This window comes from Hordeum vulgare, unplaced genomic scaffold (assembly GCF_904849725.1).
Source record: "Hordeum vulgare subsp. vulgare unplaced genomic scaffold, MorexV3_pseudomolecules_assembly, whole genome shotgun sequence".
In the NCBI taxonomy this organism is placed as follows: domain Eukaryota; kingdom Viridiplantae; phylum Streptophyta; class Magnoliopsida; order Poales; family Poaceae; genus Hordeum; species Hordeum vulgare.
Genome location: NW_025422759.1, coordinates 1 through 50,750, shown reverse-complemented (window position 1 = coordinate 50,750; position 50,750 = coordinate 1). Strand labels below are relative to the sequence as shown.

General features: G+C 45.0%; 3 protein-coding genes and 3 long non-coding RNA genes across 9 annotated transcripts; 3 read left to right on the top strand and 3 right to left on the bottom strand.

Moving 5' to 3' along the window:
• Positions 1 to 646: 646 nt before the first annotated feature.
• Positions 647 to 5,335, bottom strand: LOC123423837. Of its 3 annotated transcripts, XR_006621382.1 has the most exons (4): positions 3,844 to 5,335; positions 3,641 to 3,754; positions 1,462 to 1,572; positions 647 to 948 (listed from the first exon to the last, which is right to left on the bottom strand). It is a non-coding gene; the product is annotated as an uncharacterized LOC123423837 (long non-coding RNA). The 3 variants fall into 3 exon arrangements; XR_006621379.1 differs by having other exon boundaries at positions 3,641 to 5,335; XR_006621381.1 differs by lacking the exon at positions 647 to 948 and having other exon boundaries at positions 1,054 to 1,572; positions 3,641 to 5,335.
• A 2,844-nt stretch (positions 5,336 to 8,179) lies between these two features.
• LOC123423834 (beta-galactosidase 1-like) lies at positions 8,180 to 11,788 on the top strand. Its single transcript, XM_045107903.1, has 11 exons — positions 8,180 to 8,344; positions 8,440 to 8,715; positions 8,802 to 8,894; positions 9,023 to 9,175; positions 9,290 to 9,378; positions 9,998 to 10,109; positions 10,211 to 10,569; positions 10,661 to 10,749; positions 10,845 to 11,257; positions 11,369 to 11,554; positions 11,657 to 11,788. Exons 1-11 carry the CDS (start codon positions 8,180 to 8,182, stop codon positions 11,786 to 11,788), a joined length of 2,067 nt encoding a protein of 688 aa, XP_044963838.1.
• A 4,110-nt stretch (positions 11,789 to 15,898) lies between these two features.
• On the bottom strand, positions 15,899 to 22,525 carry LOC123423836. The gene is made up of 4 exons (XR_006621378.1): positions 22,237 to 22,525; positions 20,198 to 21,682; positions 18,020 to 18,130; positions 15,899 to 17,505 (listed from the first exon to the last, which is right to left on the bottom strand). It is a non-coding gene; the product is annotated as an uncharacterized LOC123423836 (long non-coding RNA).
• Positions 22,526 to 24,736: 2,211 nt separating this feature from the next.
• LOC123423838 (beta-galactosidase 1-like) lies at positions 24,737 to 28,345 on the top strand. Its single transcript, XM_045107904.1, has 11 exons — positions 24,737 to 24,901; positions 24,997 to 25,272; positions 25,359 to 25,451; positions 25,580 to 25,732; positions 25,847 to 25,935; positions 26,100 to 26,205; positions 26,328 to 26,415; positions 26,545 to 26,666; positions 26,768 to 27,126; positions 27,218 to 27,306; positions 27,402 to 28,345. Exons 1-11 carry the CDS (start codon positions 24,737 to 24,739, stop codon positions 28,343 to 28,345), a joined length of 2,484 nt encoding a protein of 827 aa, XP_044963839.1.
• Positions 28,346 to 32,454: 4,109 nt separating this feature from the next.
• LOC123423835 lies at positions 32,455 to 38,448 on the bottom strand. 2 transcript variants are annotated; one of them, XR_006621377.1, is made up of 4 exons: positions 36,957 to 38,448; positions 36,754 to 36,867; positions 34,576 to 34,686; positions 32,455 to 34,061 (listed from the first exon to the last, which is right to left on the bottom strand). It is a non-coding gene; the product is annotated as an uncharacterized LOC123423835 (long non-coding RNA). The 2 variants fall into 2 exon arrangements; XR_006621376.1 differs by having other exon boundaries at positions 36,754 to 38,448.
• A 2,844-nt stretch (positions 38,449 to 41,292) lies between these two features.
• On the top strand, positions 41,293 to 44,901 carry LOC123423839 (beta-galactosidase 1-like). The gene is made up of 11 exons (XM_045107905.1): positions 41,293 to 41,457; positions 41,553 to 41,828; positions 41,915 to 42,007; positions 42,136 to 42,288; positions 42,403 to 42,491; positions 42,656 to 42,761; positions 42,884 to 42,971; positions 43,101 to 43,222; positions 43,324 to 43,682; positions 43,774 to 43,862; positions 43,958 to 44,901. The coding sequence occupies exons 1-11, from the start codon at positions 41,293 to 41,295 to the stop codon at positions 44,899 to 44,901; spliced, it is 2,484 nt and encodes an 827-aa protein (XP_044963840.1).
• Positions 44,902 to 50,750: the final 5,849 nt, after the last annotated feature.

Sequence of the window (50,750 nt, the reverse complement as noted above, 5' to 3'; positions counted from 1 at the left end):
TTGATAACAACCCTAGGAATCAAACAACCATGTCATCACTAGTAGACGAATCAGAGTTATAGTGTTTTAGAGGACATGCCATAAGGGGCTTCTTTATAACAAAGCCTGGTAAACCATCACACATATCACACAGCCAAAACATTCCAACCACTGGCATGGAGATCACCAAGGACCAACTGCAACCAGCACACACATTACCCAGCACGTCGACAAGGGAAACACTCCAGCGCATGCAACACAATACCCGGCAAAAGACAAAAACTCATAGGACTAAAATTGAGGGCTAAATCCACTAATTATTTTACCATAATCACCACGAGAAGCACAAGTGCTTGCATTAGAGGACCATCAGCGCAACCCAGAATCCTAGAAATTGCCATGTAATTAAATGTACCAAGGATGGATGGTCATCAGCACAAGTGCTTGCATTGCAAGACGAGTGTTTGTGACTCCTGAGCATCTCAATGAGTTCAAATCGATTTCCGAATGCAACATCATATGTGAACTATAATTATGTGCAATAATTCTGCCAACATAAACAAAATGATACGAAAACAAGGCATGATCGTACTGAAGAAAACTAATAAAATGAGCCTACTACTAAGTTTTCCACTCATTCAAAATTTCATTTGTACTTTCAAGTAATACTTTGACAAAAAACTCAGGTATAACTTGGTATTTATAATATAGCAGGCCCCCAAAACAAAACGAAAATAACAAATGGCAACTCATATGTGACAATTCTAGTAAAAAGCAGCAGCAAGTGTGATAAAAGGAAGTTCTTGTACTAGGTTGTAGTAGCAGTTGCTAGTACCTTTCTTCACGGACAGATGAAGAACAATAATGTTCTCTTCCTTTTCCTGACTGAGATCAGCACCACAATCTAGAATGTAACTGAAGAAGGGCGGGTTTAAGCCATCCACGGTGTGCCCCAACCTCCAGGGGAACCTTGACAATGTAACAATTTAATTCATGACACTGACAAAGACCAACATGTATATATATTAGGAAGTAGTAACAAACATGAGCAGGCTAATGGACATGGGAAGTGTGTAATCGTGTAAGGACAGGCTATGGTTTGATATATTCCAAATTATCACCATTTACATGAAAACCAAAAAGAACTGGACATATATTCACATGTTGAGCTATACTGTTTTTCTGAATCCGAATAATGATAGGATGCCCAGTTTACATAGTGCCTACTCCAGCCACCAAGTCTCTAATTTAGAAAGAATGGGCTATATTCTACACTAACCCAGCAACACAGACATGATGATTCACTCCAACTGTATTTGAATATAAAATATATGTTTGGACCCCGGCTAGTCCCAGGGCCTATGCTAGTCCCAGGTTCCATTGAAACTAGTATAGAGCTTGCAAGTTGCAATTGTTGCATCAACATTGTGTACAATGATGTTTTGCCGGGGGGATGAGAATAGGAACGCGATGATGTGACACCTTTTGCACGCATCCTGGATAGGAGCAGTTAGTAGATACGTGCTTTGCCGACTACTAGAACCGTGGTCCATGGCCATCAATACCACAAATGGAAGGACAGGCTAGTTGGTTCTGTAAATTGAAAAAAAAACATTATTTCCCATGTCAAAGTATTATGATAACAATCCGAAAATAGGAAATGGCCGATACTGAAATTTAAAGTATTGAACGTCACAAGCATGGTACAGCTAGTGGTCACACGTCCAACAATCTAAAGTGAGGACTACTGCTGCTATCACTGGCAGTGGAGCAGGAAAGGCGCTAGTTTTTGACAACTTGTATGTGTACTACTGCAAATGAACCAGATCAACCATGCGGCTAACTGAAAAATGAAACAAAGTCCTCCACATGCCTTGGAATTATTTCTCACATGTTGACCCGACAAACAATTAACTAGTTGATTACTCGGATGTATGCAGACCGTTATTTATTTCTTCAAGTAATTTTTCGTTTCAGGTGATCCAAGTCTAGCCAGAATTGCACGAGGGAATCGTACTTGCAAAATTAACTTGATGCTCGCGAGACTGGAGAGTGCTGCTACATGCACAAATTCAGTCTTCCAGGTTGACCTCTCAATATTTTAGGTCTTGATAGATGACCATGTCATGGGCTCATGCAACCTATGGTCACCATAGTACTATTAGAGTATCTCTAGCAGACCCCCTAAAAGGGCCGAACCCGCAAAATAACCGCCAAAATACAGGTCAAGGCGGAAAATGCTGCTAGACCAGACCCCACTACCGCGTCCGGCCCGTAATTTTTTTTTGCGGGGCGCGACAAAATGCCCACCCTAACCCGCGAAAATGCAGGTTCTTCCGCCCACCCCGTCGGTGCCCTGTATATATCTAAGCGGTTAGTTGGTGGGACATTTCACCCGCGCTTTTCCCCCACCTACCGCCGCCGGGTGCCGCCTTCGATTCCGGCCGTACCAGCCGTCCGGATCATGACGGTGGGCCGCCGCAGTCCCAAGATCGGCCTCCACCACGCCCTCGTGCCTCGGCTTACCGGAAAGCTACAAATCGGTGGTTGTTTTGTCGCGACCACCAGATTGGCTTTTCCAGCCACCGTTGGCTGCACCAAAGCCATGGATTGGTCGGGAGCACCCCGCACAGCCTCGGCAAAGCGCGAGCGCCGCATGCAGGTACTGGTTCCATCCTCTAGTTGCTGGCGTCGGTTTGCCGGCAAGGACTCTTCCGGCCATCGCTTGGGCTCGGCTTGCCGATGCCACTCATAGAGTGCGATGACTGCCTAGAAACAGTGTTGCGGCTCACATCCAACACACGGCAGCACCTCGGATGGGTATTCTTCAAATGCAGAAACGACGGGGTATGCCCTTCTTCCTCTTCTGCTTTGTCAACTTATTTGGTTAAATTATGGTAGCTTATTGAGGTGTTCATCTGTGTAGGAAGGTAGATGCTAATTTTGGTATTGGAAAGAAGAATACATCGATCTATTGATAGAAAGAAACTTAATAGATGTTCGTGCACTCCTTAGTATAATTGAACCTAACGATGCAGCTGCATGTGCAATTAGAATAGATATTAGAGGTGAATCAACGTCTAATTGTTTAGAATCAAAGCCGAAGAATGAAGAATGCAAGATGAAGAACCCCTGGATCAACAATGAATGCATGGAGAAGATGTTGATCCAACTAGTGGGAGCAGTTATGGAAGTTGGATATCTTCTAAAATGTCTAATTGTGGTTCTTGTTTTTTTTGGTCTTGCTGTTTTAGCAATAATTTGGTGAATTATGATGTATCCAATGCCTTTGAAGAAAATAAAGAAGCAACTAAATGTGTTTTCATGCCTGAAAATGCAATGGAAATAATAGATTTCGCAGGCCAGCGTGGGCGGCGGCCCAGCAGACCCCGTAAAATGGACCCTCATAAAAGGATATTTTGCCGCACACGCCGGTCCACAAAAGGGTTTTTCCGCGAACTGCAAACGACTTTTGCGGATCGGCTTTATACGAGGTCTGCTATAGATGCTCTTACATATAAGCAGGAGTCAAATACACAAATTCAGACTGAAGAAGCCATACGTACATGTTCCATATATTATCATCTATCATATAAATGAAGCAGGTATTTGTTCTACCCGAGCGCAACCAGAGGGGAGCAGGGGAAGGAGAGGAGCTAACCATGACTGTTATGGAGCCGATGCCGAACAGGCAGCGGGTCCAACGAAAGAGCCTACCACCACACACCTCGATGAACCCCTTGTCATCTCGTGTACCGATGGAATCCTGCTGCTGCTGCACAAGAAGGACATAACGAATGTTGATCTCAAATGGAGAAGGAAAAGAAGAAATCATGTCCTAGTAATGGATCCAGTAACAAAGACCTGTCCTAGACGCTGGAGCGGGGCTCCATGGAGTTCAGCTTGGGGGTGCCCTCCCTGGGTGAGCTTGTCGAGCCCCACCAACACGTACCAATGTTTAGCACCTGCACATGCAGTGCAAAAAAGAGGTCAATCAACATACCAAAGTGATGAGAGGTTTATGACCATTGTCAACCTGAACCCATGGTCAATACTGTTCGATCTAGTACTGGTTTCCGTGTGGATGTGTGCCTAGCCAGTATTCAAATTTATTGATTGAGCTCAATCCTTCTGCTCATGAACTTGCTCGTAGGGCTGCACGGTGGGTTTTTCCTGAAAAGGATGGACCTTTCATGTAGTTAATTCTGCTGGTATGACTTTAATCTTGTTCCTCCAAAATGGGGTAGAACATGGTGGTTTGATGACATATTTATCTGTTGTGGTTACTCTCAGTATCCGGCAATTACTTTCACCAACTCAAGAAATTATACGAGGCCATGAAGTTCAAAATTTTGGATAGACATGTGTCACTTTTTAAAAAGAATGTTGATACAGAAGTGCATCTCTCTCGAAGAAAAAGATACAGCTTTTTTGAAAACACATATACTATAGATAGGCAAGAACCTGTTTTTTTTTTCTTTTCTTTTAGAACAAATATAATAGACTTGGCAAATGGCTGGACCTGTTTTACACGTTATTCAACAGAAGAGCATATAATGAACATTTTATTCCACAGTAATGTCAATGTGAGCACTCAAAAGCAATATGCTTCATTTCAATGGAGGAAAAAATATCCATTTGACACAGGGATACGGTCAATTTCAACAACAAAATAGGCAACATCACAGAAAAATAGAACTCCGGTGAGATTGTAGAGGTGTTGGCAAGAGCCTCTCTCTCTCCCAATGGATGCACACACGCGCGCAAGCTGTTGGAGCAAATTGACACAAGCAAAAACAGAGGAGGAGGAGAGCAGCACACACACAGATTTGTTTTGCAGGCAACGGATGCCTTTTTTCTTTCTTCTTGCTTGACCAACAACACACACCGGTTCTGCTTTTGATGTCCAGTTACAAAAATCATTTTCTTGTACCGAATTTGAGAGGGGAAGATGGGTTAGAGCAGCTTACTACCTTGACGAGCGAGGAGAACCAGAGGAGGGATGTCCATGGCGTACAGAGCAGCAGCACAACAAGCAGGTGCATGTCCCCTAGAGCAGCAGTACAGCAGGCGGATGAAACAACCTTCCTCTCCCATGGCGAAGGTGCTCGATCAGGGAGAGAGAAAAGGTGAGGTGAGGAAGAGCCTACAGAAATATTACGAGACCGAAAGTTGAAGATTTTGGAGAGACATGCGCGGCCTTCTTAAAAAGAATACTGATAGAGGCAAACTAGATGTACACAAAATAGAATAGAGCAGCTCATAATGTCTAGCACTATACACAAAATAGGCAACTTCAGAGAAAAATAGTAGTCGTACTCTAGTGAGATTGTAGGGAGGCGCCAAACCAGATGAGATCATGCGAATAACAAATCATTTTTTTGTAAAGATCTTTCAGGTAGGCAAGAACCTGTTTTTTTTTCGTTTTGAACAACTATAATAGAGCTGGCAAATGGTTGGCTCCTTCTTACAAGTCATTCAAAAGAATAGAACAGCTCCGTGATGTCTAGCACTCGAAAGCAATATGCTTCATTTCAAAGAAGGAAAAACAAAAAGACTCATTTGACAGAATAATAGGGCCAGTTCAACAACAAAATAGGCAACGTCGCAGAAAAATACTACTCTAATGAGCTGGATCATTTTCTTGTACCAAATCTGAGGAAATCTGAGAGGATGAGATGGGTCGGAGCAGCTTATTACTTCCTTTCTGGTTTAGGGTCTTGAGCAGCAGCACATGCCTCCTCTCCCATGGTGCCTTCCACGCTCGCCATGGCCGGTGATAGGGTTCAGGTTCCTCTTGCCTGCTAGGTCGCCATGGCCGCGGGCTAGGGAGGGAGGGACTGCTGCTGGTGTGGCCATGGCATCGAGCTAGGGTTTCGTCCTGAGCTGCTGGATTCGATCTGGGGTGTAGGGAGAGAAGGGTGGCGTAGAAGGCGGAGGCCGGAAGGTCGCCGACGAGTCTGGGAGTGGGGAGCTCGCCGGTTGTCGGAGAGGGAGGTGGTCATTGGCGGCTGGATGGGGATGGGGATGGGATGGGGATGGGGATGAGATGGGGTTGGGGTTGGGGTTGGGGGCGGGGTTGGTTGGGAATCGGGAAGGAGGGCCTATCGTCTCTACTGGTTGGTGTTTGGTTATCTTAAAAATCATTTTTAATTGGCACCGATGGGCCTGCCCGCTGCAATAGTTCAAAACCATGAAAAATTTCATGTGGTCTTGGCGGGCCTGTACGCGCCGGTTCGAAACGAATTTTCCTTCTGGCGCGGACCAACAAGAGCGCGCGAGCCATAGAAGGTTTTCGTCATCGACGAATGCTTCTGATTGGTCAGCGTTGAGCTCTCATGGATCGATCCCCTCCTTCCATTTGGTCCATTCATTTTTTCGAATCCAACGACATACACTTCACGTCACGTGGATCATGCTCATTGCTCTCTGTATATCCCGTTTAACGATTCTAGCCTAAACTTCCTTCACCTATTATATATAAATCTAAATGTAAAACCTAATAAACATGTTCAATACAAATATACTCCCTTCGTCTGGAATTACTTGTCGTAAAAGTAATAAAAATAAATGTATCTACAACTAAAATAAACCTAGATACATCCATTCCAAACGAAGGGACTACGAAACTAAGAAGACGTTCAACTTTGTTGGTATAAGTTTTTTCTTCATGTCTACCTCGTCCCGTGTTCCTCCCTCGTCTGATGGTGGACACCCGACTAGTCCCTATAAATTTGACCATCAACTTTGTTGGTATAAGTTTTTTCTTCATGTCTACCTCTCCTTTTGTTGCTATTATTTTGTCCCTATAAAAGGCACAGTGTCCACAACAGCAGCGATCAATTCATTGCATGCAATGGTATTAATTAGAAAAATTAACATTTTTTTTTCTTTTTTTTCTCTTCGTCTTGGCCGCGATGCACAACCTAAGATGACCTATACACCAAGAAGGAGGAAGTACCTCTCCTTGATACTACCCATAGTGGGAGTAACATAGGTAGTACTCCCTCAATCTGGGTTTTATAGAGCATGTGCTTAGTTCAACTTTGTTGATTCCATGCTTCATGGCGGTAAACGGGCTCAATGCAGTAAGGATCCCGGTGGGATGGTGGATTGCCACTGGAGATAACCCTCCGACTCCATACGTTGGAGGCTCTCTCCAAGCCTTGGACAACGCCTTTCGATGGGCAGAGTACGTAGTCTAATTCACGAAATTGATTTTTTTCGAAACTTATCAATACAAAATTAAAGGAATTATGAATTAATCAACACATTTGTGGATGTATTTGTAGGGCACGCAAGCTAGGAGTGATCATAGGCTTGCAAGAAGCTCTTCGGTTGGGATTATTTCTCAATCAACTTTCACTTTTGGCTATGTTGATGCAATTTCAAACAATGCTTTAGGTTGAATGGCCTACCACAGGAAGCTTCCGTGTCCTTGTACCTTTCTTACAGAATTTCTACCACAGGGAGTTTTTCCACATGGTTTCTCACGAAAGGTTTTTAATGAGGCAATATCAATGCAAGCATGGACGATATATGTCATTTTCTCTTTATTTTCCCACTGGGTTTTAGAAGGAGTTTTTCATGGCATATTGTATGTTTTCTTCTCAATTTTTTCCACAGGGTTTTGGAGGAGAACATTTCAAAGATGATGGGTCTCAAGGACAAGCGAGGATTAGGGGGTGTTAGGATTTATTTTAAACTAATTATAATAATTAGGGAATAATCCTCCCTTGTACAGAACCGCTTCGTGCGGGTTGCTAGCCAACCGACGCGACGGTTTTTTCACGACCCCCACGAGCGGACGCATCCGTTCGTGGCGACGGTTAATTCCCTGTGTATTTAATCCTCATGGATCATCAATGAAAGAGACAGTTCGATCAAATCATACTTTCACAGATGCATGTGCTCTCTCATCGCGACTCTCTCCCTTCCTAATCAAAGAATAGATAAAACGAATAGACCATCTGATTTAAAACAAGAGTCCATGTGAATATGCACTTCCATATACACACGCGTGCTTATCCTACTAATCCATGGCTCTAACGCAGTTTGTTAGCTGCACGCATGAGTGCGTGCGTGGCTCTTTGCTTATCCTACTAATCCACGCCAATATATCTTTCTTTCCCCAATAAATACACACGGCCGGCGGTGCGTGCGTGCATCCTTTCTTCTCCCTAGCTAGCAGCTTCTCGCCATGGAGCGCGTGTCGTGGCAACCACTTGCGCTCCTCCTCCTCGCGGCGGCCGCGGCCGTCGCCAGCGGCACTGAGGTCGGGTACGACGGCCGGTCGATGGTCATCGATGGCGAGCGCCGCCTCCTCATCTCCGGCTCCATCCACTACCCCAGGAGCACGCCAGAGGTATGCATTGCACACGGAGCAGCAGATGAATACACCATCGTCTCGTCTTAGTTTCCATGAATGAATTGTAAGTCTCGATCGTTGCTTGCCTGCAGATGTGGCCGGATCTGATCAGGAAGGCCAAGGAGGGCGGGCTGGACGCCATCGAGACGTACGTCTTCTGGAACGGCCACGAGCCTCGCCGCCGGCAGTACAACTTCGAGGGCAGCTACGACATCGTGCGCTTCTTCAAGGAGGTCCAGGACGCCGGCATGTACGCCATCCTCCGCATCGGCCCCTACATCTGCGGCGAGTGGAACTACGGCGGCCTGCCGGCATGGCTGCGCGACATCTCCGGCATGCAGTTCCGCATGCACAACAACCCCTTCGAGGTACCCACACTGCTAGCAGATCCTTCCCAACAATATAATGGTTTTCCTTGGAGGTCAAAATACGACCAAGTTATTGATGCTTGCAGCAAGAGATGGAGACCTTCACGACCCTCATCGTCGACAAGCTCAAGGAGGCCAAGATGTTCGCCGGACAGGGAGGCCCCATCATCCTCTCTCAGGTACGTAGTAACTAACTAATATTAATTATGTGAAACTTATCTAGCTTGCATTCCTAGCTACTTGTCGTCGACAAAAGAGTGGATCAGTGAATATAACATATATATATGTGAACAATTTACATATATAGATCGAGAACGAGTACGGGAACGTCATGGACAAGCTCAACAACGACGAGTCGGCGTCTGAGTACATCCACTGGTGCGCCGCCATGGCCAACAAGCAGAACGTAGGCGTGCCGTGGATCATGTGCCAGCAGGACCAAGACGTCCCACCCAACGTGGTCAGCGCATGCACATTTTCATCTTTCCTATTTTTGTCTCTACCAATTATTATTCTTCTTTCTTCCCAAGTGTAAAACAAAAAAAACTCAATGCTAAGTCTTCTTAATTACTAGATCAACACCTGCAACGGCTTCTACTGCCACGACTGGTTCCCCAAGAGGACCGACATCCCCAAGATCTGGACTGAGAACTGGACTGGCTGGTACCCTACATATATATATACCTGGATCAACCTTTATATATTAATTTTCCTTCTTTTTTTCTTATGGAACCTACATGCATATGCGCGAAATTGGTTAGCACGTTCTACTATATGTTGAATGAAGTTCAGATTGCTCTTACATTTTATCCACGATATATAATTAGGTTCAAAGCCTGGGACAAGCCTGATTTCCACCGGTCCGCCGAAGACATCGCCTTCTCTGTTGCCATGTTCTTCCAGACGCGAGGATCGCTCCAGAACTACTACATGGTGATTGATTTATAACTAATCTATACTTTTCTCTTCTACATTAATTTCCATCCTCTAGCAGGCTGGCATGAACTGAATTTTACATCATTTGACATGTTGATCGTCAATTTATATGTGATCAGTACCATGGTGGCACCAACTTTGGCCGCACGTCGGGTGGCCCATACATCACAACCAGCTATGACTACGATGCCCCTCTCGATGAGTACGGTACGTGAACCATCTCTTGTTGTTCCTTCAATTCATATATTCGTCCCAAGCTTATTTGCATCTTGTAAATTAATAATTAGTGTCAATATGCAAATCATATTCATTATCCTTTTATGTTTTTGTTTTCAGGTAAAATCAGGCAGCCAAAATACGGGCACCTCAAGGACCTCCACAATGTCCTCAAGTCCATGGAGAAGATCCTACTCCATGGGGACTACAAGGACACCACCATGGGCAACACCAACGTCATGGTAACTAACATGCATTCACATACAATACAAAAATCCTAGCACTGTTTTTAATGGTGTTCACAACAAAATTGATCCATTTGGTTCATCAATATCTACACTAGGTTACCAAGTACACGCTGGACAACTCCTCTGCCTGCTTCATCAGCAACAAGTTCGACGACAAGGAGGTCAATGTGACCCTCGACGACGGCGCAACCCATGTCGTGCCCGCATGGTCCGTGAGCATCCTGCCGGACTGCAAGACCGTCGCGTACAACAGCGCCAAGATCAAGACACAGACGTCGGTGATGGTGAAGAGGCCGGGGGTGGAAACCGTGACGGATGGCCTTGCTTGGTCGTGGATGCCCGAGAACCTCCATCCTTTCATGACGGACGAGAAGGGTAACTTCAGGAAGAACGAGCTGCTCGAGCAGATCGCGACGTCGGGCGACCAGAGCGACTACCTATGGTACAGGACAAGGTAATCAAACATCTTGATGCTTAATACAGAACTACACTGTTGCATAAGATTGAAATATAAATTAATCTCTGGTGATGATCAAAATGTGCAGCTTGGAGCACAAGGGGGAATCGAACTACAAGTTGCACGTGAACACGACTGGCCATGAGCTCTACGCTTTCGTCAATGGCAAGCTTGTTGGTGAGCGTCCCAATATACTCTGAGTGGTTTGCACACTGATGGATTAATGAACTTGATCAAGCTAATGTTAATTGATTTGATTAATTGGCATGCAGGGAGGCACTACGCTCCTAATGGCGGATTCGTCTTCCAAATGGAGACACCGGTGAAGCTCCACTCTGGCAAGAACTACATCTCCCTCCTCAGCGCCACCATCGGGCTCAAGAACTATGGTGCTCTGTTCGAGATGATGCCCGCCGGCATCGTGGGAGGGCCGGTGAAGCTCGTCGACACCGTCACCAACACCACCGCCTACGACCTCTCCAACAGCTCCTGGTCCTACAAGGCCGGCCTCGCCGGCGAGTACAGGGAGACCCACCTCGACAAGGCCAAGGACCGCAGCCAATGGAGAGGCGGCACCATCCCGGTGCACCGCCCCTTCACCTGGTACAAGGCGACCTTTGAGGCCCCCACCGGTGAGGAGCCCGTGGTGGCGGACCTGCTGGGGCTCGGCAAGGGCGTGGTGTGGGTCAACGGCAACAACCTGGGCCGCTACTGGCCGTCATACGTCGCCGCGGACATGGACGGCTGCCGGCGGTGCGACTACCGCGGCACATTCATGGCGGATGGCGACGGGCAGAAGTGCCTCACTGGCTGCAACGAGCCGTCCCAGAGGTTCTACCATGTGCCACGGTCGTTCCTCAAGGCCGGCGAGCCCAACACGATGGTGCTGTTCGAGGAGGCCGGCGGCGACCCGACGAGGGTGAGCTTCCACACCGTCGCTGTCGGGGCGGCGTGCGCGGAGGCCGCCGAGGTCGGCGACGAGGTGGCGCTGGCGTGCAGCCATGGCAGGACCATCTCCAGCGTGGACGTGGCCAGCCTCGGCGTCACGCGCGGCAAGTGCGGCGCGTACCAGGGCGGCTGCGAGTCCAAGGCAGCGCTGGCGGCGTTCACGGCAGCGTGCGTCGGCAAGGAGTCGTGCACGGTGCGGCACACGGAGGACTTCCGCGCCGGGTCCGGGTGTGACTCCGGCGTGCTCACCGTGCAGGCAACCTGCTGATCCCCACATGAACCAAGGAATAAATTATAGTTAGTGTCGTTTAGGCTTAGTGTTAGCTAACGTCAATCAGGAGCTAGGCATATGTGTTAGGGGGCTAAGTAATTAGCCCAGAACAATTACATGGTTCGCTTCATGTGATTTTCGATGGAGATCATCGAGGTTAAACCAAGAATTTTTCGCCTCCTCGATCAGTTTGCTATAGGGTGAAGATTTTCGGTTGAAGAAACAGGCAGACAATACATATGCGTTGGTAATTTCTATTTCTTATATACATATGGGTTTGCTTATTTGAATCACAAGTAACAACGTGGGAAAATAAATTTTGCACCTTTAATTAAATTAAATATTTAACAGCATCCACGTATAGTTTAAAAAAATTAACTTTTTCTACATAATGTTCCATTCATTTGGCACAAACAAATACACTTATTTATTTTTAATGTTCTTTCTCATGTCTCATTCTGTTGATAATAAAAAGGTTTGTTTAAACTTCTTGTAAATCTAAATAATACGATTTTCCATTGCTTAACAAAAAAGTATTATTTCATTCTATTACATATATTTTCTGATTAACTCGCACAGTGGCCCTCTCAAGTGTGCGAGCAAGTGTTCTACTATAACCATCACAAACATTATGTAAATAACGTATCACTTATGTGGTAAAGTTCTTTAAATAAGTTATATGACATTTCGGGGAAAACATTTTAAATTGATGATCAAATGTGGTCTTCACATGCGATTGTTAGTGCTCTAAGTGTTAGCTACCGTGAGGAACAGGTTAATTATTCTGCAGGATATGTGTTAGGGGGCTAATTAGCCTAGAACAAATGCATGGTTCAGTTCATGTGATTTTTGATGGATCAAGGTTCAATCTAGAATTTGTTGGGGTGATTGTGGCAGCTCGTTTTGTTATGGGGAAGATTTTCCGTCGGAGACACAGGCACATGAAGAATTTGTTGCGGTGATTTTCCAAGTTTCATATGTACTCATCACATAGTTTGAAACAATAAGGTTCTGTAACTATCACAAATGTTATTCAATTAAAGTCCGGACCAGGAGCATATAGAATTTTAGATCCCACATCTGCGATGCTAGCTACATGTACTAAACTTTTGCTACACCTGGACGAATTCCATGTACCGTATCATTCTGATGCATGTGATAATGCAGGGCTCTTGTGTTAATTATGGTACTATATGCCTATGGACCATCTACAATATCATTCTTATGCATGCGATAACGCAGGCCTCTTGTGTCATTCATCAGCACGTAACACCCTCATATTCTTCTCACACATAGTTGACAATAAGAGTTACACTCGGGGGGGGGGGGGGGGGCTAAACCGGCAGTGTGGTGCAGTACGGAGCAGTTACACATGACGCTGTAACATTCACTTACTCTGGGAGTTGGTCGTAATACTTGGTTAGGCCATGTTGAAGATCTTCTGTTCGCCCCTGTAAACACTGACGCAGTAACAAGTTCGCGAGTTTGCCTTAAAAAATGTACTATTATTCTATACTTGTAAGTTCTATATACTTCAGAGTCATACCAGACCAGGAGCATCTAGAATTTTAGATCCCACATCTGCGGTGCAAGGTACTAAACTGTTGCTACCTGAACGAATTCCATGTATCGTTCTTACTATCTCTTATGCATGTGATCTTGCATGGGCTCTTGTGTTGAGTATGGTATATGCCTCCTATGCATGTGTTATTCTTCACGTAACACCCTCATATTTTTCTGACACAGAGTTGGCAACAATACTGGCGATCGAGTTACAACTGGGATGTAGGTTAACCGGCGACATGCCGCTCTCAACGTGCAAGTGCAGCAGCCCTATAACGTGCGTCCACATGGATCTCTGCAGTTGGCCGGTGGAAATCCATGGTGATTCCTATGTATTTCTGGCAATGTGCAGGCTCACTGCTGGCGCTGGGTGGCTACTAGGGGCGTACAAAGGCGGCTAAGTTTTCCTTCATTTTAAATGGTATTCTTGATTTGCGACAATCCTAAGGGCCTATTTAGCGGGAAAAATCTACCAAAATACTTTACCTTGATTTTGGTGATACATTGGGTTTTCGAAGGCGGACCGAGAGGGAGCTCGAAGCACGCCTCCTGCAGGTGTAGATGGTCACGGTGGAACACATGGTTTGTGATTGATGAGATATTTTAGGAATTTTACGATGGAAGCCACCCGCAATTGCCCAACAATTTTGTGTGAATATTTACGAAAGAGTATGGCTTTGACATTTAAAACATTTGGACATGTCCGAAATGTCTTTGACATTGATTGAAATATGAAAACAATAGAAATTTATGTGAGTATTTATAAATTATGTTTGTGAGCATCGTGAGTGTACCTTTTCAAAGCTACATTTTTGTTTTGTGCGTGTACCATACAGTATTGTACAGGTCGACCAGGATAGAAAACCATGCGTGTTAGGATCTTGTTGCATGCAGCGTCACCATACAATATGAAGGCTCATGCGAGGGATGGTTCCAACTAGACAAAGATAATCCGGTCTTGATAGAGGGGCAAGGCTGTCCCGTCGACAGTTTTCTTGAAAAACCCTGCGATCGCTATGCACGTAGGAAGGGGGTTTGACAAAAAAGCGATGAATAGGTGAACGTCACCAATTTTTTAGATAAGAAAAAGGAGAAGAAGGATGTTTACCGTTTGCTAGCAGACCCTTATATTACGGACCTATATCGCGCGTTTACAGTTTGCAAAAAATCGCTTTTTACGACTAGCGAGGGTCGCGGCAAAACATAACCCGCATCGTGGAACTATAAAACAGAATATTCACGAATATTCTGTTCTACAGTTTCATGGGCAGGTTCTGTTCTGCCATGGCCCTTGCCAACCCGCAAATCGCAAGAATTCAAACTTACAATTTGGCATCAATTCCATTGATTTGTAGCAAATTTGAACAACCAAACACAATTTTCGCTCAAATTAAACCATTGTTTTTTTTATCAAGACACTAAAGAACATCATGCAAAAGCAACCACCATCTTCACCACCGTCTTGGTTCTCGTTTCTCTCCACAACCCCAAAAGAATCTCACGCAAAAGCCATTATCATCTCCGTGACCATCATCGTCAACATCATCACTCTCCATTTCCGCCACCCATTCCCCCACCGGCGCTGAAGTCATCACACCTTGCAGCCATCATTCTTCTCTTCAAGATTTCTTTTCTTGCCATATCATGTCATTCTTTGGTGATGTCGTTCATTTTATTGTGATTCATTGTCATGATCTTGTTCTCCTCTGCAAGAAGCTTGGACAAAGCCTTGTTCTCCTCGGTAAGGGCTTTCCTCTCCTCAATGGCGGCCTTGCACAACCCTTCTTCCTTGAGTAAGGGCCACTTTCTTGCTTCTCCTGCGCTTTCTTCTCGGCCAACTCCTGCTTCATCTCCTCATTTGATTGCACCATGATATCTATCTTATCATGCAAGCTTGATGCCTTCGATTCCCTCTTGATCTTGTCCTTCGCCTTTTTGTTTCCATCCGACTTGTTCTTGTTTCTTGGGCCATCATCATCTTCATCATCATCATCCGTCTCGGTGAGGGAGCCATTCTTCGGTGGGGATTCTTCCTCAATGAACTCCCAGTTTTGGCTATGTTGATGCAATTTCGAACAATGCTCTAGGTTGAATGACCTACCATGGGAAGCTTCCATGTCCTTGTACCTTTCTTGCACAATTACTCCTAAAAAACAAAAACAAAATTCAACATATGAAACATGTTTCAAACATTTAAAGTACAACGTGAGAAAGAACTCACATAGTTCAATTCAACGGTATCACTTGGTGGTGCATTGCGGTCTTATTCCAAGCAAGCAGCCCAACGGCTACAAACCGGCTTGATAGCGTCCCAACGACCTTGAAGAGACCTCAAGGTGAGCGGTGTTCTATTGGGATACTTCGCCATGAAGCAGAGGAATTGACCCTCTATCATTTGCCAATAGCACTTGGCGGTTTGTCTGTGATGGTCGTCGCATCAAGAGACACAACTTCCCACGCCTTGATAAAAAACTAACAAAAGAATTGTCACCGCATGTTAATTTTTATGCCAAACAAACTAACAACAAGAAGCTATGCATATTCTTCTTATTATTCCACTCAAATCATGGTGAAGTCAGATTTGATACAGGGGATTACTCCACTTTAAGATTATATACAATTTAAAGTTCAGAACCGAGTGACCATACCAGCAGAGGAGAGTAGTCTACTTTGAACCATGCTTGCGCCTTTGTTCTCAAATCACGCGAGAAAACCAAAACATACAAACTGTGCGTGCTATGCAGATGTGGAGGAGGGGGGAAGCTCACCATGTTTGCTAGGATGGGCAAGCAGCCATCCGTCTGCTAGTCCTTCCACATGACCAATGTCCAGTCTATAATGAGCAAGCTAAAAAAAGTGTAATGTATGTGTCCAGTAAACATGCACACAACAAAATAGCAATCGGCCGGTCATCTAATCTATGTAAAACAATTCAGTGATCCCACTCCTATCTTGCATTGTTTCATTGACAAAACCCATTAAAATGAGAGTCATGAATGAGTGAAAAGAAATACATGTTCTGTTATGGAGCTAGCAGTTAGGAAATAGCATGTCTAGCTTTCCAAATCAAGAAGATTTAGACAATCGAGCAACAATAGATGATCAAGCAACAGTGAAAATGACCAAATGAACTGTACATGATCATAGGAACGATTGATATCAGGAATGCACTGTTAGGGTACATAGGACAGAACATGCCAGAATTTGATAACAACCCTAGGAATCAAACAACCATGTCATCACTAGTAGACGAATCAGAGTTATAGTGTTTTAGAGGACATGCCATAAGGGGCTTCTTTATAACAAAGCCTGGTAAACCATCACACATATCACACAGCCAAAACATTCCAACCACTGGCATGGAGATCAACCAAGGACCAACTGCAACCAGCACACACATTACCCAGCACGTCGACAAGGGAAACACTCCAGCGCATGCAACACAATACCCGGCAAAAGACAAAAACTCATAGGACTAAAATTGAGGGCTAAATCCACTAATTATTTTACCATAATCACCACGAGAAGCACAAGTGCTTGCATTAGAGACCATCAGCGCAACCCAGAATCCTAGAAATTGCCATGTAATTAAATGTACCAAGGATGGATGGTCATCAGCACAAGTGCTTGCATTGCAAGACGAGTGTTTGTGACTCCTTGAGCATCTCAATGAGTTCAAATCGATTTCCGAATGCAACATCATATGTGAACTATAATTATGTGCAATAATTCTGCCAACATAAACAAAATGATACGAAAACAAGGCATGATCGTACTGAAGAAAACTAATAAAATGAGCCTACTACTAAGTTTTCCACTCATTCAAAATTCATTTGTACTTTCAAGTAATACTTTGACAAAAACTCAGGTATAACTTGGTATTTATAATATAGCAGGCCCCCAAAACAAAACGAAAATAACAAATGGCAACTCATATGTGACAATTCTAGTAAAAAGCAGCAGCAAGTGTGATAAAAGGAAGTTCTTGTACTAGGTTGTAGTAGCAGTTGCTAGTACCTTTCTTCACGGACAGATGAAGAACAATAATGTTCTCTTCCTTTTCCTGACTGAGATCAGCACCACAATCTAGAATGTAACTGAAGAAGGGCGGGTTTAAGCCATCCACGGTGTGCCCCAACCTCCAGGGGAACCTTGACAATGTAACAATTTAATTCATGACACTGACAAAGACCAACATGTATATATATTAGGAAGTAGTAACAAACATGAGCAGGCTAATGGACATGGGAAGTGTGTAATCGTGTAAGGACAGGCTATGGTTTGATATATTCCAAATTATCACCATTTACATGAAAACCAAAAAGAACTGGACATATATTCACATGTTGAGCTATACTGTTTTTCCTGAATCCGAATAATGATAGGATGCCCAGTTTACATAGTGCCTACTCCAGCCACCAAGTCTCTAATTTAGAAAGAATGGGCTATATTCTACACTAACCCAGCAACACAGACATGATGATTCACTCCAACTGTATTTGAATATAAAATATATGTTTGGACCCCGGCTAGTCCCAGGGCCTATGCTAGTCCCAGGTTCCATTGAAACTAGTATAGAGCTTGCAAGTTGCAATTGTTGCATCAACATTGTGTACAATGATGTTTTGCCGGGGGGATGAGAATAGGAACGCGATGATGTGACACCTTTTGCACGCATCCTGGATAGGAGCAGTTAGTAGATACGTGCTTTGCCGACTACTAGAACCGTGGTCCATGGCCATCAATACCACAAATGGAAGGACAGGCTAGTTGGTTCTGTAAATTGAAAAAAAAACATTATTTCCATGTCAAAGTATTATGATAACAATCCGAAAATAGGAAATGGCCGATACTGAAATTTAAAGTATTGAACGTCACAAGCATGGGTACAGCTAGTGTCACACGTCCAACAATCTAAAGTGAGACTACTGCTGCTATCACTGGCAGTGGAGCAGGAAAGGCGCTAGTTTTGACAACTTGTATGTGTACTACTGCAAATGAACCAGATCAACCATGCGGCTAACTGAAAAATGGAAACAAAGTCCTCCACATGCCTTGGAATTATTTCTCACATGTTGACCCGACAAACAATTAACTAGTTGATTACTCGGATGTATGCAGACCGTTATTTATTTCTTCAAGTAATTTTTCGTTTCAGGTGATCCAAGTCTAGCCAGAATTGCACGAGGAATCGTACTTGCAAAATTAACTTGATGCTCGCGAGACTGGAGAGTGCTGCTACATGCACAAATTCAGTCTTCCAGGTTGACCTCTCAAATATTTTAGGTCTTGATAGATGACCATGTCATGGGCTCATGGCAACCTATGGTCACCATAGTACTATTAGAGTATCTCTAGCAGACCCCCTAAAAGGGCCGAACCCGCAAAATAACCGCCAAAATACAGGTCAAGGCGGAAAATGCTGCTAGACCAGACCCCACTACCGCGTCCGGCCCGTAATTTTTTTTTGCGGGGCGCGACAAAATGCCCACCCTAACCCGCGAAAATGCAGGTTCTTCCGCCCACCCCGTCGGTGCCCTGTATATATCTAAGCGGTTAGTTGGTGGGACATTTCACCCGCGCTTTTCCCCCACCTACCGCCGCCGGGTGCCGCCTTCGATTCCGGCCGTACCAGCCGTCCGGATCATGACGGTGGGCCGCCGCAGTCCCAAGATCGGCCTCCACCACGCCCTCGTGCCTCGGCTTACCGGAAAGCTACAAATCGGTGGTTGTTTTGTCGCGACCACCAGATTGGCTTTTCCAGCCACCGTTGGCTGCACCAAAGCCATGGATTGGTCGGGAGCACCCCGCACAGCCTCGGCAAAGCGCGAGCGCCGCATGCAGGTACTGGTTCCATCCTCTAGTTGCTGGCGTCGGTTTGCCGGCAAGGACTCTTCCGGCCATCGCTTGGGCTCGGCTTGCCGATGCCACTCATAGAGTGCGATGACTGCCTAGAAACAGTGTTGCGGCTCACATCCAACACACGGCAGCACCTCGGATGGGTATTCTTCAAATGCAGAAACGACGGGGTATGCCCTTCTTCCTCTTCTGCTTTGTCAACTTATTTGGTTAAATTATGGTAGCTTATTGAGGTGTTCATCTGTGTAGGAAGGTAGATGCTAATTTTGGTATTGGAAAGAAGAATACATCGATCTATTGATAGAAAGAAACTTAATAGATGTTCGTGCACTCCTTAGTATAATTGAACCTAACGATGCAGCTGCATGTGCAATTAGAATAGATATTAGAGGTGAATCAACGTCTAATTGTTTAGAATCAAAGCCGAAGAATGAAGAATGCAAGATGAAGAACCCCTGGATCAACAATGAATGCATGGAGAAGATGTTGATCCAACTAGTGGGAGCAGTTATGGAAGTTGGATATCTTCTAAAATGTCTAATTGTGGTTCTTGTTTTTTTTGGTCTTGCTGTTTTAGCAATAATTTGGTGAATTATGATGTATCCAATGCCTTTGAAGAAAATAAAGAAGCAACTAAATGTGTTTTCATGCCTGAAAATGCAATGGAAATAATAGATTTCGCAGGCCAGCGTGGGCGGCGGCCCAGCAGACCCCGTAAAATGGACCCTCATAAAAGGATATTTTGCCGCACACGCCGGTCCACAAAAGGGTTTTTCCGCGAACTGCAAACGACTTTTGCGGATCGGCTTTATACGAGGTCTGCTATAGATGCTCTTACATATAAGCAGGAGTCAAATACACGAATTCAGACTGAAGAAGCCATACGTACATGTTCCATATATTATCATCTATCATATAAATGAAGCAGGTATTTGTTCTACCCGAGCGCAACCAGAGGGGAGCAGGGGAAGGAGAGGAGCTAACCATGACTGTTATGGAGCCGATGCCGAACAGGCAGCGGGTCCAACGAAAGAGCCTACCACCACACACCTCGATGAACCCCTTGTCATCTCGTGTACCGATGGAATCCTGCTGCTGCTGCACAAGAAGGACATAACGAATGTTGATCTCAAATGGAGAAGGAAAAGAAGAAATCATGTCCTAGTAATGGATCCAGTAACAAAGACCTGTCCTAGACGCTGGAGCGGGGCTCCATGGAGTTCAGCTTGGGGGTGCCCTCCCTGGGTGAGCTTGTCGAGCCCCACCAACACGTACCAATGTTTAGCACCTGCACATGCAGTGCAAAAAAGAGGTCAATCAACATACCAAAGTGATGAGAGGTTTATGACCATTGTCAACCTGAACCCATGGTCAATACTGTTCGATCTAGTACTGGTTTCCGTGTGGATGTGTGCCTAGCCAGTATTCAAATTTATTGATTGAGCTCAATCCTTCTGCTCATGAACTTGCTCGTAGGGCTGCACGGTGGGTTTTTCCTGAAAAGGATGGACCTTTCATGTAGTTAATTCTGCTGGTATGACTTTAATCTTGTTCCTCCAAAATGGGGTAGAACATGGTGGTTTGATGACATATTTATCTGTTGTGGTTACTCTCAGTATCCGGCAATTACTTTCACCAACTCAAGAAATTATACGAGGCCATGAAGTTCAAAATTTTGGATAGACATGTGTCACTTTTTAAAAAGAATGTTGATACAGAAGTGCATCTCTCTCGAAGAAAAAGATACAGCTTTTTTGAAAACACATATACTATAGATAGGCAAGAACCTGTTTTTTTTTTCTTTTCTTTTAGAACAAATATAATAGACTTGGCAAATGGCTGGACCTGTTTTACACGTTATTCAACAGAAGAGCATATAATGAACATTTTATTCCACAGTAATGTCAATGTGAGCACTCAAAAGCAATATGCTTCATTTCAATGGAGGAAAAAATATCCATTTGACACAGGGATACGGTCAATTTCAACAACAAAATAGGCAACATCACAGAAAAATAGAACTCCGGTGAGATTGTAGAGGTGTTGGCAAGAGCCTCTCTCTCTCCCAATGGATGCACACACGCGCGCAAGCTGTTGGAGCAAATTGACACAAGCAAAAACAGAGGAGGAGGAGAGCAGCACACACACAGATTTGTTTTGCAGGCAACGGATGCCTTTTTTCTTTCTTCTTGCTTGACCAACAACACACACCGGTTCTGCTTTTGATGTCCAGTTACAAAAATCATTTTCTTGTACCGAATTTGAGAGGGGAAGATGGGTTAGAGCAGCTTACTACCTTGACGAGCGAGGAGAACCAGAGGAGGGATGTCCATGGCGTACAGAGCAGCAGCACAACAAGCAGGTGCATGTCCCCTAGAGCAGCAGTACAGCAGGCGGATGAAACAACCTTCCTCTCCCATGGCGAAGGTGCTCGATCAGGGAGAGAGAAAAGGTGAGGTGAGGAAGAGCCTACAGAAAAATTACGAGACCGAAAGTTGAAGATTTTGGAGAGACATGCGCGGCCTTCTTAAAAAGAATACTGATAGAGGCAAACTAGATGTACACAAAATAGAATAGAGCAGCTCATAATGTCTAGCACTATACACAAAATAGGCAACTTCAGAGAAAAATAGTAGTCGTACTCTAGTGAGATTGTAGGGAGGCGCCAAACCAGATGAGATCATGCGAATAACAAATCATTTTTTTGTAAAGATCTTTCAGGTAGGCAAGAACCTGTTTTTTTTTCGTTTTGAACAACTATAATAGAGCTGGCAAATGGTTGGCTCCTTCTTACAAGTCATTCAAAAGAATAGAACAGCTCCGTGATGTCTAGCACTCGAAAGCAATATGCTTCATTTCAAAGAAGGAAAAACAAAAAGACTCATTTGACAGAATAATAGGGCCAGTTCAACAACAAAATAGGCAACGTCGCAGAAAAATACTACTCTAATGAGCTGGATCATTTTCTTGTACCAAATCTGAGGAAATCTGAGAGGATGAGATGGGTCGGAGCAGCTTATTACTTCCTTTCTGGTTTAGGGTCTTGAGCAGCAGCACATGCCTCCTCTCCCATGGTGCCTTCCACGCTCGCCATGGCCGGTGATAGGGTTCAGGTTCCTCTTGCCTGCTAGGTCGCCATGGCCGCGGGCTAGGGAGGGAGGGACTGCTGCTGGTGTGGCCATGGCATCGAGCTAGGGTTTCGTCCTGAGCTGCTGGATTCGATCTGGGGTGTAGGGAGAGAAGGGTGGCGTAGAAGGCGGAGGCCGGAAGGTCGCCGACGAGTCTGGGAGTGGGGAGCTCGCCGGTTGTCGGAGAGGGAGGTGGTCATTGGCGGCTGGATGGGGATGGGGATGGGATGGGGATGGGGATGAGATGGGGTTGGGGTTGGGGTTGGGGGCGGGGTTGGTTGGGAATCGGGAAGGAGGGCCTATCGTCTCTACTGGTTGGTGTTTGGTTATCTTAAAAATCATTTTTAATTGGCACCGATGGGCCTGCCCGCTGCAATAGTTCAAAACCATGAAAAATTTCATGTGGTCTTGGCGGGCCTGTACGCGCCGGTTCGAAACGAATTTTCCTTCTGGCGCGGACCAACAAGAGCGCGCGAGCCATAGAAGGTTTTCGTCATCGACGAATGCTTCTGATTGGTCAGCGTTGAGCTCTCATGGATCGATCCCCTCCTTCCATTTGGTCCATTCATTTTTTCGAATCCAACGACATACACTTCACGTCACGTGGATCATGCTCATTGCTCTCTGTATATCCCGTTTAACGATTCTAGCCTAAACTTCCTTCACCTATTATATATAAATCTAAATGTAAAACCTAATAAACATGTTCAATACAAATATACTCCCTTCGTCTGGAATTACTTGTCGTAAAAGTAATAAAAATAAATGTATCTACAACTAAAATAAACCTAGATACATCCATTCCAAACGAAGGGACTACGAAACTAAGAAGACGTTCAACTTTGTTGGTATAAGTTTTTTCTTCATGTCTACCTCGTCCCGTGTTCCTCCCTCGTCTGATGGTGGACACCCGACTAGTCCCTATAAATTTGACCATCAACTTTGTTGGTATAAGTTTTTTCTTCATGTCTACCTCTCCTTTTGTTGCTATTATTTTGTCCCTATAAAAGGCACAGTGTCCACAACAGCAGCGATCAATTCATTGCATGCAATGGTATTAATTAGAAAAATTAACATTTTTTTTTCTTTTTTTTCTCTTCGTCTTGGCCGCGATGCACAACCTAAGATGACCTATACACCAAGAAGGAGGAAGTACCTCTCCTTGATACTACCCATAGTGGGAGTAACATAGGTAGTACTCCCTCAATCTGGGTTTTATAGAGCATGTGCTTAGTTCAACTTTGTTGATTCCATGCTTCATGGCGGTAAACGGGCTCAATGCAGTAAGGATCCCGGTGGGATGGTGGATTGCCACTGGAGATAACCCTCCGACTCCATACGTTGGAGGCTCTCTCCAAGCCTTGGACAACGCCTTTCGATGGGCAGAGTACGTAGTCTAATTCACGAAATTGATTTTTTTCGAAACTTATCAATACAAAATTAAAGGAATTATGAATTAATCAACACATTTGTGGATGTATTTGTAGGGCACGCAAGCTAGGAGTGATCATAGGCTTGCAAGAAGCTCTTCGGTTGGGATTATTTCTCAATCAACTTTCACTTTTGGCTATGTTGATGCAATTTCAAACAATGCTTTAGGTTGAATGGCCTACCACAGGAAGCTTCCGTGTCCTTGTACCTTTCTTACAGAATTTCTACCACAGGGAGTTTTTCCACATGGTTTCTCACGAAAGGTTTTTAATGAGGCAATATCAATGCAAGCATGGACGATATATGTCATTTTCTCTTTATTTTCCCACTGGGTTTTAGAAGGAGTTTTTCATGGCATATTGTATGTTTTCTTCTCAATTTTTTCCACAGGGTTTTGGAGGAGAACATTTCAAAGATGATGGGTCTCAAGGACAAGCGAGGATTAGGGGGTGTTAGGATTTATTTTAAACTAATTATAATAATTAGGGAATAATCCTCCCTTGTACAGAACCGCTTCGTGCGGGTTGCTAGCCAACCGACGCGACGGTTTTTTCACGACCCCCACGAGCGGACGCATCCGTTCGTGGCGACGGTTAATTCCCTGTGTATTTAATCCTCATGGATCATCAATGAAAGAGACAGTTCGATCAAATCATACTTTCACAGATGCATGTGCTCTCTCATCGCGACTCTCTCCCTTCCTAATCAAAGAATAGATAAAACGAATAGACCATCTGATTTAAAACAAGAGTCCATGTGAATATGCACTTCCATATACACACGCGTGCTTATCCTACTAATCCATGGCTCTAACGCAGTTTGTTAGCTGCACGCATGAGTGCGTGCGTGGCTCTTTGCTTATCCTACTAATCCACGCCAATATATCTTTCTTTCCCCAATAAATACACACGGCCGGCGGTGCGTGCGTGCATCCTTTCTTCTCCCTAGCTAGCAGCTTCTCGCCATGGAGCGCGTGTCGTGGCAACCACTTGCGCTCCTCCTCCTCGCGGCGGCCGCGGCCGTCGCCAGCGGCACTGAGGTCGGGTACGACGGCCGGTCGATGGTCATCGATGGCGAGCGCCGCCTCCTCATCTCCGGCTCCATCCACTACCCCAGGAGCACGCCAGAGGTATGCATTGCACACGGAGCAGCAGATGAATACACCATCGTCTCGTCTTAGTTTCCATGAATGAATTGTAAGTCTCGATCGTTGCTTGCCTGCAGATGTGGCCGGATCTGATCAGGAAGGCCAAGGAGGGCGGGCTGGACGCCATCGAGACGTACGTCTTCTGGAACGGCCACGAGCCTCGCCGCCGGCAGTACAACTTCGAGGGCAGCTACGACATCGTGCGCTTCTTCAAGGAGGTCCAGGACGCCGGCATGTACGCCATCCTCCGCATCGGCCCCTACATCTGCGGCGAGTGGAACTACGGCGGCCTGCCGGCATGGCTGCGCGACATCTCCGGCATGCAGTTCCGCATGCACAACAACCCCTTCGAGGTACCCACACTGCTAGCAGATCCTTCCCAACAATATAATGGTTTTCCTTGGAGGTCAAAATACGACCAAGTTATTGATGCTTGCAGCAAGAGATGGAGACCTTCACGACCCTCATCGTCGACAAGCTCAAGGAGGCCAAGATGTTCGCCGGACAGGGAGGCCCCATCATCCTCTCTCAGGTACGTAGTAACTAACTAATATTAATTATGTGAAACTTATCTAGCTTGCATTCCTAGCTACTTGTCGTCGACAAAAGAGTGGATCAGTGAATATAACATATATATATGTGAACAATTTACATATATAGATCGAGAACGAGTACGGGAACGTCATGGACAAGCTCAACAACGACGAGTCGGCGTCTGAGTACATCCACTGGTGCGCCGCCATGGCCAACAAGCAGAACGTAGGCGTGCCGTGGATCATGTGCCAGCAGGACCAAGACGTCCCACCCAACGTGGTCAGCGCATGCACATTTTCATCTTTCCTATTTTTGTCTCTACCAATTATTATTCTTCTTTCTTCCCAAGTGTAAAACAAAAAAAACTCAATGCTAAGTCTTCTTAATTACTAGATCAACACCTGCAACGGCTTCTACTGCCACGACTGGTTCCCCAAGAGGACCGACATCCCCAAGATCTGGACTGAGAACTGGACTGGCTGGTACCCTACATATATATATACCTGGATCAACCTTTATATATTAATTTTCCTTCTTTTTTTCTTATGGAACCTACATGCATATGCGCGAAATTGGTTAGCACGTTCTACTATATGTTGAATGAAGTTCAGATTGCTCTTACATTTTATCCACGATATATAATTAGGTTCAAAGCCTGGGACAAGCCTGATTTCCACCGGTCCGCCGAAGACATCGCCTTCTCTGTTGCCATGTTCTTCCAGACGCGAGGATCGCTCCAGAACTACTACATGGTGATTGATTTATAACTAATCTATACTTTTCTCTTCTACATTAATTTCCATCCTCTAGCAGGCTGGCATGAACTGAATTTTACATCATTTGACATGTTGATCGTCAATTTATATGTGATCAGTACCATGGTGGCACCAACTTTGGCCGCACGTCGGGTGGCCCATACATCACAACCAGCTATGACTACGATGCCCCTCTCGATGAGTACGGTACGTGAACCATCTCTTGTTGTTCCTTCAATTCATATATTCGTCCCAAGCTTATTTGCATCTTGTAAATTAATAATTAGTGTCAATATGCAAATCATATTCATTATCCTTTTATGTTTTTGTTTTCAGGTAACATCAGGCAGCCAAAATACGGGCACCTCAAGGACCTCCACAATGTCCTCAAGTCCATGGAGAAGATCCTACTCCATGGGGACTACAAGGACACCACCATGGGCAACACCAACGTCATGGTAACTAACATGCATTCACATACAATACAAAAATCCTAGCACTGTTTTTAATGGTGTTCACAACAAAATTGATCCATTTGGTTCATCAATATCTACACTAGGTTACCAAGTACACGCTGGACAACTCCTCTGCCTGCTTCATCAGCAACAAGTTCGACGACAAGGAGGTCAATGTGACCCTCGACGACGGCGCAACCCATGTCGTGCCCGCATGGTCCGTGAGCATCCTGCCGGACTGCAAGACCGTCGCGTACAACAGCGCCAAGATCAAGACACAGACGTCGGTGATGGTGAAGAGGCCGGGGGTGGAAACCGTGACGGATGGCCTTGCTTGGTCGTGGATGCCCGAGAACCTCCATCCTTTCATGACGGACGAGAAGGGTAACTTCAGGAAGAACGAGCTGCTCGAGCAGATCGCGACGTCGGGCGACCAGAGCGACTACCTATGGTACAGGACAAGGTAATCAAACATCTTGATGCTTAATACAGAACTACACTGTTGCATAAGATTGAAATATAAATTAATCTCTGGTGATGATCAAAATGTGCAGCTTGGAGCACAAGGGGGAATCGAACTACAAGTTGCACGTGAACACGACTGGCCATGAGCTCTACGCTTTCGTCAATGGCAAGCTTGTTGGTGAGCGTCCCAATATACTCTGAGTGGTTTGCACACTGATGGATTAATGAACTTGATCAAGCTAATGTTAATTGATTTGATTAATTGGCATGCAGGGAGGCACTACGCTCCTAATGGCGGATTCGTCTTCCAAATGGAGACACCGGTGAAGCTCCACTCTGGCAAGAACTACATCTCCCTCCTCAGCGCCACCATCGGGCTCAAGAACTATGGTGCTCTGTTCGAGATGATGCCCGCCGGCATCGTGGGAGGGCCGGTGAAGCTCGTCGACACCGTCACCAACACCACCGCCTACGACCTCTCCAACAGCTCCTGGTCCTACAAGGCCGGCCTCGCCGGCGAGTACAGGGAGACCCACCTCGACAAGGCCAAGGACCGCAGCCAATGGAGAGGCGGCACCATCCCGGTGCACCGCCCCTTCACCTGGTACAAGGCGACCTTTGAGGCCCCCACCGGTGAGGAGCCCGTGGTGGCGGACCTGCTGGGGCTCGGCAAGGGCGTGGTGTGGGTCAACGGCAACAACCTGGGCCGCTACTGGCCGTCATACGTCGCCGCGGACATGGACGGCTGCCGGCGGTGCGACTACCGCGGCACATTCATGGCGGATGGCGACGGGCAGAAGTGCCTCACTGGCTGCAACGAGCCGTCCCAGAGGTTCTACCATGTGCCACGGTCGTTCCTCAAGGCCGGCGAGCCCAACACGATGGTGCTGTTCGAGGAGGCCGGCGGCGACCCGACGAGGGTGAGCTTCCACACCGTCGCTGTCGGGGCGGCGTGCGCGGAGGCCGCCGAGGTCGGCGACGAGGTGGCGCTGGCGTGCAGCCATGGCAGGACCATCTCCAGCGTGGACGTGGCCAGCCTCGGCGTCACGCGCGGCAAGTGCGGCGCGTACCAGGGCGGCTGCGAGTCCAAGGCAGCGCTGGCGGCGTTCACGGCAGCGTGCGTCGGCAAGGAGTCGTGCACGGTGCGGCACACGGAGGACTTCCGCGCCGGGTCCGGGTGTGACTCCGGCGTGCTCACCGTGCAGGCAACCTGCTGATCCCCACATGAACCAAGGAATAAATTATAGTTAGTGTCGTTTAGGCTTAGTGTTAGCTAACGTCAATCAGGAGCTAGGCATATGTGTTAGGGGGCTAAGTAATTAGCCCAGAACAATTACATGGTTCGCTTCATGTGATTTTCGATGGAGATCATCGAGGTTAAACCAAGAATTTTTCGCCTCCTCGATCAGTTTGCTATAGGGTGAAGATTTTCGGTTGAAGAAACAGGCAGACAATACATATGCGTTGGTAATTTCTATTTCTTATATACATATGGGTTTGCTTATTTGAATCACAAGTAACAACGTGGGAAAATAAATTTTGCACCTTTAATTAAATTAAATATTTAACAGCATCCACGTATAGTTTAAAAAAATTAACTTTTTCTACATAATGTTCCATTCATTTGGCACAAACAAATACACTTATTTATTTTTAATGTTCTTTCTCATGTCTCATTCTGTTGATAATAAAAAGGTTTGTTTAAACTTCTTGTAAATCTAAATAATACGATTTTCCATTGCTTAACAAAAAAGTATTATTTCATTCTATTACATATATTTTCTGATTAACTCGCACAGTGGCCCTCTCAAGTGTGCGAGCAAGTGTTCTACTATAACCATCACAAACATTATGTAAATAACGTATCACTTATGTGGTAAAGTTCTTTAAATAAGTTATATGACATTTCGGGGAAAACATTTTAAATTGATGATCAAATGTGGTCTTCACATGCGATTGTTAGTGCTCTAAGTGTTAGCTACCGTGAGGAACAGGTTAATTATTCTGCAGGATATGTGTTAGGGGGCTAATTAGCCTAGAACAAATGCATGGTTCAGTTCATGTGATTTTTGATGGATCAAGGTTCAATCTAGAATTTGTTGGGGTGATTGTGGCAGCTCGTTTTGTTATGGGGAAGATTTTCCGTCGGAGACACAGGCACATGAAGAATTTGTTGCGGTGATTTTCCAAGTTTCATATGTACTCATCACATAGTTTGAAACAATAAGGTTCTGTAACTATCACAAATGTTATTCAATTAAAGTCCGGACCAGGAGCATATAGAATTTTAGATCCCACATCTGCGATGCTAGCTACATGTACTAAACTTTTGCTACACCTGGACGAATTCCATGTACCGTATCATTCTGATGCATGTGATAATGCAGGGCTCTTGTGTTAATTATGGTACTATATGCCTATGGACCATCTACAATATCATTCTTATGCATGCGATAACGCAGGCCTCTTGTGTCATTCATCAGCACGTAACACCCTCATATTCTTCTCACACATAGTTGACAATAAGAGTTACACTCGGGGGGGGGGGGGGGGCTAAACCGGCAGTGTGGTGCAGTACGGAGCAGTTACACATGACGCTGTAACATTCACTTACTCTGGGAGTTGGTCGTAATACTTGGTTAGGCCATGTTGAAGATCTTCTGTTCGCCCCTGTAAACACTGAAGCAGTAACAAGTTCGCGAGTTTGCCTTAAAAAATGTACTATTATTCTATACTTGTAAGTTCTATATACTTCAGAGTCATACCAGACCAGGAGCATCTAGAATTTTAGATCCCACATCTGCGGTGCAAGGTACTAAACTGTTGCTACCTGAACGAATTCCATGTATCGTTCTTACTATCTCTTATGCATGTGATCTTGCATGGGCTCTTGTGTTGAGTATGGTATATGCCTCCTATGCATGTGTTATTCTTCACGTAACACCCTCATATTTTTCTGACACAGAGTTGGCAACAATACTGGCGATCGAGTTACAACTGGGATGTAGGTTAACCGGCGACATGCCGCTCTCAACGTGCAAGTGCAGCAGCCCTATAACGTGCGTCCACATGGATCTCTGCAGTTGGCCGGTGGAAATCCATGGTGATTCCTATGTATTTCTGGCAATGTGCAGGCTCACTGCTGGCGCTGGGTGGCTACTAGGGGCGTACAAAGGCGGCTAAGTTTTCCTTCATTTTAAATGGTATTCTTGATTTGCGACAATCCTAAGGGCCTATTTAGCGGGAAAAATCTACCAAAATACTTTACCTTGATTTTGGTGATACATTGGGTTTTCGAAGGCGGACCGAGAGGGAGCTCGAAGCACGCCTCCTGCAGGTGTAGATGGTCACGGTGGAACACATGGTTTGTGATTGATGAGATATTTTAGGAATTTTACGATGGAAGCCACCCGCAATTGCCCAACAATTTTGTGTGAATATTTACGAAAGAGTATGGCTTTGACATTTAAAACATTTGGACATGTCCGAAATGTCTTTGACATTGATTGAAATATGAAAACAATAGAAATTTATGTGAGTATTTATAAATTATGTTTGTGAGCATCGTGAGTGTACCTTTTCAAAGCTACATTTTTGTTTTGTGCGTGTACCATACAGTATTGTACAGGTCGACCAGGATAGAAAACCATGCGTGTTAGGATCTTGTTGCATGCAGCGTCACCATACAATATGAAGGCTCATGCGAGGGATGGTTCCAACTAGACAAAGATAATCCGGTCTTGATAGAGGGGCAAGGCTGTCCCGTCGACAGTTTTCTTGAAAAACCCTGCGATCGCTATGCACGTAGGAAGGGGGTTTGACAAAAAAGCGACGAATAGGTGAACGTCACCAATTTTTTAGATAAGAAAAAGGAGAAGAAGGATGTTTACCGTTTGCTAGCAGACCCTTATATTACGGACCTATATCGCGCGTTTACAGTTTGCAAAAAATCGCTTTTTACGACTAGCGAGGGTCGCGGCAAAACATAACCCGCATCGTGGAACTATAAAACAGAATATTCACGAATATTCTGTTCTACAGTTTCATGGGCAGGTTCTGTTCTGCCATGGCCCTTGCCAACCCGCAAATCGCAAGAATTCAAACTTACAATTTGGCATCAATTCCATTGATTTGTAGCAAATTTGAACAACCAAACACAATTTTCGCTCAAATTAAACCATTGTTTTTTTTATCAAGACACTAAAGAACATCATGCAAAAGCAACCACCATCTTCACCACCGTCTTGGTTCTCGTTTCTCTCCACAACCCCAAAAGAATCTCACGCAAAAGCCATTATCATCTCCGTGACCATCATCGTCAACATCATCACTCTCCATTTCCGCCACCCATTCCCCCACCGGCGCTGAAGTCATCACACCTTGCAGCCATCATTCTTCTCTTCAAGATTTCTTTTCTTGCCATATCATGTCATTCTTTGGTGATGTCGTTCATTTTATTGTGATTCATTGTCATGATCTTGTTCTCCTCTGCAAGAAGCTTGGACAAAGCCTTGTTCTCCTCGGTAAGGGCTTTCCTCTCCTCAATGGCGGCCTTGCACAACCCTTCTTCCTTGAGTAAGGGCCACTTTCTTGCTTCTCCTGCGCTTTCTTCTCGGCCAACTCCTGCTTCATCTCCTCATTTGATTGCACCATGATATCTATCTTATCATGCAAGCTTGATGCCTTCGATTCCCTCTTGATCTTGTCCTTCGCCTTTTTGTTTCCATCCGACTTGTTCTTGTTTCTTGGGCCATCATCATCTTCATCATCATCATCCGTCTCGGTGAGGGAGCCATTCTTCGGTGGGGATTCTTCCTCAATGAACTCCCAGTTTTGGCTATGTTGATGCAATTTCGAACAATGCTCTAGGTTGAATGACCTACCATGGGAAGCTTCCATGTCCTTGTACCTTTCTTGCACAATTACTCCTAAAAAACAAAAACAAAATTCAACATATGAAACATGTTTCAAACATTTAAAGTACAACGTGAGAAAGAACTCACATAGTTCAATTCAACGGTATCACTTGGTGGTGCATTGCGGTCTTATTCCAAGCAAGCAGCCCAACGGCTACAAACCGGCTTGATAGCGTCCCAACGACCTTGAAGAGACCTCAAGGTGAGCAGTGTTCTATTGGGATACTTCGCCATGAAGCAGAGGAATTGACCCTCTATCATTTGCCAATAGCACTTGGCGGTTTGTCTGTGATGGTCGTCGCATCAAGAGACACAACTTCCCACGCCTTGATAAAAAACTAACAAAAGAATTGTCACCGCATGTTAATTTTTATGCCAAACAAACTAACAACAAGAAGCTATGCATATTCTTCTTATTATTCCACTCAAATCATGGTGAAGTCAGATTTGATACAGGGGATTACTCCACTTTAAGATTATATACAATTTAAAGTTCAGAACCGAGTGACCATACCAGCAGAGGAGAGTAGTCTACTTTGAACCATGCTTGCGCCTTTGTTCTCAAATCACGCGAGAAAACCAAAACATACAAACTGTGCGTGCTATGCAGATGTGGAGGAGGGGGGAAGCTCACCATGTTTGCTAGGATGGGCAAGCAGCCATCCGTCTGCTAGTCCTTCCACATGACCAATGTCCAGTCTATAATGAGCAAGCTAAAAAAAGTGTAATGTATGTGTCCAGTAAACATGCACACAACAAAATAGCAATCGGCCGGTCATCTAATCTATGTAAAACAATTCAGTGATCCCACTCCTATCTTGCATTGTTTCATTGACAAAACCCATTAAAATGAGAGTCATGAATGAGTGAAAAGAAATACATGTTCTGTTATGGAGCTAGCAGTTAGGAAATAGCATGTCTAGCTTTCCAAATCAAGAAGATTTAGACAATCGAGCAACAATAGATGATCAAGCAACAGTGAAAATGACCAAATGAACTGTACATGATCATAGGAACGATTGATATCAGGAATGCACTGTTAGGGTACATAGGACAGAACATGCCAGAATTTGATAACAACCCTAGGAATCAAACAACCATGTCATCACTAGTAGACGAATCAGAGTTATAGTGTTTTAGAGGACATGCCATAAGGGGCTTCTTTATAACAAAGCCTGGTAAACCATCACACATATCACACAGCCAAAACATTCCAACCACTGGCATGGAGATCAACCAAGGACCAACTGCAACCAGCACACACATTACCCAGCACGTCGACAAGGGAAACACTCCAGCGCATGCAACACAATACCCGGCAAAAGACAAAAACTCATAGGACTAAAATTGAGGGCTAAATCCACTAATTATTTTACCATAATCACCACGAGAAGCACAAGTGCTTGCATTAGAGACCATCAGCGCAACCCAGAATCCTAGAAATTGCCATGTAATTAAATGTACCAAGGATGGATGGTCATCAGCACAAGTGCTTGCATTGCAAGACGAGTGTTTGTGACTCCTTGAGCATCTCAATGAGTTCAAATCGATTTCCGAATGCAACATCATATGTGAACTATAATTATGTGCAATAATTCTGCCAACATAAACAAAATGATACGAAAACAAGGCATGATCGTACTGAAGAAAACTAATAAAATGAGCCTACTACTAAGTTTTCCACTCATTCAAAATTCATTTGTACTTTCAAGTAATACTTTGACAAAAACTCAGGTATAACTTGGTATTTATAATATAGCAGGCCCCCAAAACAAAACGAAAATAACAAATGGCAACTCATATGTGACAATTCTAGTAAAAAGCAGCAGCAAGTGTGATAAAAGGAAGTTCTTGTACTAGGTTGTAGTAGCAGTTGCTAGTACCTTTCTTCACGGACAGATGAAGAACAATAATGTTCTCTTCCTTTTCCTGACTGAGATCAGCACCACAATCTAGAATGTAACTGAAGAAGGGCGGGTTTAAGCCATCCACGGTGTGCCCCAACCTCCAGGGGAACCTTGACAATGTAACAATTTAATTCATGACACTGACAAAGACCAACATGTATATATATTAGGAAGTAGTAACAAACATGAGCAGGCTAATGGACATGGGAAGTGTGTAATCGTGTAAGGACAGGCTATGGTTTGATATATTCCAAATTATCACCATTTACATGAAAACCAAAAAGAACTGGACATATATTCACATGTTGAGCTATACTGTTTTTCCTGAATCCGAATAATGATAGGATGCCCAGTTTACATAGTGCCTACTCCAGCCACCAAGTCTCTAATTTAGAAAGAATGGGCTATATTCTACACTAACCCAGCAACACAGACATGATGATTCACTCCAACTGTATTTGAATATAAAATATATGTTTGGACCCCGGCTAGTCCCAGGGCCTATGCTAGTCCCAGGTTCCATTGAAACTAGTATAGAGCTTGCAAGTTGCAATTGTTGCATCAACATTGTGTACAATGATGTTTTGCCGGGGGGATGAGAATAGGAACGCGATGATGTGACACCTTTTGCACGCATCCTGGATAGGAGCAGTTAGTAGATACGTGCTTTGCCGACTACTAGAACCGTGGTCCATGGCCATCAATACCACAAATGGAAGGACAGGCTAGTTGGTTCTGTAAATTGAAAAAAAAACATTATTTCCATGTCAAAGTATTATGATAACAATCCGAAAATAGGAAATGGCCGATACTGAAATTTAAAGTATTGAACGTCACAAGCATGGGTACAGCTAGTGTCACACGTCCAACAATCTAAAGTGAGACTACTGCTGCTATCACTGGCAGTGGAGCAGGAAAGGCGCTAGTTTTGACAACTTGTATGTGTACTACTGCAAATGAACCAGATCAACCATGCGGCTAACTGAAAAATGGAAACAAAGTCCTCCACATGCCTTGGAATTATTTCTCACATGTTGACCCGACAAACAATTAACTAGTTGATTACTCGGATGTATGCAGACCGTTATTTATTTCTTCAAGTAATTTTTCGTTTCAGGTGATCCAAGTCTAGCCAGAATTGCACGAGGAATCGTACTTGCAAAATTAACTTGATGCTCGCGAGACTGGAGAGTGCTGCTACATGCACAAATTCAGTCTTCCAGGTTGACCTCTCAAATATTTTAGGTCTTGATAGATGACCATGTCATGGGCTCATGGCAACCTATGGTCACCATAGTACTATTAGAGTATCTCTAGCAGACCCCCTAAAAGGGCCGAACCCGCAAAATAACCGCCAAAATACAGGTCAAGGCGGAAAATGCTGCTAGACCAGACCCCACTACCGCGTCCGGCCCGTAATTTTTTTTTGCGGGGCGCGACAAAATGCCCACCCTAACCCGCGAAAATGCAGGTTCTTCCGCCCACCCCGTCGGTGCCCTGTATATATCTAAGCGGTTAGTTGGTGGGACATTTCACCCGCGCTTTTCCCCCACCTACCGCCGCCGGGTGCCGCCTTCGATTCCGGCCGTACCAGCCGTCCGGATCATGACGGTGGGCCGCCGCAGTCCCAAGATCGGCCTCCACCACGCCCTCGTGCCTCGGCTTACCGGAAAGCTACAAATCGGTGGTTGTTTTGTCGCGACCACCAGATTGGCTTTTCCAGCCACCGTTGGCTGCACCAAAGCCATGGATTGGTCGGGAGCACCCCGCACAGCCTCGGCAAAGCGCGAGCGCCGCATGCAGGTACTGGTTCCATCCTCTAGTTGCTGGCGTCGGTTTGCCGGCAAGGACTCTTCCGGCCATCGCTTGGGCTCGGCTTGCCGATGCCACTCATAGAGTGCGATGACTGCCTAGAAACAGTGTTGCGGCTCACATCCAACACACGGCAGCACCTCGGATGGGTATTCTTCAAATGCAGAAACGACGGGGTATGCCCTTCTTCCTCTTCTGCTTTGTCAACTTATTTGGTTAAATTATGGTAGCTTATTGAGGTGTTCATCTGTGTAGGAAGGTAGATGCTAATTTTGGTATTGGAAAGAAGAATACATCGATCTATTGATAGAAAGAAACTTAATAGATGTTCGTGCACTCCTTAGTATAATTGAACCTAACGATGCAGCTGCATGTGCAATTAGAATAGATATTAGAGGTGAATCAACGTCTAATTGTTTAGAATCAAAGCCGAAGAATGAAGAATGCAAGATGAAGAACCCCTGGATCAACAATGAATGCATGGAGAAGATGTTGATCCAACTAGTGGGAGCAGTTATGGAAGTTGGATATCTTCTAAAATGTCTAATTGTGGTTCTTGTTTTTTTTGGTCTTGCTGTTTTAGCAATAATTTGGTGAATTATGATGTATCCAATGCCTTTGAAGAAAATAAAGAAGCAACTAAATGTGTTTTCATGCCTGAAAATGCAATGGAAATAATAGATTTCGCAGGCCAGCGTGGGCGGCGGCCCAGCAGACCCCGTAAAATGGACCCTCATAAAAGGATATTTTGCCGCACACGCCGGTCCACAAAAGGGTTTTTCCGCGAACTGCAAACGACTTTTGCGGATCGGCTTTATACGAGGTCTGCTATAGATGCTCTTACATATAAGCAGGAGTCAAATACACGAATTCAGACTGAAGAAGCCATACGTACATGTTCCATATATTATCATCTATCATATAAATGAAGCAGGTATTTGTTCTACCCGAGCGCAACCAGAGGGGAGCAGGGGAAGGAGAGGAGCTAACCATGACTGTTATGGAGCCGATGCCGAACAGGCAGCGGGTCCAACGAAAGAGCCTACCACCACACACCTCGATGAACCCCTTGTCATCTCGTGTACCGATGGAATCCTGCTGCTGCTGCACAAGAAGGACATAACGAATGTTGATCTCAAATGGAGAAGGAAAAGAAGAAATCATGTCCTAGTAATGGATCCAGTAACAAAGACCTGTCCTAGACGCTGGAGCGGGGCTCCATGGAGTTCAGCTTGGGGGTGCCCTCCCTGGGTGAGCTTGTCGAGCCCCACCAACACGTACCAATGTTTAGCACCTGCACATGCAGTGCAAAAAAGAGGTCAATCAACATACCAAAGTGATGAGAGGTTTATGACCATTGTCAACCTGAACCCATGGTCAATACTGTTCGATCTAGTACTGGTTTCCGTGTGGATGTGTGCCTAGCCAGTATTCAAATTTATTGATTGAGCTCAATCCTTCTGCTCATGAACTTGCTCGTAGGGCTGCACGGTGGGTTTTTCCTGAAAAGGATGGACCTTTCATGTAGTTAATTCTGCTGGTATGACTTTAATCTTGTTCCTCCAAAATGGGGTAGAACATGGTGGTTTGATGACATATTTATCTGTTGTGGTTACTCTCAGTATCCGGCAATTACTTTCACCAACTCAAGAAATTATACGAGGCCATGAAGTTCAAAATTTTGGATAGACATGTGTCACTTTTTAAAAAGAATGTTGATACAGAAGTGCATCTCTCTCGAAGAAAAAGATACAGCTTTTTTGAAAACACATATACTATAGATAGGCAAGAACCTGTTTTTTTTTTCTTTTCTTTTAGAACAAATATAATAGACTTGGCAAATGGCTGGACCTGTTTTACACGTTATTCAACAGAAGAGCATATAATGAACATTTTATTCCACAGTAATGTCAATGTGAGCACTCAAAAGCAATATGCTTCATTTCAATGGAGGAAAAAATATCCATTTGACACAGGGATACGGTCAATTTCAACAACAAAATAGGCAACATCACAGAAAAATAGAACTCCGGTGAGATTGTAGAGGTGTTGGCAAGAGCCTCTCTCTCTCCCAATGGATGCACACACGCGCGCAAGCTGTTGGAGCAAATTGACACAAGCAAAAACAGAGGAGGAGGAGAGCAGCACACACACAGATTTGTTTTGCAGGCAACGGATGCCTTTTTTCTTTCTTCTTGCTTGACCAACAACACACACCGGTTCTGCTTTTGATGTCCAGTTACAAAAATCATTTTCTTGTACCGAATTTGAGAGGGGAAGATGGGTTAGAGCAGCTTACTACCTTGACGAGCGAGGAGAACCAGAGGAGGGATGTCCATGGCGTACAGAGCAGCAGCACAACAAGCAGGTGCATGTCCCCTAGAGCAGCAGTACAGCAGGCGGATGAAACAACCTTCCTCTCCCATGGCGAAGGTGCTCGATCAGGGAGAGAGAAAAGGTGAGGTGAGGAAGAGCCTACAGAAATATTACGAGACCGAAAGTTGAAGATTTTGGAGAGACATGCGCGGCCTTCTTAAAAAGAATACTGATAGAGGCAAACTAGATGTACACAAAATAGAATAGAGCAGCTCATAATGTCTAGCACTATACACAAAATAGGCAACTTCAGAGAAAAATAGTAGTCGTACTCTAGTGAGATTGTAGGGAGGCGCCAAACCAGATGAGATCATGCGAATAACAAATCATTTTTTTGTAAAGATCTTTCAGGTAGGCAAGAACCTGTTTTTTTTTCGTTTTGAACAACTATAATAGAGCTGGCAAATGGTTGGCTCCTTCTTACAAGTCATTCAAAAGAATAGAACAGCTCCGTGATGTCTAGCACTCGAAAGCAATATGCTTCATTTCAAAGAAGGAAAAACAAAAAGACTCATTTGACAGAATAATAGGGCCAGTTCAACAACAAAATAGGCAACGTCGCAGAAAAATACTACTCTAATGAGCTGGATCATTTTCTTGTACCAAATCTGAGGAAATCTGAGAGGATGAGATGGGTCGGAGCAGCTTATTACTTCCTTTCTGGTTTAGGGTCTTGAGCAGCAGCACATGCCTCCTCTCCCATGGTGCCTTCCACGCTCGCCATGGCCGGTGATAGGGTTCAGGTTCCTCTTGCCTGCTAGGTCGCCATGGCCGCGGGCTAGGGAGGGAGGGACTGCTGCTGGTGTGGCCATGGCATCGAGCTAGGGTTTCGTCCTGAGCTGCTGGATTCGATCTGGGGTGTAGGGAGAGAAGGGTGGCGTAGAAGGCGGAGGCCGGAAGGTCGCCGACGAGTCTGGGAGTGGGGAGCTCGCCGGTTGTCGGAGAGGGAGGTGGTCATTGGCGGCTGGATGGGGATGGGGATGGGATGGGGATGGGGATGAGATGGGGTTGGGGTTGGGGTTGGGGGCGGGGTTGGTTGGGAATCGGGAAGGAGGGCCTATCGTCTCTACTGGTTGGTGTTTGGTTATCTTAAAAATCATTTTTAATTGGCACCGATGGGCCTGCCCGCTGCAATAGTTCAAAACCATGAAAAATTTCATGTGGTCTTGGCGGGCCTGTACGCGCCGGTTCGAAACGAATTTTCCTTCTGGCGCGGACCAACAAGAGCGCGCGAGCCATAGAAGGTTTTCGTCATCGACGAATGCTTCTGATTGGTCAGCGTTGAGCTCTCATGGATCGATCCCCTCCTTCCATTTGGTCCATTCATTTTTTCGAATCCAACGACATACACTTCACGTCACGTGGATCATGCTCATTGCTCTCTGTATATCCCGTTTAACGATTCTAGCCTAAACTTCCTTCACCTATTATATATAAATCTAAATGTAAAACCTAATAAACATGTTCAATACAAATATACTCCCTTCGTCTGGAATTACTTGTCGTAAAAGTAATAAAAATAAATGTATCTACAACTAAAATAAACCTAGATACATCCATTCCAAACGAAGGGACTACGAAACTAAGAAGACGTTCAACTTTGTTGGTATAAGTTTTTTCTTCATGTCTACCTCGTCCCGTGTTCCTCCCTCGTCTGATGGTGGACACCCGACTAGTCCCTATAAATTTGACCATCAACTTTGTTGGTATAAGTTTTTTCTTCATGTCTACCTCTCCTTTTGTTGCTATTATTTTGTCCCTATAAAAGGCACAGTGTCCACAACAGCAGCGATCAATTCATTGCATGCAATGGTATTAATTAGAAAAATTAACATTTTTTTTTCTTTTTTTTCTCTTCGTCTTGGCCGCGATGCACAACCTAAGATGACCTATACACCAAGAAGGAGGAAGTACCTCTCCTTGATACTACCCATAGTGGGAGTAACATAGGTAGTACTCCCTCAATCTGGGTTTTATAGAGCATGTGCTTAGTTCAACTTTGTTGATTCCATGCTTCATGGCGGTAAACGGGCTCAATGCAGTAAGGATCCCGGTGGGATGGTGGATTGCCACTGGAGATAACCCTCCGACTCCATACGTTGGAGGCTCTCTCCAAGCCTTGGACAACGCCTTTCGATGGGCAGAGTACGTAGTCTAATTCACGAAATTGATTTTTTTCGAAACTTATCAATACAAAATTAAAGGAATTATGAATTAATCAACACATTTGTGGATGTATTTGTAGGGCACGCAAGCTAGGAGTGATCATAGGCTTGCAAGAAGCTCTTCGGTTGGGATTATTTCTCAATCAACTTTCACTTTTGGCTATGTTGATGCAATTTCAAACAATGCTTTAGGTTGAATGGCCTACCACAGGAAGCTTCCGTGTCCTTGTACCTTTCTTACAGAATTTCTACCACAGGGAGTTTTTCCACATGGTTTCTCACGAAAGGTTTTTAATGAGGCAATATCAATGCAAGCATGGACGATATATGTCATTTTCTCTTTATTTTCCCACTGGGTTTTAGAAGGAGTTTTTCATGGCATATTGTATGTTTTCTTCTCAATTTTTTCCACAGGGTTTTGGAGGAGAACATTTCAAAGATGATGGGTCTCAAGGACAAGCGAGGATTAGGGGGTGTTAGGATTTATTTTAAACTAATTATAATAATTAGGGAATAATCCTCCCTTGTACAGAACCGCTTCGTGCGGGTTGCTAGCCAACCGACGCGACGGTTTTTTCACGACCCCCACGAGCGGACGCATCCGTTCGTGGCGACGGTTAATTCCCTGTGTATTTAATCCTCATGGATCATCAATGAAAGAGACAGTTCGATCAAATCATACTTTCACAGATGCATGTGCTCTCTCATCGCGACTCTCTCCCTTCCTAATCAAAGAATAGATAAAACGAATAGACCATCTGATTTAAAACAAGAGTCCATGTGAATATGCACTTCCATATACACACGCGTGCTTATCCTACTAATCCATGGCTCTAACGCAGTTTGTTAGCTGCACGCATGAGTGCGTGCGTGGCTCTTTGCTTATCCTACTAATCCACGCCAATATATCTTTCTTTCCCCAATAAATACACACGGCCGGCGGTGCGTGCGTGCATCCTTTCTTCTCCCTAGCTAGCAGCTTCTCGCCATGGAGCGCGTGTCGTGGCAACCACTTGCGCTCCTCCTCCTCGCGGCGGCCGCGGCCGTCGCCAGCGGCACTGAGGTCGGGTACGACGGCCGGTCGATGGTCATCGATGGCGAGCGCCGCCTCCTCATCTCCGGCTCCATCCACTACCCCAGGAGCACGCCAGAGGTATGCATTGCACACGGAGCAGCAGATGAATACACCATCGTCTCGTCTTAGTTTCCATGAATGAATTGTAAGTCTCGATCGTTGCTTGCCTGCAGATGTGGCCGGATCTGATCAGGAAGGCCAAGGAGGGCGGGCTGGACGCCATCGAGACGTACGTCTTCTGGAACGGCCACGAGCCTCGCCGCCGGCAGTACAACTTCGAGGGCAGCTACGACATCGTGCGCTTCTTCAAGGAGGTCCAGGACGCCGGCATGTACGCCATCCTCCGCATCGGCCCCTACATCTGCGGCGAGTGGAACTACGGCGGCCTGCCGGCATGGCTGCGCGACATCTCCGGCATGCAGTTCCGCATGCACAACAACCCCTTCGAGGTACCCACACTGCTAGCAGATCCTTCCCAACAATATAATGGTTTTCCTTGGAGGTCAAAATACGACCAAGTTATTGATGCTTGCAGCAAGAGATGGAGACCTTCACGACCCTCATCGTCGACAAGCTCAAGGAGGCCAAGATGTTCGCCGGACAGGGAGGCCCCATCATCCTCTCTCAGGTACGTAGTAACTAACTAATATTAATTATGTGAAACTTATCTAGCTTGCATTCCTAGCTACTTGTCGTCGACAAAAGAGTGGATCAGTGAATATAACATATATATATGTGAACAATTTACATATATAGATCGAGAACGAGTACGGGAACGTCATGGACAAGCTCAACAACGACGAGTCGGCGTCTGAGTACATCCACTGGTGCGCCGCCATGGCCAACAAGCAGAACGTAGGCGTGCCGTGGATCATGTGCCAGCAGGACCAAGACGTCCCACCCAACGTGGTCAGCGCATGCACATTTTCATCTTTCCTATTTTTGTCTCTACCAATTATTATTCTTCTTTCTTCCCAAGTGTAAAACAAAAAAAACTCAATGCTAAGTCTTCTTAATTACTAGATCAACACCTGCAACGGCTTCTACTGCCACGACTGGTTCCCCAAGAGGACCGACATCCCCAAGATCTGGACTGAGAACTGGACTGGCTGGTACCCTACATATATATATACCTGGATCAACCTTTATATATTAATTTTCCTTCTTTTTTTCTTATGGAACCTACATGCATATGCGCGAAATTGGTTAGCACGTTCTACTATATGTTGAATGAAGTTCAGATTGCTCTTACATTTTATCCACGATATATAATTAGGTTCAAAGCCTGGGACAAGCCTGATTTCCACCGGTCCGCCGAAGACATCGCCTTCTCTGTTGCCATGTTCTTCCAGACGCGAGGATCGCTCCAGAACTACTACATGGTGATTGATTTATAACTAATCTATACTTTTCTCTTCTACATTAATTTCCATCCTCTAGCAGGCTGGCATGAACTGAATTTTACATCATTTGACATGTTGATCGTCAATTTATATGTGATCAGTACCATGGTGGCACCAACTTTGGCCGCACGTCGGGTGGCCCATACATCACAACCAGCTATGACTACGATGCCCCTCTCGATGAGTACGGTACGTGAACCATCTCTTGTTGTTCCTTCAATTCATATATTCGTCCCAAGCTTATTTGCATCTTGTAAATTAATAATTAGTGTCAATATGCAAATCATATTCATTATCCTTTTATGTTTTTGTTTTCAGGTAACATCAGGCAGCCAAAATACGGGCACCTCAAGGACCTCCACAATGTCCTCAAGTCCATGGAGAAGATCCTACTCCATGGGGACTACAAGGACACCACCATGGGCAACACCAACGTCATGGTAACTAACATGCATTCACATACAATACAAAAATCCTAGCACTGTTTTTAATGGTGTTCACAACAAAATTGATCCATTTGGTTCATCAATATCTACACTAGGTTACCAAGTACACGCTGGACAACTCCTCTGCCTGCTTCATCAGCAACAAGTTCGACGACAAGGAGGTCAATGTGACCCTCGACGACGGCGCAACCCATGTCGTGCCCGCATGGTCCGTGAGCATCCTGCCGGACTGCAAGACCGTCGCGTACAACAGCGCCAAGATCAAGACACAGACGTCGGTGATGGTGAAGAGGCCGGGGGTGGAAACCGTGACGGATGGCCTTGCTTGGTCGTGGATGCCCGAGAACCTCCATCCTTTCATGACGGACGAGAAGGGTAACTTCAGGAAGAACGAGCTGCTCGAGCAGATCGCGACGTCGGGCGACCAGAGCGACTACCTATGGTACAGGACAAGGTAATCAAACATCTTGATGCTTAATACAGAACTACACTGTTGCATAAGATTGAAATATAAATTAATCTCTGGTGATGATCAAAATGTGCAGCTTGGAGCACAAGGGGGAATCGAACTACAAGTTGCACGTGAACACGACTGGCCATGAGCTCTACGCTTTCGTCAATGGCAAGCTTGTTGGTGAGCGTCCCAATATACTCTGAGTGGTTTGCACACTGATGGATTAATGAACTTGATCAAGCTAATGTTAATTGATTTGATTAATTGGCATGCAGGGAGGCACTACGCTCCTAATGGCGGATTCGTCTTCCAAATGGAGACACCGGTGAAGCTCCACTCTGGCAAGAACTACATCTCCCTCCTCAGCGCCACCATCGGGCTCAAGAACTATGGTGCTCTGTTCGAGATGATGCCCGCCGGCATCGTGGGAGGGCCGGTGAAGCTCGTCGACACCGTCACCAACACCACCGCCTACGACCTCTCCAACAGCTCCTGGTCCTACAAGGCCGGCCTCGCCGGCGAGTACAGGGAGACCCACCTCGACAAGGCCAAGGACCGCAGCCAATGGAGAGGCGGCACCATCCCGGTGCACCGCCCCTTCACCTGGTACAAGGCGACCTTTGAGGCCCCCACCGGTGAGGAGCCCGTGGTGGCGGACCTGCTGGGGCTCGGCAAGGGCGTGGTGTGGGTCAACGGCAACAACCTGGGCCGCTACTGGCCGTCATACGTCGCCGCGGACATGGACGGCTGCCGGCGGTGCGACTACCGCGGCACATTCATGGCGGATGGCGACGGGCAGAAGTGCCTCACTGGCTGCAACGAGCCGTCCCAGAGGTTCTACCATGTGCCACGGTCGTTCCTCAAGGCCGGCGAGCCCAACACGATGGTGCTGTTCGAGGAGGCCGGCGGCGACCCGACGAGGGTGAGCTTCCACACCGTCGCTGTCGGGGCGGCGTGCGCGGAGGCCGCCGAGGTCGGCGACGAGGTGGCGCTGGCGTGCAGCCATGGCAGGACCATCTCCAGCGTGGACGTGGCCAGCCTCGGCGTCACGCGCGGCAAGTGCGGCGCGTACCAGGGCGGCTGCGAGTCCAAGGCGGCGCTGGCGGCGTTCACGGCAGCGTGCGTCGGCAAGGAGTCGTGCACGGTGCGGCACACGGAGGACTTCCGCGCCGGGTCCGGGTGTGACTCCGGCGTGCTCACCGTGCAGGCAACCTGCTGATCCCCACATGAACCAAGGAATAAATTATAGTTAGTGTCGTTTAGGCTTAGTGTTAGCTAACGTCAATCAGGAGCTAGGCATATGTGTTAGGGGGCTAAGTAATTAGCCCAGAACAATTACATGGTTCGCTTCATGTGATTTTCGATGGAGATCATCGAGGTTAAACCAAGAATTTTTCGCCTCCTCGATCAGTTTGCTATAGGGTGAAGATTTTCGGTTGAAGAAACAGGCAGACAATACATATGCGTTGGTAATTTCTATTTCTTATATACATATGGGTTTGCTTATTTGAATCACAAGTAACAACGTGGGAAAATAAATTTTGCACCTTTAATTAAATTAAATATTTAACAGCATCCACGTATAGTTTAAAAAAATTAACTTTTTCTACATAATGTTCCATTCATTTGGCACAAACAAATACACTTATTTATTTTTAATGTTCTTTCTCATGTCTCATTCTGTTGATAATAAAAAGGTTTGTTTAAACTTCTTGTAAATCTAAATAATACGATTTTCCATTGCTTAACAAAAAAGTATTATTTCATTCTATTACATATATTTTCTGATTAACTCGCACAGTGGCCCTCTCAAGTGTGCGAGCAAGTGTTCTACTATAACCATCACAAACATTATGTAAATAACGTATCACTTATGTGGTAAAGTTCTTTAAATAAGTTATATGACATTTCGGGGAAAACATTTTAAATTGATGATCAAATGTGGTCTTCACATGCGATTGTTAGTGCTCTAAGTGTTAGCTACCGTGAGGAACAGGTTAATTATTCTGCAGGATATGTGTTAGGGGGCTAATTAGCCTAGAACAAATGCATGGTTCAGTTCATGTGATTTTTGATGGATCAAGGTTCAATCTAGAATTTGTTGGGGTGATTGTGGCAGCTCGTTTTGTTATGGGGAAGATTTTCCGTCGGAGACACAGGCACATGAAGAATTTGTTGCGGTGATTTTCCAAGTTTCATATGTACTCATCACATAGTTTGAAACAATAAGGTTCTGTAACTATCACAAATGTTATTCAATTAAAGTCCGGACCAGGAGCATATAGAATTTTAGATCCCACATCTGCGATGCTAGCTACATGTACTAAACTTTTGCTACACCTGGACGAATTCCATGTACCGTATCATTCTGATGCATGTGATAATGCAGGGCTCTTGTGTTAATTATGGTACTATATGCCTATGGACCATCTACAATATCATTCTTATGCATGCGATAACGCAGGCCTCTTGTGTCATTCATCAGCACGTAACACCCTCATATTCTTCTCACACATAGTTGACAATAAGAGTTACACTCGGGGGGGGGGGGGGGGGGGGCTAAACCGGCAGTGTGGTGCAGTACGGAGCAGTTACACATGACGCTGTAACATTCACTTACTCTGGGAGTTGGTCGTAATACTTGGTTAGGCCATGTTGAAGATCTTCTGTTCGCCCCTGTAAACACTGACGCAGTAACAAGTTCGCGAGTTTGCCTTAAAAAATGTACTATTATTCTATACTTGTAAGTTCTATATACTTCAGAGTCATACCAGACCAGGAGCATCTAGAATTTTAGATCCCACATCTGCGGTGCAAGGTACTAAACTGTTGCTACCTGAACGAATTCCATGTATCGTTCTTACTATCTCTTATGCATGTGATCTTGCATGGGCTCTTGTGTTGAGTATGGTATATGCCTCCTATGCATGTGTTATTCTTCACGTAACACCCTCATATTTTTCTGACACAGAGTTGGCAACAATACTGGCGATCGAGTTACAACTGGGATGTAGGTTAACCGGCGACATGCCGCTCTCAACGTGCAAGTGCAGCAGCCCTATAACGTGCGTCCACATGGATCTCTGCAGTTGGCCGGTGGAAATCCATGGTGATTCCTATGTATTTCTGGCAATGTGCAGGCTCACTGCTGGCGCTGGGTGGCTACTAGGGGCGTACAAAGGCGGCTAAGTTTTCCTTCATTTTAAATGGTATTCTTGATTTGCGACAATCCTAAGGGCCTATTTAGCGGGAAAAATCTACCAAAATACTTTACCTTGATTTTGGTGATACATTGGGTTTTCGAAGGCGGACCGAGAGGGAGCTCGAAGCACGCCTCCTGCAGGTGTAGATGGTCACGGTGGAACACATGGTTTGTGATTGATGAGATATTTTAGGAATTTTACGATGGAAGCCACCCGCAATTGCCCAACAATTTTGTGTGAATATTTACGAAAGAGTATGGCTTTGACATTTAAAACATTTGGACATGTCCGAAATGTCTTTGACATTGATTGAAATATGAAAACAATAGAAATTTATGTGAGTATTTATAAATTATGTTTGTGAGCATCGTGAGTGTACCTTTTCAAAGCTACATTTTTGTTTTGTGCGTGTACCATACAGTATTGTACAGGTCGACCAGGATAGAAAACCATGCGTGTTAGGATCTTGTTGCATGCAGCGTCACCATACAATATGAAGGCTCATGCGAGGGATGGTTCCAACTAGACAAAGATAATCCGGTCTTGATAGAGGGGCAAGGCTGTCCCGTCGACAGTTTTCTTGAAAAACCCTGCGATCGCTATGCACGTAGGAAGGGGGTTTGACAAAAAAGCGACGAATAGGTGAACGTCACCAATTTTTTAGATAAGAAAAAGGAGAAGAAGGATGTTTACCGTTTGCTAGCAGACCCTTATATTACGGACCTATATCGCGCGTTTACAGTTTGCAAAAAATCGCTTTTTACGACTAGCGAGGGTCGCGGCAAAACATAACCCGCATCGTGGAACTATAAAACAGAATATTCACGAATATTCTGTTCTACAGTTTCATGGGCAGGTTCTGTTCTGCCATGGCCCTTGCCAACCCGCAAATCGCAAGAATTCAAACTTACAATTTGGCATCAATTCCATTGATTTGTAGCAAATTTGAACAACCAAACACAATTTTCGCTCAAATTAAACCATTGTTTTTTTTATCAAGACACTAAAGAACATCATGCAAAAGCAACCACCATCTTCACCACCGTCTTGGTTCTCGTTTCTCTCCACAACCCCAAAAGAATCTCACGCAAAAGCCATTATCATCTCCGTGACCATCATCGTCAACATCATCACTCTCCATTTCCGCCACCCATTCCCCCACCGGCGCTGAAGTCATCACACCTTGCAGCCATCATTCTTCTCTTCAAGATTTCTTTTCTTGCCATATCATGTCATTCTTTGGTGATGTCGTTCATTTTATTGTGATTCATTGTCATGATCTTGTTCTCCTCTGCAAGAAGCTTGGACAAAGCCTTGTTCTCCTCGGTAAGGGCTTTCCTCTCCTCAATGGCGGCCTTGCACAACCCTTCTTCCTTGAGTAAGGGCCACTTTCTTGCTTCTCCTGCGCTTTCTTCTCGGCCAACTCCTGCTTCATCTCCTCATTTGATTGCACCATGATATCTATCTTATCATGCAAGCTTGATGCCTTCGATTCCCTCTTGATCTTGTCCTTCGCCTTTTTGTTTCCATCCGACTTGTTCTTGTTTCTTGGGCCATCATCATCTTCATCATCATCATCCGTCTCGGTGAGGGAGCCATTCTTCGGTGGGGATTCTTCCTCAATGAACTCCCAGTTTTGGCTATGTTGATGCAATTTCGAACAATGCTCTAGGTTGAATGACCTACCATGGGAAGCTTCCATGTCCTTGTACCTTTCTTGCACAATTACTCCTAAAAAACAAAAACAAAATTCAACATATGAAACATGTTTCAAACATTTAAAGTACAACGTGAGAAAGAACTCACATAGTTCAATTCAACGGTATCACTTGGTGGTGCATTGCGGTCTTATTCCAAGCAAGCAGCCCAACGGCTACAAACCGGCTTGATAGCGTCCCAACGACCTTGAAGAGACCTCAAGGTGAGCGGTGTTCTATTGGGATACTTCGCCATGAAGCAGAGGAATTGACCCTCTATCATTTGCCAATAGCACTTGGCGGTTTGTCTGTGATGGTCGTCGCATCAAGAGACACAACTTCCCACGCCTTGATAAAAAAACTAACAAAAGAATTGTCACCGCATGTTAATTTTTATGCCAAACAAACTAACAACAAGAAGCTATGCATATTCTTCTTATTATTCCACTCAAATCATGGTGAAGTCAGATTTGATACAGGGGATTACTCCACTTTAAGATTATATACAATTTAAAGTTCAGAACCGAGTGACCATACCAGCAGAGGAGAGTAGTCTACTTTGAACCATGCTTGCGCCTTTGTTCTCAAATCACGCGAGAAAACCAAAACATACAAACTGTGCGTGCTATGCAGATGTGGAGGAGGGGGGAAGCTCACCATGTTTGCTAGGATGGGCAAGCAGCCATCCGTCTGCTAGTCCTTCCACATGACCAATGTCCAGTCTATAATGAGCAAGCTAAAAAAAGTGTAATGTATGTGTCCAGTAAACATGCACACAACAAAATAGCAATCGGCCGGTCATCTAATCTATGTAAAACAATTCAGTGATCCCACTCCTATCTTGCATTGTTTCATTGACAAAACCCATTAAAATGAGAGTCATGAATGAGTGAAAAGAAATACATGTTCTGTTATGGAGCTAGCAGTTAGGAAATAGCATGTCTAGCTTTCCAAATCAAGAAGATTTAGACAATCGAGCAACAATAGATGATCAAGCAACAGTGAAAATGACCAAATGAACTGTACATGATCATAGGAACGATTGATATCAGGAATGCACTGTTAGGGTACATAGGACAGAACATGCCAGAATTTGATAACAACCCTAGGAATCAAACAACCATGTCATCACTAGTAGACGAATCAGAGTTATAGTGTTTTAGAGGACATGCCATAAGGGGCTTCTTTATAACAAAGCCTGGTAAACCATCACACATATCACACAGCCAAAACATTCCAACCACTGGCATGGAGATCAACCAAGGACCAACTGCAACCAGCACACACATTACCCAGCACGTCGACAAGGGAAACACTCCAGCGCATGCAACACAATACCCGGCAAAAGACAAAAACTCATAGGACTAAAATTGAGGGCTAAATCCACTAATTATTTTACCATAATCACCACGAGAAGCACAAGTGCTTGCATTAGAGACCATCAGCGCAACCCAGAATCCTAGAAATTGCCATGTAATTAAATGTACCAAGGATGGATGGTCATCAGCACAAGTGCTTGCATTGCAAGACGAGTGTTTGTGACTCCTTGAGCATCTCAATGAGTTCAAATCGATTTCCGAATGCAACATCATATGTGAACTATAATTATGTGCAATAATTCTGCCAACATAAACAAAATGATACGAAAACAAGGCATGATCGTACTGAAGAAAACTAATAAAATGAGCCTACTACTAAGTTTTCCACTCATTCAAAATTCATTTGTACTTTCAAGTAATACTTTGACAAAAACTCAGGTATAACTTGGTATTTATAATATAGCAGGCCCCCAAAACAAAACGAAAATAACAAATGGCAACTCATATGTGACAATTCTAGTAAAAAGCAGCAGCAAGTGTGATAAAAGGAAGTTCTTGTACTAGGTTGTAGTAGCAGTTGCTAGTACCTTTCTTCACGGACAGATGAAGAACAATAATGTTCTCTTCCTTTTCCTGACTGAGATCAGCACCACAATCTAGAATGTAACTGAAGAAGGGCGGGTTTAAGCCATCCACGGTGTGCCCCAACCTCCAGGGGAACCTTGACAATGTAACAATTTAATTCATGACACTGACAAAGACCAACATGTATATATATTAGGAAGTAGTAACAAACATGAGCAGGCTAATGGACATGGGAAGTGTGTAATCGTGTAAGGACAGGCTATG

What these genes read in the sequence shown, in the direction of transcription:
- LOC123423834 (XM_045107903.1), top strand. Translation starts at nt 8,180, where the DNA reads ATGGAGCGCGTGTCGTGGCAACCACTTGCGCTCCTCCTCCTCGCGGCG. An exon ending in ACCCCAGGAGCACGCCAGAG is followed by an intron (nt 8,345 to 8,439) that starts GTATGCATTGCA and finishes GCTTGCCTGCAG; the next exon opens with ATGTGGCCGGATCTGATCAG. An exon ending in CCGCCGAGGTCGGCGACGAG is followed by an intron (nt 11,555 to 11,656) that starts GTGGCGCTGGCG and finishes GGCGGCTGCGAG; the next exon opens with TCCAAGGCAGCGCTGGCGGC.
- LOC123423838 (XM_045107904.1), top strand. Translation starts at nt 24,737, where the DNA reads ATGGAGCGCGTGTCGTGGCAACCACTTGCGCTCCTCCTCCTCGCGGCG. An exon ending in ACCCCAGGAGCACGCCAGAG is followed by an intron (nt 24,902 to 24,996) that starts GTATGCATTGCA and finishes GCTTGCCTGCAG; the next exon opens with ATGTGGCCGGATCTGATCAG. An exon ending in CGTCAATGGCAAGCTTGTTG is followed by an intron (nt 27,307 to 27,401) that starts GTGAGCGTCCCA and finishes ATTGGCATGCAG; the next exon opens with GGAGGCACTACGCTCCTAAT.
- LOC123423839 (XM_045107905.1), top strand. Translation starts at nt 41,293, where the DNA reads ATGGAGCGCGTGTCGTGGCAACCACTTGCGCTCCTCCTCCTCGCGGCG. An exon ending in CGCTCCAGAACTACTACATG is followed by an intron (nt 42,762 to 42,883) that starts GTGATTGATTTA and finishes ATATGTGATCAG; the next exon opens with TACCATGGTGGCACCAACTT. An exon ending in TGCCCCTCTCGATGAGTACG is followed by an intron (nt 42,972 to 43,100) that starts GTACGTGAACCA and finishes TTTTGTTTTCAG; the next exon opens with GTAACATCAGGCAGCCAAAA.